This window comes from Peromyscus maniculatus, chromosome 4 (genome assembly GCF_049852395.1).
Source record: "Peromyscus maniculatus bairdii isolate BWxNUB_F1_BW_parent chromosome 4, HU_Pman_BW_mat_3.1, whole genome shotgun sequence".
NCBI classification, from domain to species: domain Eukaryota; kingdom Metazoa; phylum Chordata; class Mammalia; order Rodentia; family Cricetidae; genus Peromyscus; species Peromyscus maniculatus.
Genome location: NC_134855.1, coordinates 132752983 through 132824275, shown reverse-complemented (window position 1 = coordinate 132824275; position 71293 = coordinate 132752983). Strand labels below are relative to the sequence as shown.

The following is a 71293-nucleotide window of genomic DNA, read 5'->3' as shown; positions in this document are numbered from 1 at the left end:
CATCCTAATAAATCCACTCAATAGACATGCACAAAAACATTCATTCTATAAGTTCTGTTACTTTAAAGAACCCTGAGTAGTGAAGAGGATTATGATGCACACTTCAGAGTTACTCTGGGGACTAGTACATAATGCTCACTATGTCTCAGCTCCCAGTCAAACCTTGTCCCAAACTCCTAACTCTTACTGTGTCCTACTGAGGAATTTTGAAGTGTTGTTTGTAACCCTGGCTTTGGTGTTCTTAACAACAGGATATTCTCAAGGATTTTCCTCCAAGGCGTTTTGGAGACCTGTGCCTATGGTGGGACACTTTGATTAACCTTGGTGCAGGGAGGAAGGGCATGGACCTGCCTCAACTGAATGTACCAGGCTCTGCTGACTCCCAGTGGGAGACCTTGCATTGGAGGAGGGGGAAATGGGGCTGGGTTGTGGGGGAAGGCTGGGGGTAGGGAGGAAGGAGGAGAGGATAATCTGTGGTTGGTATGTAAAATGAATGGAAAATCACTTAATAATAGAAAAAATTAAAAAAGAATGAAATGGGTTCCAAACCATCAGAGCACAGGAAAAGTGTGTCTTGAAAAAATAAAAAACAAATCAGAAAAATAACATAAATAAAAATTTTACTTTTTCCCATTCTGAAGGCTGTCGCTTTGCCTTGTTGACCATATCCTTTGCTCTACAAAAGCTTCTCAGTTTCAAGAGGTCCCATTGATTGATTGTTTCTCTCAGTGTCTGTGCTACTGGTGTTATATTTAGGAAGTGATCTCTTATGCCAATGCATTCAAGACTACTTCCTACTTTCTCTTCTAGCAGGTTCAGAGTAGCTGGATTTATGTTGAGGTTCTTGATCTACTTGGACTTAAGTTTTGTGCACGGTGACAGATATGGATCTATTTGTAGCCTTCTATACGTTGATATCCAGTTATGCCAGCACCATTTGTTGAAGATGCTTTCTTTTTTTCCATTGTACACTTTTGGCTTCTTTGTCAAAAATTATATGTCCATAGGTGTGTGGGTTAATGTCAGGGTCTTCAATTCAATTCCATTGGTCCACATGTCAGTTTTTATGCCAATACCAAGCTGTTTTTATTACTGTAGCTCTATAGTAGAGCTTGAAGTCAGGGATCGTGATGCCTCCAGAAGTTGTTTTATTGTACAGGATTCTTTTGGCTATCCTGGGTTTTTTGTTTTTCCATATGAAGTTGAGTATTATTCTTTCCAGGTCTGTGAAGAAAGACACGAGGATCACCCAATGATGGAGAAATGGCTGAGATCTACATGAAAAACCTGGACATGAGTGGGAGTAATGAAGGGCGAGGGTCGAGGGAAAGAGAGCCTGTGGGAGGGGGAGATCCCAGCTAGATCAAGAACAGAGAGGGAGAACAAGGAATAGGAGACCATGGTAAATGAAGACCACATGAGAAAAGGAAGAAACAAAGTGCTAGAGAGGCCCAAAGAAATCCACAAAGATACCCCCACAATAGACTGCTGGCAATGTTCGAGAGACAGCTGGAACTGACCTATTCTGGTGATGTAATGGGCAAACACCAAAATAGTGGTGCCAGAAACCCCATCCAAGGACTGAGGAATCTGGATCCAGAGAGCCATGGCTAGGCCCCGGGTTGAGCTCCGGGAGTCTAATTAGCGAGAAAAAGGAGGGTTTATATGAGCGAGAATTGTTGAAACCAAGGTTGGATAAAGCACAGGGACAAATAGCCAAAAGAATGGAAACACATGAACTATGAACCAAAGCCTGAGGGGTCCCCAACTGGGTCAGCCCTCTAAATAGGTGAGACAGTTGATTGGCTTGATCTATTTGGGAGGCATCTAGGCAGTGGTACCCGGTCCTGTGCTCATTGCATGATTTGGCTGTTTGAAACCTGGGGCTTATGCAGGGACACTTGGCACAGTCTGGGAGGAGGGGACTGGACCTGCCTGGACTGAGTCTACCAGGTTGATCTCAGTCCTCGGGGGAGGCTTTGCCCTGGAGGAGGTGGGAATGGGGGGTGTGCTGGGGGGAAGGGAAGGGGGCAGGAGGGGGGAGAACAAGGGAATCTGTGGCTGATGTGTAAAACTGAATGGTATTATAAAATAAAATAAAAGGAAAAAAATCCCACGGTGGCAAGGGGAAAGTAGAAGCAAAATCTGCCCCAACAAAGAAGCTATTTCCAAATGATACCTGCTTGGAAAAGGAAAAATCAGGGTCTTTTTTCTTCCAATGCAGTGTCACCAAGTTTATCAACCATACTCCAGGGTAGGCCCCAACTCAAAATGGACTTCATGTTTCTTTATAAACTTTTTGTTTTGTTTTGGTTAAAAATAAAAGTTCCGCCGGGCGGTGGTGGCGGTGGCGCACGCCTTTAATCCCAGCACTTGAGAGGCAGAGCCAGGCAGATCTCTGCGAGTTCGAGGCCAGCCTGGGCTACCAAGTGAGTCCCAGGAAAGGCGCAAAGCTACACAGAGAAACCCTGTCTCGGAAAACCAAAAAAAAAAAAAAAAAAAGTTCTACTTTTGAGTAAAAAAAAAAAAAGTTACAATAGACGCCAGTCCCATAGCTGCTGATCCATTTAAATGGCACAGTGAAGAGGTCCCCATTGTGGTAGGTATTTCTCCTTGGCCACCCATCTCTCTAAAAGGAAGGGTGCTGACTGAGCTTCCCTGCTCTCTCCATCTGGGAGAGTGTGGGTCCTCAGATTTTTTACTGAAACCACTTACCACTTGTACAAACTTTAAACTTTGCTTTTCTTTTATCTAGAAACCTCCAGTCATTTTACCGGACATATAGGTGGTTGATTACTGAGAGCAGACATTGTGAAGCAAGTTTTTCTTTTAAAACTAAAGAAATAGTAATGAAGGGATCTAGCAGGCCTGAGCATGCAAACATGGCTCTGGCAGGCCTTCCCTTCCCCCATCCTCTCTGCCTTGCTAAACTGTTAGATCACATTCCTAAACTAGCCACCAAGATCTGTTTCCTTATTTTTCCACTTCTTCTGAAGCTGACCACCAAGGTCCAGTTATCAAAGCCCAGCAAACTTCTGTCCCCCCTTGGGTTGCCCTTATTAAAATGCCCAATCAAAACCAACCAACCAATCCTCACATGAAATTTCCCTTTTTCCTTTTATAAACTGCCATTTGCCTATGGAACATGTGTCTGTCTTCTCTGTATTCTGAGGCAGGCAGGCCTTTGTACCTCCAGGACAAAAATAAGCAAGGAGAACAAAGAAAACTTCATGTTAAGAGATACTTGACACTGGAGATCAGAGAACCTTTAGAGATAATGGATTTGGGAATATTTGCTTGTACCATGGCAGAAATGGTTTCAATCTGTGAGAATCTGAGAATCATGTGTGCCATCTTTGGCAATCCAGCTATTCTAAGGACAAGCAGTTTTCAGAAAGACAGTGAGGCTTTAGTAACATCTGAGTTCCAGGAGGAAACTTAGACTGAACATGCAAAACAAAGGGACAGAAGAAGCTTCAGGAGGGAGCTGAGAGACAGGTGGGGGTGAGCCAGGAGCAGAACAATGAAGTGGTGGGAGAGACTGGAGGAAAGGGGGGTGCAGGTGGGAAGGGTGAGGAGGACAGGAGAGAGGAGGGTATGTGTCCTGGTGACTATTCCAATCTGGCTATCACCAAGTGAACTGAGAGACTTGTCAGTGAAATGACCCAAATCACAAATGAGGGGCATCTCTGTCCAACTCATAGACAGAGCAGGCAGTGCTGAAGTGACATCAGGCAGTTTGTGTGGGTGAAAGAAGCAAATCCTAGGGAGAGATGCTGCAGGGAGTAAGATGAAGCCACTGTGCAGCAACCTGGAATAAGAACAAAAGTTGTCGAGTTCGTGCGGTGGTGGCCGAGGCTGTGTAGCTCCGTGACGGCTTTGGCCTCGCATGCGCCTCCCACCCAGCGCCGCCACGATGCCCAAGAGGAAGGTTAGCGCGGACGGAGCGGCAAAGGCGGAGCCCAAGCGGAGCTTGGCGAGGCTCTCGGCCAAGCTCGCCCAGCCAAGGTGGACGTCAAGCCGAAGAAGGCCGCGGGCGGGAAAGGATAAATGATCAGACAAAAAAGTGCAAACAAAAGGGAAGAGGGGAGCAAAGGGCAAACAGGCGGAGGTGGCTGACCAGCAAACCACAGATGTGCCTGCAGAAAATGGAGAGGCTGAGAACCAGAGTCCAGCCTCTGATGTCGAAGAGAAAGAAGCCAAGTCCGACTAACCATCCATCGTGTCTGTCAGTGTCCCCGCCTCCCTTCTTGTACAATCCAGAGGAATATTTTTATCAACTATTTTGTAAATGCGAGTTTTTTAGTAGCTCTAGAAACCTTTTTAAAAGGTGGAAGGAAGTCCCGCCTCATCCCATTTTTTAAGTGTAAATGATTTTTTTAAGAGGTTAAATCACTTGCTGGTTGTTTATTTTTTGGTACAACCAGAAAATAGCAGGATACTGAATCAGGAGAGGCTGTGACTGTCTCGGGGGTCACCATAACATTCCGTAGAGGGGGCTAGTTTTATATCCTACAACACAAAGCATACTGGAGTTTGGTTTTGCATTTGTGTCTGGAATATTTTCAGTTATTTCTGGTCTCGTGTTTCTAGTAGAACTGTATCCTAAAAAACCACTCCTCGGTCCTTGCCCTGTCAGAACTGTCTCTAGTCATGGCAGTCCATTTTCCTAACAATTGTGATAATGTGCTGTGAAAGATTGAAATTTTGAATATGTACTGTATGTGGCATAAAATTGTGAGTCAGTGTAATTAAGGACTGTGAGCATTTGATTGTTATGTGAGGTCTTAGGGAAAACTTGCCAAGTTTAGGATGGAACATCACTAGAATAAATTAAAGAGAAACAATACATGGCTCTTTTGGGTACGTGAACACAATGTATGACTCTTAGAGTTTGGGTCCATGTTTTAAGAATTGAAATGTCTGTGTACTCAACCAATAAAGTCTCAGTTGTGACAGAGTAAAAAAAAAAAAAAAACAACAACAAAAGTTGTCAAACATTAGCTGTCACGTCAACAGAGAGAGGCTGTCTTCCCTGGACAGTGATGGGACTGACTTGGCCTGGCCTCACTGTATACACTCATTTCCACAGTGCCCAGGATGGATACACCACAGAGGGTGCAGCTATGGTTGTGTGGTCTTGTCTGACACCCGGTCCTGACCCCTCCTCATCCCTAATCCAAGTGACATAAACTCAGAGACGCACAGAGGCATCCACAACCAGGGGCATCTTCAGCTCCACACCTTTGCTCTTGGAAGACAGGTCAGCTTGCAAGTCCAGGACTCTGAGTTCGCTGACCTGCATACTGCCCCAAACCCATAAGGGCCCACATGGCATTCCTCTTTGCCTTACATGTGCCTCTCAGCTTTTCTCTTGTCCTCACTACATCCTCTTATGAATTTGAACCTCTACCTTCTCAGTTTAGGTGGACTACTGATGGAGGGAAATATTGGGCCTCAGAGCCAGAACTTGAACTCAGGACTGCGTGAATCAACATTCCATGAAACCACTGCTGTAGAATAAGGGCTGTGGATTCCAATATCCTATCCCTTGAAAGAACTTGGACTTATCCTCCTGGCTGTATTTGGAGAAGAGTCATTCTAAGAGAAAGTCCTTAGGTGCCAGGATGTAGGTGGAGATGAGGACAAATGGAACTTTCACCTTGAGCCTGAAATTACAGATTGTGGGAACCCAGATGTGTGAACTGTCCAAACTCGGCCTATAGCCATGCCTCAGACTTTCTTAAGCTCTAATGAGCCTTGCTTCAGAAACCCTCAGCTCCAGGGGGGAAGACAAGGTTTACTGATCTGTCTTTGACATTGAAATGGCCTCCCCAGAGGGGTAGTGTCTTTTCTGGGAGCAAAGAAGTACCAACTCACCTCATATCATTCTGAGGTAAAAATAGGTTTAATCTGCTGTAATCTAGTGAGTTCAAAGTCCTAGAATGCTGTTAATGGCTACATCACATTTTCCTGAAGTGACTCCACATCCATCTTCATGCTCTGAAGGACTTCTGTCACAACAGTCGTCCACTCAGTGCTGGCACCACCAAGGAATGTGCTCCCATCCTCCTTGTTCCAGAGAGTCAGTTTCCTTTGCTGTTTCCTCAGTCTCTGCAACATCTCAATGAGGGAGGATTGCCACCATCTCCATTGTCCAGATGCAGAACCTGAGAATTCTAGGTTCAGAAATGTGTCCACACAGCTGGGTCCATGCACTGTTTCCAGGATCACTTTGTATCAGTATATTTTGAACACTTATCAACAAAACAATTCATCAGTTGGCCAAGCAGTGGAAGCAGATTGTGTATGCCTTTTTTTAGGGGTGACTTGAGGGTCTGTAACTAGTACTGAGATCGTCTATGTGAGTTTGAGAAACTTAGTCAAGCACTTGTGAGAATACACTAAGAAATGGAAACATCTAGGACCAAGGAAAAATCATAGAGGGAAAATATTGCTCCAACTAGTGAAAGTGGGAAATAGGGGGCCCCAAAATGTCAATTGGGAATCAGGCCCAGAGAAAATGAATCAACATTGCAGGAGGAGGTAGAGTGTCCTAACGGAAGAGCTGGGAGTAGAATCAAGGAATGAACAGAATAAATGGCATGTGCCAGATGGCAAAAGTAAAGTAACTGTGATGTTTGTGTAGAAATATCTGCACTGTGAAACAGAGACATTGTTAATCAGGGATAAAACAACAGGAACCACAACCAACAGTAACAACAATCCCTAGGTGTTTAAATAAGCCATGGGTTAAAATGATTTTTTAAAATGTTATTTGTAACACATCTTTTCCTCCTACTTTCTCTGCAGTTTGTAATCTGTTTCATTTCTCTGGGTGTAAGGCATTTTAGATTAGAATTGTGATATTGTACATATTTTGTTCAGGTTGTAGAGTGATGTTTCAGGCCATCCTTTAGCTTTAGCTGCTGAAATCATACAAGATGGGAAGACTAGCCTTTGTTACTGTAGACTGCTTTCCTGTTCTGTATGGAGTATCTTTAAGTAATGTTGGGAGATTTCACATCTTCCATTATGACTGGTTGTAATACATACATGCACATAAATATGTACATATATGCATGCATACATATGAATGTATACATAGGCTTGAATATTTTTAAGGAAAGCATTCTTGTGCAGTTATATACTATTGTGTTCTCAAGGCAGTGGTGAGACTAGAGAGATTGCTCAGTGGTTAAGTGTGCTTGCTGCTCTTGCAGAGGACTAGAGTTCAGTCCCAGCATCCTTGTTAGAGGTCTGATAACCACCTGTACTACAGGGGATCTGACACCCTCTTCTGGCTTCTGGAGACACAAGAACAGATATTCACACAAAGATACATACACGGAAATAAAAATCAAGTATTAAAAACCCGTTTTTATCTAATAGAGGCAATCACAAAACTGACACCTGGGTCTGTGGCAGGCAGGATCTACCTGTTATATTGATGAACACAGGCCACCTCAGCAGCATTGCTTAGATAGCTCCATCTTGTCATATAAGCCCTAAGTAACCTTAAACCTGACACCCCTTTCTCTCTTCTTTGACTCCCCAGCTGTGGAATGAGAGGATGGCTCCTTTCTTCATCTTCGAAAGTTCCCTAAACATTGACAAGGTTTGAAGGCAGCATGTGCAGAGCTTTCCTGTTCCCATAAGACCTGTTTGTCAGTTAGACAAGTTCTTCTATAGCCGAGAAGAGAGGTGGGAGTTTATGCACACCTAAACCAGATGTGGTGATGCCCTTCATTTCCAGTCAGTCAACACTGATCAATAAGGAAAGGTCAAGAAAATTCAGAAACATGTGTAAGAGTTTTGACACAACACTTTAGTGAAATTATATAAACCAGCAGTGAAGATGTGAAAAATGAGAGGATTGTTAGGATTCTGTGAATGGGTACAGTGAGGGGTCAATAAAAGAACTACCTCCATCTTGCTGACTCAAGCACATGTATTTAAAACCAGCTTCCTAGATGATTTTGTTTAATGTTCCTTCACAAGTCTAGTGCTCAGAGCAGAAAACTGCACCAACACTAAAAATAATGGAAGAAAATGATACATGGCCACTGTGCTGTTGAGTGTTAGTGTTTCTTCCATATGGAGCCATGAAGGCAGGCTAAATGATTCAAATCCTTCCTACCTCGGTTTGGCCATGTGTGTAGTGTGTCTGTATGACTCCCATGTTCCCATTGCACAGAAGGTGGATGATGTATGAATGTACAGCAGGGATGGATGTTTGCTGATAGGGAGGAATCCAGTGCTCTTTGTAAGAGGAAAAACAAAGATGTTAGGGAGAATTAGGATATGAAGTGAAAACTCATAGTCTCAGTCGGGCCTATGTTATAACTAGACCTGGTTCCTGAAATGATGCCCTTTATTTCATGTTCTCAATAATGACTTTATTCTCTGATGGACTTTGACAGATAGTTGTAACTGAAGAATGTATGGATGAGGACAGACAAGGGAGTTTTGTAGACACCCATCTTCAATGTGGGTTGAGAGGTAGTTTATTACCATCAGTGAGAAACTAAAGGAATCCTGTGATGTAGACACCACTTTGTAGGCATAAAATATATATTTTCTTCATGGTAGCCTATGTGGCTTCTTGAGTCTGTGAGATGGGTCAGCAGGAGACTCATGTTTGCTTGGCAGAGCACACAGAAATATGGAAGGAGGCAACAGCTCATGAAATTTATCTTCTGACCTCAACAGGCACATGGCCATACCTGCATCTTCAATCACACATGGACATCATCCACATATAAACAGAAAATAAAAATAAGGATGTTTTTATTTTAAGAAAAATATACAGATTTTTCTTAGGCAATATTGATTATGGACTCTGACCAAAGCTGGTATGTGGCCTCCCCAGGATATTCTGGGCCAAACATCCAGGCTACAGGACTGAGAGATGACCACCATCTCACAATTAATGAATTGACCACACTGTAACATTTAGAGCCCAAGCTGTGCCTTCAACCCCTATGACTCACATGTACAGCTCTTCCTATGCCCACAGGTGTCAAGGTTGCACAGTCGTACAAACCCAGTGCATGATTCCTTCTGCCTAGACCAGGCAGCAGCCAGGTGGCAGTGTGAGACTGTCCCTATGCTTGTACATCCTGTTTTCCACAGGTCCCATAGCTCCAATTGGTCTCCAAATGTGGCCCATGTAAAGCTTGAAGAGCACAGAAACAGGAGGCAACTGGTCTGGCTTGAGGACAGCACAGAGCTGAGGCACTGCTATGTACGAAGCCCTTAGGGCCTGTCCTCAATGTTATGTGACCATAGCAAGGGACATTGTGAACTTGGGATTCTGGGAGTTCATGCAGTCAGACCTGCTGTGCCTTTGTCATGGCTTGCTTCTGGGTGCAGACCTTGTTCCTGTCTGTGTGACACCATGTTCCACAAACCCATGGAAGCCTTGTTCCCACATATGGGGCACAGAGCCAAGGGCCATCATGAAATCTTGTTATGAGGTGTATTCACACCCGAGGAACACAGACTAGGGGTGCTGGAGTTAGAAGTGATGGTCTCAGTTGCTCAATAGTTTAATTAATATCTTGTACATGGATGTTCTTGGCATCTTGGGCAGGGAAGTTCCTGGGGCATCATGAGTGTGTTGAGGGGACTTGCAGGGGTCTGATCAGAGTCTGTCACTGGGACTGGCAGGACCTGGGTTCAAATCCTCACTTTTCACACTGCTGACTGCATGACCTGAATAGGCGTTTCTTCCTTCTCCTTGAAGTGAGACTGGAAAGTGCACCTCACCTCCCTGCTGTCCATGTGCAGAGAAAACAGGTGGGCAACACATGTGAATGTCCTCACACTCCGTGGGCTGTTCACAGGGCTGACAGGAATGTCTGCAATTACATTACAGAGCACACACAAAGGGCTCTTGTTGGGGAGAGGTTGGGATGTCAATGGTCATCTGAGGTCTGTGCTGGCTGCCCTGAGTCACCTTGGAAAGACCATCCCTCTCTGAGTACAGAAAATCTCCTTGAATAGAAAATACTTGTCTGTGAAGAACAAAGGCCAGCATCAGGGTCGTGGGAGGAATTTCTCATTGAAAGTCTCCAGTGACCAAAGTCTGGCATATCACTGAGGAGTGGATTCTGGGTGGGGTGGTAGTGGGGAGTTGAGTGGAAGGAGGGGAGGGAAGGGGAACTGTGTGTAAAATGGGGGAAAAAAACCCTTTTAAATAAAAAAATAAAGAAAATCTTCAGTGAAGCATTAAGGATTATCTGTCCTTGGTTAGAACATTCTATTCCCAGCATGTGCTAACTAACCCCCAATCGTGCCAGCTTCCTGGTCCCACTCACCCCATCACTTAAAGAATGTGCTGGTATTTGTTCCCAATCACAACTCACCACAGGGTTTGCGAAAGGCTACTGAGGCCAGAGAGGCCAATATTGGGGCTGAGTCACACGGGAACCAGGCTTGGATGCATTTTAGAGGCTCTGCTACCTAGATTTCCCTTGCCCAGAAGGACAGAAGCATTCCCCAGACCTTCCCACAGTACAGCAGACAGACTTCAGCCACCACCTACAAAATTCCATGTTGTTTTTAAACTTGGGCAGGTCCTCCATTTTGGAGTTCCACCCCAACCTGAAAAGTCTTTTTTTGAGAAATTGGGAGAAAGGTGAGTGGGGAGAGGGGAGTGGAGCTAGAGAGTGAGTGGGAGGGATGGAGGGAGAAGGATAGAGCAAAATCCAGAATGAGAGAAAGTTCATCCACTTCACCCTATTGTCACAACTAAATAATCTGCAGGCAAGGTTTTGAAGATAAGAAAGACAAAAGTAGAAAAATATTTTCAAGCACCTTCTATTTTATCATAGCTAAAATTGTCAGTAAAGGAAACTATACTACAATGGTGTCTGAAGATTTTTAATTACACTTTCAGCAAGGTTGACATTTTCAGGGTGACATATATATTTTATTATTTCCAGAACCCTGTGCCCTGGAGCTGGAGAGAGGGCTGAGCAATGAAGAGCCTTTGCTACTTTGAAGAGGACCAGGAACTGATTCCCAGACCCAAATAGCAACTCAAAACTGCCTGCAATTTGTGTCCTAGGGAGTTCAAAGGCCTCCTCTCAACTCCTCATGGAACTGCACACACATGATACACATAAACTCATGCAAGCAAACACATTACGCATAAAATAAGTAAATCTTAAAAATAAATATAAAATGTTGCTCTAAGTTCTTGTCTTGAATCTGGGTTACACAGAGTCCCTCAGTCCTTGGCCTGATAGATGTAAATTAACCAAGGGTCTTGCCCATCGTCGGTGGGATTTGTATCTTCTTGTTCTGTGGAATGGTCTTTGAGCATTTGCTAGAAGCTTTTGCAGAAGCCAGAAAGTGGGTCTAGAAGGAGGGCGGGTGCTGTGACTCTTTGAGCTGCTGGACATCTGAGTGTCTGCTGTTTTCATCTTTGTCTCGGGAGCTTCACCTGAGCTACAGTGTTTGTGGGATGAAGAACAGAGACAGAAAAGACATAGCAAAGTGATGAGCTAGATAGAGGAAGGAGATGAAGAGAGGGAAGGAAAGAGTGACAGGGAGGGAGTGAGGGAGGAAAGGAGAGAGTGAAGGAAGGAAAGAAAGCAGAAGAGGTAATGAAAAGCGGGGTGGTGATATTTTATTTGTATGTTAATAAATAAAGTTGCCTGGAGATCAGAGGTCAAATAGCCTTTAAACAGAAGTCCAGAGGTGGTAGCACAGGCCCTTAATCCAATCACATGGCAGGCAGAGTCTCTGTGGTCAAAGACACAGCCAAGAGTGGTGACACGAGGCTTTAATCCCAGTACCAACCATAGAGGCCTGGAGGTCTGTATAGACAGGCAGTGACGAGGAAGTCATGTGGCTTGGCTTAGAGCCAATGAGAAGGCACAACAGAAAGGCAATAAAAACACAAGTCAGGTAGGAAAAAACTCTCTCTGGGGAAGCTACTGCTGGTGGTAAGCTAAGGCTAGTCATGGCTATTGCTCAGATCTCTTTGGCTATTTCCTCTGTATTTGGCTCTGTGTTTCTTATTTATGAAGACTGTGTAGAATTTCATCTAAAAAGAGGGAAAAATAGGAAGGAGAAATGGAGCCAGAGACAATGAGGGGTGGGAACGGCTGTGTCCTGAGAGTGTGGAAACTGAAGGCTGGAGCCCACTGTCCTTGGGCTCTCCATGTCCACACAGGGTCCTGCAAGCTTAGAACCATTGGCTGACTTCTTAGCTGATGTCCACAGGTAGGACATGTTAGGCAACCTAGAGCCATGGCTGGTTTTTTTTTTTGTGCTCCCTGTTCTCTTGGCCAACAACTCCCAGGATTTTGTCTGAACTCTGTCCTTTGCCCTGTATCAGCTTTCAGGTCCTTCTTGAAGTAGCGGTTCTGCCTTTATGCATCTATCCGTTCATCCTCCATTTCTTCACGACAAAAAGTCTCATGCTAGACTACTGATCTTTTTGGTAACTGTGAGCTTCTACTTGATTCTGAATGTTTTGTTGACATAAATAATGAAGATTTTAAGGTGTTTTCTCTACAACTGGAGCCTTCCAGAATAGTCAATGAGCCAAGTAGTCAGCTCACCACTGAAAGGAAGAGCACTAGCCTTTCCAGCACCATGGCTTCATGGAGGAGGAGTTGAGTGATTTTGAAGAGTTGTTGTTTGAGGGAAACAGCCAGGCACAAATTCAAATGTTCCATGCAATCACTTACAGGTATGGTCTGAAAATGAAAACACTCCAATACACAGAGAACAAAATGTCAGTCACCTTGATGATAAAAAATGTTGGTCTCTTGTTTTGTGGAAAATTATGATTTCATTTTCGTTTGATTCTAGGTTCTTTTTCATTTTCACATTGTTTTTTTCAGTAGCCATTGTCAACTCAAGGATGTGCTGTTCATTCTCTCAGTATTTGTGTTGTTTCTCAGGCTGTTTTCTTGTTTCTTTCATTTTGTTCTGAAAGGATGGAAGATAGGAGTTCAATTGTCTCATACTCATAAAGACTTGCTTTGTGGCCTAGAACATCTATTGTAGAGAAGAGTCTATGGACCTCTGACATAAATATATATACACTGTATCCATTGATTGGAATGTTCTACAGATTTCTGTTTAGTCTATTTGATGTATGGTGTGGTTTAGTCCAGCAGTTTCTTTGCTGATTGTTTTTCTTTGGGTGGCCTGATTAAAGATAAAAGTAGGATATTGATGTCAGTCCCTGTTATCCTATCAGAATCCATCTGACCTTTTATGACCATTTGTATATTTCTGAAATTAGGAGCCCCCCATTTGGTGCACTTGTATTTACAATTGTTATATTTCCCAATGAAATGTTTCCTCTGTTCATATCTAGTAGACTATCTGTATTTTATAACTCATTTTGATCTGAAGAATATTTCATTAAATACCAAATACTATGACATCTATTTTTGTCTTCCACTAACCTCATTGTTTGACCTCCACCTTGAATTTCAGTCTCTGGGTCAATTACGCCATTTACATGTATAGTTTTCATTGACCCATGTTAACTTATTCCTATAGAGATAATCTCAACACCCCCTGCCCTCTGTGTGTGTGTATGTGTATGTAGGTGCACATAATCTTCTTTGTGCATCTACCTGTATGTCTGAGAAGGCCAGAGATTGATGGGTAGTATCTTCAACGCCTCTCTACTTTGTGTTCTGAGATCGTCTCTCCCTGAACCTGGAGCTTTGTCACTGATTCAGCAAGACTGGTTGGCAAGCAATCTTCAAGGATTCCACTGCCTCCACCTGCCCACTGCTAAGATTATGGGCACATGCTATCATTCTTGGCTTCTATGTGGGCACTGGAGCACCACAGCCCCATGAGCCCACCCTGTGGCAGGCACCAGGCCTGGTTCTGAGAAGAGACACTCTACCTCCTCAGGTCATCAAATAAGATGAAAGCAACAATGAATGAAGTGACTACCAGTTGTCCTATGTGAGGAAAGTGCAGTGGGAAGTGCAGAGAGGTCTGGGCTGTGGGAATGGAGATGACATCCTTTGCTTTGCAGAAGCTTACAAATTATGTGTAATCCCTTTTGTAATTTCTACATAATATTCTTGTCTAGGCCTGTATCTTGAATTGTTTGGCTATGCTTCACTTTAGCTTTCTCAAAGTTTCATATCCTCACTTTTAGGTATTTGATTTACTTTGAATAGATTTTTTTGCAGGGTGAGTAAGGGGATCCAGTTTCATTCTTCTACAAATGGATTTCCAGTGTTTCCAGCACTATTTGATAAAAAGATTGTTTTCCCCTTCCTTAGTGTATGTTTTTCTCCCTTTTCCTTTTGTCTCTCTGTTGTTTTTCCAATGTGTAATTTTTGACACCTTTTGTCAGAGATTTGGTGGCTGTAAATGTGGGTTTATTTCTGAGTTCTTCAGTCCATTTGTTCCCTTGGTCTATATGTCTGTTTTTGTGTTTGTGTGTGTGTGTGTGTGTGTGTGTGTGTGTGTGTGTGTGTTGTGTGCCAGCTTCATGCTGTTTTGATTACTATTGATCTGTTATATTGTTTGATATCAAGTACCAATGTGGTGGTAATCTAATTATACTGAAATGTGATTTTGATTGTATGTTAATAAATAAAGTTGCCCGGGGGTCAGAGCTATTAGAGCCATTGCAAGAGTGTGGCGGTGGTGGCACACGCCTTTAATCCCAGAAAGCCAGCCTTTAATCCCAGGGAGTGGTGGTAGAAAGCAAAAAGATATATAAGGCGTGAGGACCAGAAACTAGAAGCATTTGGCTGGTTAAGCTTTCAGGCTTTGGAGCAACATAGTTCAGCTGAGAGCTATTGGGATGAGGACACAGAAGCTTCCAGTCTGAGGAAACAGGACCAGCTGAGGAACTGGTGAGGTGAGATAGCTGTGGCTTGTTCTGTTTCTTTAAATAGACGAACAGACAGGAAATAGGCGCTCATTCGGGAAGCTGGGACACCGCAGGCGGAAGGGTGAGATTTTGGCTCTGAGCTCTGACCTCTCGGCTTTCTCTTTTGCATTATTTCTGTGTTTCTTATTTAATAAAACGGTTGGTTACATCAATATGCCAAGTTAGTGCCTGTTATGAATTATTGTGTGGGTAACTCCCAAGAATGTCCCACTTGTGCAGGGAAACATGCTGGCCTGCTGGACTGATGCAGTGGCAGCTGAGACACAGTCACTCACATGAGGCACAGTCAATCTAACCCAGGCCCTGCATCCATGGGGAGACAGTTCATTAGAAAGATAGAAAGAGAGAAAAAGAGGGAGAGAGGAAGAGAAAGAGAGAAAGAAAGCAGAGTTGTGCACACCTCATGGCAGGGAAGGGGGGAAAGGCAGAAGAGAGAGAGGAAGGGGCAGAGTTTTTCCTTAAAATGAGGATTTTACATCAGGATGCTGGCAGCCCCCAAGGGGCAGGACCAAGGGGATGGGTCAGAATGTTAACATTCCTCCGTTTTTATAAAAAGAGGTGAGTTATGGGAGCAGTGGGGGAGCATGGGTGCTGTATTCTCAAGGCTACTTCAAGCTGACAAGGGGCCAAGTGGGAGGGGGAAGCCAGGAGTCACACACACCAGGAAGCATGGAGTGAGGAAGCATAGTTAGCTGTCAGCCTGGAAATCTCAGATGTGGAGACCTCAGGCAGCTGTTCTTTGAGGTTGCTAGGAGAAAACGTAGATTGTTATCATTGGCCTTATGAGCTGGGCTAGCCATGGGAAGAGTGATAACCGTCAGAAAGAATGAAACACAGAAGTGCCTTGGTCTTACAGAAGAGGCAAGAGGTAATGAGTGAGACAAAAGAGCAGGTATGTTCTTCATTGTGACATCTTGGAGAACCAGGATCCAGTTGTTGGTTACATGCCCACTTGAGCCTGGAGAGATGGAACCAGCATGAATTGAAGGATGCTGTGTTCTTCAGGAGTGTAGGAGCCATCCCATCTGCCATTTCTCTGGAAATGCGGGTGCGTTCATCCCAGTTGGCATCCTTGGGGCTGGTGCCAGCTGGTGCAGGGGCTGGCATATCTGGAGAGCCTTTTGATCCAAGCATGAGGAGGGAAACTGAAAAATATGCTCAAAAATGGGTGAGGTCAAAATGGGCTCTGGAGACTGTTAAGTTTCATCAGACCAAGTTTCTTGATACAGAAGCAGAACCTTCCCCAGGAACCTGTAGGCATCTGTAAGACAGCTGGAATGGATTTACATCACAGCAAAAGTGTTAAAAATCCATAGAAATAAGGACTCTTCAAAACTCTTTGTAGTCAAAGTTCTATCAGTTTATCAAAGCTGCATTTATCAGTATTAAAACTTTGAACCTCTGGAGTTATATCTAAACCAGTCTATCCTGTACCATGAAGTCTGGGACTGTTAAACTGATACCCTAGTCATCAAACATCATCAGATCTGAGAAGAATAAATTTAAGAAGTAAGACAACTTCACAGCTACCTAGGCAGCAATTCCATGTCTCTCTGTGGTCATTGTGGACAGAGGCCCCAAAGGTAGTACTTATTCAGGTGATAAGTCCAGAAGATCTGACAGATTTTTTTTTCTGTGAAGTAGAAATTTGGGAAGGTCATCCTACCTGTCTTGGCATAGAGGACAATCGATCCCTGTTGTTCCTCATATTCATAGTCTGGACAGGATCTCAGCATTTTGCTGGAAAGACAGCCTCGCCATAAGCTCCCAAATTCATCTTGGAGAAGATATAGAATGCTGTCAGGAGCTGAAAATGTCTCTTTATCATAAAAAGCTGTTTTATTAAGTGCCAAATTCTCAGATCCCTACAAGTGTTTGAGGACTAGGAGAACAAAATCTGTTAGATGTATTTATAACTTTGAGCACATATATAAATTAAATCTGAATATATAGGTTTCCCAGTTAGTTACAGCTTCATGAAGTTAGCAAGAATATGGAGGCTCACATTCCTAAGCCTGAATAGATCCTGAGTAAGGAGAGATACTTTTTAAGCTGTTGACAGTGATCGTTGAAATCTATTACCATTTTTAGTGTTCTATAGCTGTAGTTCTTCTGATCCTTGAGTACAGCTAGATTATAATCCTGAATGATTTATGAAGAAATAATTATTTCCTAAGGTAATATAAATACCTCATTGGTTCTGCATAAAGAAGGTCAAGTGTCCCATCTTATTGCAGAACAGTGTCAATTAACAAATATCAATGGGTTTTAGATAGCTAATCAGTCCTCTGTGCCAGCGGGTTTCCTTTGGACCCAGGATTTCAGCCTATTCTGGACAGAGAACGTGAGATGATGTGTTCTCTTTTGTATCTGCTTCAAGCTGGCATTGGGGTGTTGTCGGGAACCCCAAAAGGAGGCTACCCTTAGTAAAGATGTTGGTGAGGTCATAGGACCTGTCCATTTTTATCTTAGCCATGATGGCACCTGATCATGTGACTACCCTTATCAAATTTGGTGGGTGACCATGTGGTCTTGTGGGATTTTTCTTTTCTTTTTTTTCCAAAATAAACTGAACATATAAAGTGAAGTTTAGAGAGTTAGTCAGAAACAAGTCAGTGTGGCCGTCTCTCAAAGCCTGGTAGCAGGAGCAGCAGAAGAAATATAGACTGATGCAGGGGCTTGGCTCTGAGCAGTGGCAGAGCATGGGCGGGGGGTGGGGTGGGGTGGGGGGGAAGGGTACCACACCAAAGTCCTGTGGGTGAAACATGAAGTCCCAGAAACAGAGTCAAGTGACAGAGAGAAAAGATTAAGAGTTAGAATTACTGACAAGGAGAGCAAGCAGAGTCAAGGGGTATACATGCGTCATAAAGAAAACTGGAGCCAAGTGATGATGTAGTTGCTTAGCAGAGGCTGGAGGAGCATGGGGTAGTTGGCAATGAGGAAGAAGTTGGGATGGAAGTTGGGTAGGCACATTTTTCCACAATGAGGTATAAGGCCTAGAAGACTAATCTGTAACATCCCAGAGGGTCAGAGGGCCAACAATAATGGTTCAAGATAGCCAATTGACCATGATATTAAAGGCTATGGGTGGTGGAATAGGCATAGGGTGTCTCATCACAGAGGGATGGGGCCAAAGGGCTTAATGCCTGAAAGATACTTGGTACCAGCAAGTGAACCAAGATGAATCTGACCTCCATCTTCCCAGAGAGTCAGCGAGGACTAAGGGATGGTGCAAGATAGCCACATGTTGGGTGCCAGTGTTATGAATTATGCATGCAGGGGACCCAAGTCTGACTGGGCCAGGGCTGATCTATGGGGGAAAACTTGCTGGCATGCTGGGCAGATGCAGTGGCAGGCTGGGCGATGAATGCCATGCAGACATGGTGGCAGCAGCAGCCAATAATTCACAACCCAGATGCTGCATCCACACAGAAAGCATTTTTTAGAAGAATAGAGAGAAAGATAGACAGAAAGGAGAGAGGAAGAGAGAGGGGGGTTGAGGGAGCACACTTTGTGGGAGAAAAGAGGAAGAGAGGAGGGAAGAAAGGGAAGAGATTTCCTTAAAATGAGGCTGTTATGTCAGGACACAGGGTGACACCAAGGGGTGGGTTTTCAATGGGGCAGTTCAGAATATTAACAGCGCCAGCATTTCTGTTTCTGCTTAGGATTATTTGACTCTTCAAGGTCTTTTTGTTCGTCTGTATGGATTTTAGGAATTTTCTTTGAAGAACTTCAGGCGAATATTGTTGGGAATTGTATTGAATCTGTAAACTGCTTTCTGTTGCACATTCCATAATGTTAATCTGCCAATCCATTAGCAAGGAATGCCTTTCTGTTTTCTAGTATCTTCTTCAGTGTGTTATATTTTCAGTGTAGAAGTCTTTCACTTCCCTGCCTGGGTTTATTTCTGAAATTCGTATTTGAAGCAAGTGCAAAAGGATTATTTTCTCTGGTTTTGTTTCCCAGCAAGCTCTTTATTGGCATATACACAAGTTCTCTATTGGCATGTACATTAAAAAAAAAACCTACTGGCTTTTATTATGTTGACTCTGCATTGTGCTGTTTTGCTGACAGTGTCTGTCAGGTCTGAGAGTTCCCCAGTGGCATCTTCAGGGTCTTGTCATTATAGAATCATGTCATTGCAAATGCAGATTTCTTAACTTCTTCCTTTTCTATATTTTAAAGCATGTACATGTTTAAGTATGGGGGGGTACCTGTGTGTCAGTGGTGTGTGTATGCCCATGTGTGTCCATATAACCAGAGACCAGAAGACAATATCAGGGTGCCACCCTCAGGAATGCCATCACCTCTTTTGAGGCAGGGTCTCTTATTGGCCTGGAACTCACCAATTAGGCTAGGCTCATTGGCCAGTAAATGGCAAAGAGTCTCCTGTCTCTATCTCCTCAGCACTAGAATTATATGAATCCCACACCCAGCATTTTTATGTGGGTCCTGGGGCTCAAACTCAGTTCCTCACTTTTGCAAGGCAGGCACTTTACCAACTGAACTATCTCCAAACCTCTCTCTTTTCCCTAGTTTATTCCTTTAATTTCTTTCTTCACTCCCATTGTTTAGCTAAGACTTTCAGCACTATTTCAAGTATGAGGGGTCACACTTGCCTCATTCCTGATTTTCAAGGAAATGATTCTAGTTTTTCTTCATTTAGTATACTGCTGGATGGGGTTTGTAATAATTTGCCTTGCTGAGGTATGTTGAGGTATCATTCTTCTGTTTCTACTTTCTTCAGAGTTTTTGATATGAGCTTTGTCAGAGGCCATCTCTGCCTCTGTTCACATGCTTCTGGGGTCTCTGTCTTTAAGCCTATCTATGTCTTAGTCAGGGTTACTATTGCTGTTATGAAACACCATGACCAAAGCAACTTTGCGAGGAAAGGGTTGATTCAGCTTTACACTTCCACAGCCTTGTTTATCACTGAAGGAAGTCAGGAAAAGAACCCAAACAGGGCAGGAATCTTGAGGCAGGAGCTGATGCAGTGGTCATGTGCTTACTGGCTTACTCCTCATGGCTTGCTCAGCCTGATTTCTTATGGAGTTCAGGACCACCAGCACAGGGATAGCACTACCCACCACGGGCTGTCAATCAGTAATTAAGAAAATGCCTTATAGCTGGATCATATGGAAGACTTCTCACTTGGGTGTTTCTCCTTTCAGATGACTCTAGCTTGTATCAAGTTGACATAAAACTAGCCAGGACAATTACAATTAGTGTTTTGTGTATGTTGAGACAATCTGGTGTCCCTAGAATGAATCTAATTTGATCATAGGGTATGATCTTCTTAAATGTGTCCTTGGATTTAGTTAGTAAGATTTTTTTTAATAGTTTAATGTATTTTAATAGCAAACTTACAGGAACACCACAGAAGACAGACAACATTAAAAACATGTACTTGCATGTAGGATAACTCAGTCAGATAACATAGTGAATGGATGGAATCTACTGTGTGATAAAAATACGACAAACACCATTTAGTTGCCGTCAATAAGAAATTTACTTACTTAAAAAAAATCCAAATGCTGGCATTGTCCAGAAAATTTTAACAGGTGTATTTATAATTGTTATAAAGTCGAACTGTTGAAATGTGTTCACTGAAACATTTTGCTTGCATTAATGCTTTACATCTTGCATTTATATTAAAAACTCACACACAAATGAAAATGGAAAAACTGCAAGTACCTGATTTCTGTTCCCTATTTTTCCACTCGCAATCATATACTTAGGTACCTTTTAACCCCATGGAAAATATATCTAACACTCAGAACTACTGATAACAGGAAGAAGAGGAAAAAAAATTTTGAGAATGAAATGTTTCCCCTCATAATGGACTCTTAAGCACGTTCTCCGCGTATGCGGCGTGCTAGCTGGATATCTTTTGGCATAATTGTTACACGTTTGGCATGGATAGCACAGGTTGGTATCTTCAAAAAGGCCAACCAGATAGGCCTCACTTGCCTCTTGCAAAGCACCAATAGCTGCACTCTGGAAGCGCAGATATGTTTTGAAGTCCTGAGCAATTTCTTGCACCAGACGCTGGACGGGGAGCTTGGGAATCAGAAGTTCAGTGGCCTTGTGATAACGTCTGATTTCACGGAGTGCCACAGTACCAGGCCTGTAAGGATGAGGTTTCTTCACTCTCCAGTAGAGGGCGCACTCTTGCGAGCGGCTTTAGTAGCCAGTTGTTTCCTGGGTGCTTTACCACCGGTGGATTTGCGGGCAGTCTGCTTTGTAGGAGCCATGGTATGGGCACCTTCTTACTTACCCCCCTTCTCCTTCGGGTGGAGCTCTGCAAGCGCGAGATGGCGCTGGCGTTAGGGAGTGGCGACGGCGCGGCGACGGCTGCGAACACTTAATTATTAAGAATTTTATTGAGAAGTTTTTGAATTTTGTTCATCGTGGATATTGTGTTATTGTTATCCGTTTTGGTTGTGTCTTTATCCGGTTTTGGTATTAGGGCAATATTGGCTTTATGGAATGATTTTAGTAGCATTCCTTCCCTTTCTATTTTATGAGAGAGTTCAGAGAGCATTGGTCTGAACTCTTTTGTTTGGTAGGATTTGGCAGTGACTCTGTCTGGTCCAGGTCTCTTTGTTGGGAGGCTTTATTATTGTTTCAATCTCACTATCTGTTATAGACACAAATCTGTTTTCTCTTTCTTTTGCTGTGATAAAACGCCCTGACCAAAAAAAGTTAAGAAAAAAAGGCACAGAGTTTCCCATGGGGAAAGATCAGAACCCCCCTTTCTGGAACTATGCAGAGCCATGAGATGGCTGCTGGGAAATAAGCAAGGCTCCTGGGAGGGTGAGACTGCAGGGCCCATGGGGCCATCTCCTGTACCATCTTGAGTTCTGCTTTGCATCTTCCCAGGTAGAATGCTTTTGTAGGGAGAATAGTGAGAACAGGAAGTGGAAATTGAGGGCCAGCGTGGAAGAAGTACAAAAAGACTAGCATCATGGGGTCCTTGTCCTTGAAGAAGGCAACAGGAAGAGGAAAGTGGGACAATGGAAGCTGTGAGGTCACCTGGTCTGAGCCAGGTATGTCAATTAATTCTCTGTTGCCATGCGAAAACACCATGACCAAGGGAACCTCAAGAGGGAAGTTTATTTGGGCAGATAGTTCTAGAAGAGTAAGAGTTCATCACCATCATGGTGAGGAAACATGGCAACAGGCAAAATGTTGACTGGAGCTGTTGAGAGCTCACATCTTGAGCCACCAGCAGGAAATAGAGCCAAAAGGGATTTCCTAAGGCTTTGGAATATCACGATATACTTCCTGTAGCAAGGCCACACTTCCTAAGTCTCCCACAACAGCATCAACTGAGGACTGAGCATTTGAAATCCAGAGACTGTGGGAGAGATTTATTATTCAAACCACCATACAAAGAAAGTCTAGGGGCCCCATGGCTGTGGGTTCAGATCCTGGCACTGACCCTTGGTTACTATGTGGCCTGAATGAACCACTTTGCCTCTATGAACATCAGTTACTTCCTGTAGTTATTAGGATGTGGTAAACTGTGAAGGAGACCTCATGAGTTGCAACCTCCTTGACAAGCATGGAGTCAGGGTCCAGGTGGGTGTCACCAGGACATTGCCCTCCATAGGGAGACCAAGCTTTTTAGAATCTGATAGGTGATGTCCAGGTGCTGAGTAGCAATGTCAGGGCTAAGGGAGACTGGAGAGGACAAGGGATCAAACTGCCCCTGAGGAAGAGACAGGCATGAAAGGGCACAGCCACATGAGCCTGTCTGTCTGTGCTCCTTCATCTCTTCAAACAGGGTGGTCCTCATTCTGCACCAGTCCTTAGGACCATTGAAGAGACATGGCAAAAGTCTGAGTGAGGTTGTTTTCCAGCATCACCCCATCCCCCTGTGATCTGGTACACAGTAGGTGCTCAATACACATTTGAACATGTGTAGATGGATGGTTTGGGGTTCTGCCACATTCACCCAGGGGCTCTGTGTGGCCACTCTCTCCAGGCTTCCACAACTCTATACATAGAGGAGAGCTGTAAGGTATACTCTGATGGTCCTTCCATCTCTGGATCTGTCCCTGTCACTCAGGTACCATCTCACTCCACTCAGCCCACACCCTGCCAACAATCCTAATGTAAGAACTGTGACAAGACATTCATCAGGATGTAGTGGGCTTTTATTTCTGGGGTGGTGATAACAGGTGTGGAGACCACTGAGGGAAGAAGAGAGTCTGGGCTCAGGCACAGTTTGTGTGTCTCATAGAAGAAATTATGGGAGGAAGAGGCCACGGGGAGTCAGAGGGAGCCATTGGGCACCAACCTGCAATGAGATCACATGGCTTCAGAACACTGGCTGTCACAGCCACAGTGGGAGCTGGCTTTCACAGACAATGACTGGACACGAACTGGCCTGGCCCTGCTGTCTTCACTCATTGCCCAATGCCCAATATGGCTGAGGCCATGGAGAAAAGAGAGGCAGCTGTGGATTTGTGGTCTAGATATGGCACTTGACTCAAACCCCTCCTCATCCCTTCTTCTGGAGCAGTGGGAGATGGGAAAAGATAGAGTGGAGGCCATGTCCAAGTCAGGGTGAGAATTCAGCACACAGTCAAGTGTCTGTGCACAAAGTTAGAGTTCAGTCACTAACCCTGTGTAAATTGTTTGAGAATCAAAGAGCCCAGCTCAGTCTGGGGTCATGATCCAGGCTCAGGGTCCAGGGTGTACTCAAGATCAGAGTTCAGCCTGGAGTCAGGATCAGGTCTCACTTTCTCTTGTCTTGTAATAGAAGCCTAAGCCTGGCCTGAATTTTCTTATGGGCTGTCGTGACAGGATGCAGAGTCTACCTGTGGGGCTTTATGAGAACTGCCACCATAGGTTCATGTATTGCAATATTTGCTTCCCGGTTAGAAAACTGTTTGGGAAGGATTAGTAGGTGTGGCTTGGGAGTGGAGGTGTGTCACTAGGGATGGGGTCTGAGGTTTCAAAAGCCACACACTTCTAAATCTCACTGTTGCGTACTTGTATCTCCAGATATAAGCTCTCAGCTACTGATCCAGTGCCAGATCTGCCTGCCTGCTGCCATGCTCCTCATCATGATGGTCTAACCCTCTGGAACTGTGAGACCCATATTAAGTGTTTTATTTTATAATTTCCCTCGGTCTTGTTGTTCTGTCACAGCAATAGAAAAGTAATGAGGACACTGTACCAGCAGGGCGTCACGACATTCCTCTTTCTGTTCACTCTTCAGAAGATGGAGACTGGTTTTCTTATGCCCATATATCAGCTGAAGGGAACAGGTCAAGATCTGCCTCAGTTTTTGCCATGGAAAACCAGAAGCCTACCCAACTTGTTACCATATCACTTCCCTGAGCCTGTCACTGTGACAATTATGTGACCTCAAGTGTGTCACTGTTCACCTGAAGGTGAGCAAGGACAGTGGTCCTGTACAGAGACTCTCTTGAGGATCCAATGAGGTAGTGTGTACAAGACACAGAAGCACCGAGTAAAGGGACATTTCCATAGAAGGGTCCCCTCCAGGGTCTGTTGCCCCAGCTACCTTGTCAATCATGGGGAGCAAAAGGCTCAAAAGAGGCCTCCAGGGAGGGGATGAGAAACTAAGAGGCCACCTTGGTCAGGGTGCAAGGACCCTGCCTGGGTCCCTACCACAGCTGTCGTCTTGGGCCATGGAAGGTTCTTCAGTCCCCAGGGTATGACTTACAGAGGATGACCTGAATCATCATTTGGAGAGGAGCACCACTCCTTGGAAGTATACGAAGGTCAGAGAGAAACTGGAAGGAGGAGGGGGAGGGGAATGGAAAACAGATGAGACTTTGCTGACAACACACTTTCCACCCTCCCCAGACAGAGGGGCTCATTTCCAGGACCTAAGAACAGTTAACCTTAGAAACCTGGAACTATGGAATTGTGGAAGCCGGAACCATAGCTGTCCCAGGCTGCTGAGTACCCACCACCTCAGGATGTCAGAAGTTCAGGACCTGGAAATCTAGAATCTAGAACCTTAACACCCAGACTCCTTAAACCTTGAATTCCTGAACCCTGTAAATTCAAGCCCCCAGAAGGCTTAAGCCTTTGGGGAGCCCCAATTCCCAGTTTCCTCTAGCTTCTAATTCACAGGTGCTTCAACAGTCATTTTAATAAAAGTGTGTTGATTACATGAAACATTAGGTTAAAGGGCACAGGTGGTGATGGATGTGTTAACAGCTCAAGGCATCATCTGTGATTTCTGCCTCCTCTCTCTGCAGCCCAGCTATGGAGGAGGAGTAGGTGCACACAGACCTCCCAAATAGAAATCTGCATCTCACAGGAACAGAGTCCTGAGCACACAGCCACACCTACAGATACCTCTCCTGCCCGTATCAGTCTTTAGGTACCAAGAGCTGCTACAAGACTCACTTCTATTTCCCTTGCAAGGGAGTCTCTCTCTGTCGAGAATGTAGATACTATGACCATCATGGCATTTTGTCTGCAAAAGGAGGAAATTAGAAAGCTTGGTTAATATTTCAACACACGGTAAAAAGTCCTCTGGAGGTCAGGGGACCCATAACTCTGCTCCACGGTCTCATTATTGTTGCCCAGTGGTCCATATCTGTATGGACCATCAGTGAGCATCTGAACATTTCATTCCTAAGTATCTGTTTCCTCAGTGCCTGGGTGCTCATCACAACCCCTACACAGCATCATTTCCTCAGCCCCCACTTACACAGCACCAGGATGATCCTTGGGGAGCTGGAAAAAACCCTTCAGCCTTTAACTTCTTTCATACACAATCTCACTGCTGTTGTCCCCTCCCCTTCAACTCTCATTTAGTTGTTATCCCCTGAGGTTCCCATCCTGAATGTCCCCTGAATGGAGGGTGTGCTGTCCTTGTGTTCTGCTAAGTATGATGGTCTGTGTAGGGCTCCTCATTGCCCTTGAATTCACTGATAAACCAAATACTCCCCTGGCTACCTTGTCCTCAGGATATGTTTAAAAAGACAGAGAACCTGTGTGTATTCATTAAGTCATTCTGTGAGCTGAGTACAATTCCTGCCTGATCACATAGCAGATATTTGACTAGCAGAATTAGTAAAGAGGGCCAGGGACATATCTCTGTCTACACATTACTTTCCCTGTAGGCACGAGGACCCAAGTTCCATCCCTAGGATCTTATTAACTAGGAAAGAAAGAAAGGCCAGGTGACAACAAACACATGTAATCCAGAGCAGTGAAGACAGAGATGGGGAGACTCCTCAGCTGGCTTAGCCTACTTGGTGAGCTCCAGGCGCTGACACATGCGCATGTGTGCCCCCCACACCCATTTCTTCTTTCCAAAAATAAACAAAGAACAGGTCCAGTTAAATAGACAGTGTGACACTTGGTCTGGTGTCCCCCAACTATGACCCCACCATGCAGGAAACAGAGGCAGGTAGCTCTCTGAGATTGAAGCTAACCAGAGCTGTATAGTGAGACCCTGTCACAAAATGTGTGTGCATACAATGACAACAGAGAGAAGTACTCCGAATGACCAGTGGTTATTCTTATAAGAAAAAGAGAAGTCCGGGTGGTGGTGGCACATGACTTTAATCCTAGCATTTGAGAGGCAGAACCAGGAAGATCTCTGAGTTCATGGCCAGCCTGGTCTACAGAGAGATCCACAATAGGGCACCAAAACTACACAAAAATCCCTGTCTCAAAAAGACCAAAAAATTAAATAAAAGAATAAGAAAAAGACCCTGAAAGGTGAAAAGATTCAGTGAGTTTGAGTAAGGAGAGAGATGTTTCACATAAACACAACTTCCATGCCAAGGTCCTGTCTAAGGAAAATGCTTGTCTAAGGCACAAACCTTAGGACAATGTGTTTAAAGGAGGGCGAGAGGAGAATGTCCATGAGAGTCTTCATGGTCATGGGGATTCAGACACAGTAGAGCAACATGAGTTTCCTGGGTCTGCTTGGCAGGACATTGTCCAGCAGGACCCAGGTCTTTTAGTACATGCCAACAAAACTGTGGTCCTGTCTTTGATTTGAGATCAGATCGTTGGTAGAGGGGTGATTGGTGACCTCAGGGCATGGTCATAAAGACTGGAAACAGAGGCCATCCCTGTATTCTTGACCCAGGTTTCTCAGCCTCAACCCTTGGCTTGCTGGCGATGTTTCCTCTCCCAGACACTGGGTAGCATCACCTGTCCCCACCTTGTACCTGAGACAAACATTCTTTTCCAAGCATTCAGCTAAAGATACTGAGTTTGCAGATCAACAGGGATCAGTGATAGAAAATATCAGGATTAGTATACCAAGATCTCACTGTAGAATTTCCCAATAGTAGAGAGTAATTCATGCAACTAGGGCCCATGGCAGCAAATAATTTTCACCTCAGGGTGGACATAAATGTTAGCATCTTCAGATGCACAAGGCACATTGACCCAGGTGAACGTTATTGTAAGCAAATACACGATTATGGCTGGAGATTCTCAGGTCTTCATCCCAGAAGCTGAGAGGTATGGGTCTCTATTGTTCTAATGCACAGATGTGGAAACTGAGGCCTCAAAAGCTGCAGAGTGACAGTGCTGACAGTAGAGACAGTTGATCCTTTAGTGTTGTCTGACTGTGTGTTCCACCATGCTGCTTCCCAGGTGTGGGAACAGGATTCAAGTCAGGTCCTAAAGCCTCCCTGAGAGCCCAGTCTCCTGGGATGGATGAGTCTTACCTGCCTGATGAATCAGAGATGTCCTTCATTGTTTCATTTGCCCATATCCACAGGGTCACATAAAGCAGGCTGTTCTGGCTCTCTGTTACATTTCTTAAGAAACATAGGAGTTTCAAGGAAATCATGGCTCTTTTCCTGGGATTATCATCAGGCCTGCAGAAGATAAAAGTCACACTGAACACAGGACTAGCAGGCTTTGCTGATTGCCCTGGTTTTCCTATTCTGAGTGGATGCAATGAAGTGTGTCTAAAGGCATTGTCAGTAACATCTGGGTAATATCAACATGTTACATATTCTCCACAAAATTTACGCATTTGTATTAGAGTTCTCTAGGTCATGCATGTTCAGCACATGTGAGCTTTTTACTTGACATTAGACTAAGAATTAGGATAATTGCTGACATTTGTGACACAAAATACCTGTGTTCATTTCAAGTATTATACGTGGTTTAATCCATTGAATCACTACAACAGTGCTAGGAGAAAAATCACACTCTTTTCAGAGTGAGGAGACCTGGGCATAGAGAGGTTAAGTAAGTACCCCAAGATCTCACAGCTCATGGCTTCATAAGTGCATGGACTTCATCCAGGCTCTATGCCCCCCACTGCTGCTGATGGAAGCCAGGCTCTCACATGTACTGGGCAAGTTCTCTCCCTGAAATATACCCCCAGGTCTGAAACTCTCTTGCACAGCTTCTTCACTTGAACATTTCCTTATCTGTCTGTTTAAATTAAAAATTTTATTTATCTTTTACTTGTTCATCTAGTCTATCCATAATCTCTGAGTTCTAGTTTCTATGAGAAACCATATCTCAAAAATTAATGTGGCAAAAGTTTGAGGCAGATTCCTGATGTTTGCCTCTGACCTCCACCATCACTTGTGAGTACATATGTGAGTCTGCATACACACATACACCAATGCAAAACACACAAAAAAGGATGTTGCATAGGACATTTTTTTTGAAAGAGATTTAATGTGGCCTGTTTTCACTAGAATACTTTAAAGATTGGGTTGTTAGGCCTCAGAGGGTCTCCCCTTTAACAGATTAGGAAACGGAGGGCAGAGGTCTTGAAGTACCTGGGAATGAAGTAACCACTCAAATGGCCAGGTCACTGCACCTTCTAAATTTAAGTGACATATACTCACAGATACACAGAAGAATCCACAATCAAGAGCATCTTCATCTCTGTGCTGTTGTCGTTGGAAGACAGGCCAGCTTGCAAGTCCCTCTTTCTCTGTCCACTGAATATATCCCTGCAACAAACCACAAGTGCACTCTAGTCATCCCTCCTGCAATATTTGAAGTCTCCTCATCACCCTCGTGTCCTCACTAGGTCCTATTCAGCAATGTGAGCCTCTACACTCTCAAGGACAGTCACAGAACAAGGGAAACAGTAGGAAGCAGAACCAGAACTTGAACCCAGGACTGTGTGACTCAAAACTCTAGAAAGCCACTGCTTGGGACTAATGGGTATGGATTCCAGCTTCCTGTCCCTCTAAGGAACTTGGACTTTTACTTTTGGCTAAATTTGAATGAAGAAAGTATTTTTCTTAGAGAAAGGCTTTAGGTAACACCATGCAGGTGGAGATGGGGACAAATGGAACATTCACCTTGAGCATTACAGACTATGGGAAATTACAGACTATGGGAAAACAGATGTGTGAACTGGCCCTGTAGTTCTGCCTCAAACTTACTCACGCTCTAATGTTCCTTGCCTTGGAACTCCACAGCTCTGTGGAGAAGACAAGGCTTATCCATAGGTCTTTAACATCAGTCCCTTTTCTGGGAGCAAAGAAGTACCAACTTACCTCATATTATTCAGATAAAAAGAGTGATTTAATCTTCTCAAAGTCATTGAGTCGTAAAGAAGTACAATGTTTTCAATTGTCCTTTCCTGATGCTCAGTTTTCTCACTGAAGTTGACCGGCACATCCAGCTTCTGAATGAATTCTGTCACAATAGTCATCAATCAGTGTTTGCAGCACTAGGGAATGAGCTCCTATCCTCCTGATCTCAGAGAAGTCAGTTTCCCTGCGCTGTTTCATTCAGTCTCTGCAATAGCTCAGCAAGAAAGGACTGCCACCATCTCCATTTTTCAGAAGAGGAACCTGAGATTCCTTAGATTTGGAAATGTTCCACACAGCTGGATCCATGCACTGTTTCCAGCCTGACTAAATATTAATATCAGTCACTTATCAAAAAGAATTGGTAATTGGCCAAGCAATGGAAGTGGATTGTGTATGCCTGTTTGCAGGGCTGACTTTAGGATCTGTTGCTCTTATTGAGGTTGTCATGTGAGTCTGAAAATATTAGTCAAGAACTGGAGTTAATAGACCAAGAAATGGAGAAATGGAGAACCAGGGAAAAAAAAAGAAGAGGACAAATATTGATCCAACCAATGAAAGAGGAGAATAGGTGTCCCAACCTGACAGCTGGGAATTTGGCCTACAGAAAATGACATTGGAGCAGGAGATAGAGTCCTAACAAAAGATCTCAGAGAGCAACAGGGAAATGCATAGAATTGGTGTTGTGTGCCAGACAGGAAGTGTGAAGTATTAGGGATGTTTATGTGGAAAATGTCTCTACTGTGACACAAAGAAATTATTAATCTGAAATAAAACAGAATGAATCAACCATAGCAGCAACAACAATCCCCCAATCTTTTTTAAAATGAGCCATGAGTTAAAATGATACTTTAAGATATTGATTGTAAAACATTTTTGCCATTTAATTTCTCCACAATTTGTAACCTGTTTCATTTGTTTGGATGTAAACCAGTTTAGATGAGCCTAGTGATGTCATAACTGTTTTGTCTCACTTGTACAGTGTTGTTTCAGTTCATCCTTCAGCTTTATTTGTTTAGCATTAATTAGTTACTTAAAGTTATTTAAATAACAAAATTATTTAGCTGTAGGTTAAATAATTGTAATTATTTAAAGTGATTTCATTCCCCTGTGAAGACTAGCCTTTGTTTCTGTGGACTACTTTCCTGTTCTGTATTGTGTGTCTTTAGTGCTGTCAAGGGTTTCACATCTTCCATTGGGCTGTTTGTAATGCTTACATGCACACATACATACATACACCAAAATATACAAGTAGTCTTGAATTTTTTTAAGTAAGGACTTCACATATGACCTCATACTATCTGTGATTCCAATTCAGTGTTGAGATTGGAGAGTTGGCTCAACAGTGCTTGCTTCTCTTGCAGAAGACTAGACTTCAGGACCCAGCACCCTTCTGAACATTTCATAATCATCTGTAACTCCTCAGGATCTGAGACCCTCTTCTGGCTTCTGTGGGCACACACACAGATGTACACAGAGAGATACATCCACATGAATGAAAATAAATTCTTAAAATCACTTTCAGCCGGGCGGTGGTGGTGGCGCACGCCTTTAATCCCAGCACTCGGGAGGCAGAGCCAGGTGAATCTCTGTGAGTTTGAGGCCAGCCTGGGCTACCAAGTGAGTTCCAGGAAAGGCACAAAGCTACACAGAGAAACCCTGTCTCGAAAAAAAAAATATATATATATATCTTAAAATCACTTTCAATAAAACATATAATTTCAATATGCATCTTGGCTCTGTCCTGACACAATACTTTTGACACAACACTTTAAATATTGTAAACCAGTAGTAAAGACATGAAAAACGAGAGGATGGTTAGAATTAGAGAAATACAAAGTGAGATGAGTCACAAACCATTTAAAGTTGTCCAGTTAGTGCAAGAGAGCAGTGTGGGAGACAGGGTCCCTCAAACTGCTAGAGAAAGTGAATAGGGGAATCTTTGTCTACAGTTTAAATAATTTAAAATACAAATTTAGAAATTTTGAAATCTCACTTGGAAGAATTTATCCTGTGCCTGTCCTCACAGAACTCTATTAGGAAATGATGTCAACGCATTGGTCACATCTAAAAATATAAGTGAGTGACAGGAACTGCCCCCTCCCAGCTCTCTCTGCTATTGCAGGTACAGTGTTAGGGTCACTCCTGGAACTAGCTGGTGGTAACTTTACTGACTCATTTCCAGAGACAGAATTCAGAATGTCGAAATTATTCAGGTTAGTGCCAATATTACCTGAAAGTGATGCTGAGGTCCCAGTGAGCAGGCCGCAAAGGACAACAAGGCTCCCAACTTGGAACATCTTTGGTCCTGACACCTACATTGTCATAGAGGAAGAAAAGGAAACAGGAATGCACATCGAACACCTGTCATTCTCACGCTTGACCTTCCAACAAGACACATGTGCTTCTGTTCACAATAGGTAAGAAATGGAACCAGCAGAGATGCTCACCATTGCCAGTGGATAAAGAAATTGATGACAAGTGCACAAGGGTATTTTATTGAGCCATGAGGAAAAATGAAATCATGGCATTTCCGGGAAATGAATGGAAGTGGAAGTTATTTTGCTAAACAAGATTATCTAGATTCTGAATGGCAAAATACCCCATTTTCTGTATGAACTCATAAGATAAGGAGACTGTGAGAGAAGAAGAAATCCTAAGGAAAGAGAAGAGGCGGGAGGAGAAAAAGAACATAGAATGCTTGTGACAGGAGGTAAAAGGAAGGAGGTAGAGATTAGCACAGGGTGGGGATGAGGGAGGATAGCAGGGGAGGGAGAGGGATGGGAACTAAGGATGTAGGAAAAAGATACAGTGAACCCCACTTATAGTGAATTTAAAAACAGCAGATACAACTACATACAATAATAACTGAGAAAAATAGTTGGTTTGTTCTGGAGATGAGCTGGCAAGGTTGGGAGGAGGAGAAACTTTAGAGACCCAGCAAGCGTGTGGAGAGGCGGGGCTTGGAAAGACAAGCTGACCCAAGCTCTTTATTCTCAGGTCCTTTGTGCTTGCTGCCTTCTCAGCTTCAGACATATTTCCTCCTTGATTTGTTACCTAAATCTGTTCTCTTGCTTCAGGGAAACTTCACCCCTTCCATGAAGCCAGCTTCAGACCCCTCCCCAGAGAACAGTTCAAGACTCCCACCTCCAGGCTCTACCAAGCTTGCGGCCACACTGTCCTTAAGGAAACAGCTATGGCTTGTATCACTGTTGAGCCTAGACTCCAGGAAGAAGTCTTTCTCCACACACTGAGACAACTCATTGATGAATAAAACCTGATCAGTCAACAGAATCATGAACCTAGGTTGTCATTAGTCAGACACAGTATCATCTACGTCTTCAAATCCATTAGAGTCAAAACTTCCCTAGCATAGACAGTGCCTTCCCTCTGCTTCTTGCTCCAAAGCCTCCTGAAGACCCTCCTGTGCGAGTTTACATTGGGGGGAATACTTACTGGTTTGGAGGAGGATGCACATAAAATACTTGTTTCTCTGCACTGTCTCCTCAGATGCTGGGGTCACAGTGGCCCTTTTATAGAGGTCACAGGATTAGAAGCAATCCTCATTTCAGGATGTTCTAAGGAGTCTCCAAAGAAAATATCTAAGATTAGGCAAGATATTCCAACCCAAAGGTCACACACAGAGCATGCTTAAGTGACAAGAATGGATAGTAATGAACTTTGGTCAACACTAGTTGTGGACCTTGACACTGCCCTGAAGTGGTGGGTTCAGTATGAGCTGGGATGAAGACCCAGAATGGATGAATAAGAGAATGTTGCGGTGGGAAATCTCATAGTGTTTGCCGAGGCTAGTCCATTTCATCATTTGGAAACTAAGAGGTAAAGTGAGTTGCTCATGGTCATGCAATATGTAGGGTAGAATTATGGCACCCACATCACTCTGCCCATCCTGCCTGTGTTCCTTTTCTGCATCTGAATACCCTTGTGATTCCTCTTGGGCAGACCTAGCCTCAATGAGTGGGTGCTGTGACCTGTCAATCAGAAGAACTCACCCTACATACATGTATTTAATACCAGATACCTAAATGATTTTGTTTAATGCTCCCTCACAAGGTTTTTGCTCAGTGTAGAAAATTCCATCAACACTAAAATCAAAGGATGGAAATGGGACCAAAAATAAAGTGGGATCATGACCACTGTGCTGTGGATTGTTTGTGTTTCTTCTTTATGGAGACATCAAAGCTGGTTGAATAATTCACATCTTTCTTACCTTGATATTGGACATGTTTATAATGTGGCTGTGTGACCAATTGTTACCATTGCACAGGAGGTAGATGTTGTATGAATGCAAAAGCCAGGATGGCTCTGGGCAGAGAGGGAGGAACCCAGCTCCCTTAGTTTAATAGGATAAAACAAAGAAGCAAGGGAGAATTAGGATATGAAATACGAACTCACAGACTGTATCTGACTTAGTTTATAACTGGACCCAGGTCCTGAAATGATGTCCTTTAATTCATGTTCTTAATAATTGCTTTATTCTCTGATGGAATGTGGCTTATTGTTGTAATTGAAGAATGTATGGATGAAGACAGACAAGGAGGTTCTGTAGACACTCCTCTCCTGTGTGGTTCCAGGTATTGTTTATTGCCATCCATGAGCCTGTGACTTAGACTCCTTCTTGCAGGCATAAAATGTGTTTTTTTCATGCTAGCCCATGTCTCTCCTTGAGTCTGTGAGATGGGTGAGCAGGAGAGGCACTTGCTTCATAGGCCCAATGACTCATGTTTGCTTGGCAGAGCACACAGAAAAGTGCAAGAGGAGGCAACAAGTGCTCTGACATCAACAGGCACATGGGCACACATGTACCTTCACTCACACGGGAACATCAGCCAGACACATAAACACAGATTTACAGCGAAAACCTAAATAATATAGAGATGTTCCTTAGGCCATATAGATTGTGGAATCAGACCAAAGCTGGTATCTGGCCTCCTTAGGAAGTCAGGGACAGAAAGAGCTGAAGTATAGGACTCAGGGATGACAGCCATCTTACATTTTGTGAGCTCATCCTGCTCTGACCTTAAGACCCAAGCTGTATTTCCAAATCCTTTGACTTTATGTGCACAGCTCTTCACAGTGTGGATTGCAGAAGCATAAACCCTTCTAAGCTGTTCTAGCATGCAGCCTCTGGAGGCAGCATTGAATAGGACTCAGTCTCCCTGAAGGCAGGTGAAGCCCTTTGCCTGCTGCTTGATCTTTAGACTAGATACACTTTATTAATCTAGTCATCAGGAGGTAAGTTTGAAGCCTCATTTTCCATTGGAAGGAACAGGTTTCTGAGAGGCCCGCTGGTGTCAAGGTCACACAGGGGTGGAACCCAGTGCTTGGGTCCTTCCACCTTCATCAGGCAGCTGCAGGGTGGCAGGGCAGGACTGTCCCTAGGCCTGTATAGCCTGTTGTCCACAGGCCCCATTGTTTGAATTGGTCACCAACGGGCGCCCATGTCAAGTCAGAGCAGCACAGAAACAAGTGGGACCTGGGGACAGCACAGAGCAGGTCACTGCTATTTACCAAGTCCTTAGGGCCTGTCCTCAACATGAGGTGACCATAGCAAAGGACATTATGAACTTGTGATTCTCAGAGCTCTGGCAGTCAGACCCTGCTGTGGCCTTGCATGGCTTGCTTCTCTATGCAGACTCTCTAACTGTGCTGGCCACCATGTTCCACAAACCCATGAAAACCCTGATCCCAGCTATGGGGCACAGATCCAAGGGTATGATAAAATCTTGTTAAGAGGGGTTTTCACAGCCCAGGAACACAGCCTGGGGGTGCTTTTGTTGGATGTGTTTACCTTATTTGCCGTAGCTACTAAACAGTTTAACTAACACCTTGTACCTGGATGTTCTTGACATGACAGTCAGGGAAGTGTGTGGGGCACCATGATGGTGGTAAGGGGAGTTGGAGGCATCTGTTCAGAACCTCTTACTAGGACTAGGGGAACCAGGATTCAAATTCTCACTCTTCACACTCCTGGCTGAATGACCTGGCATGCGTTTTCTTCCTTCTCTGTGAAGTGAGACTGGAAAGTGCACCTCACCTCCCTGCTATCCATGTGCAGAGAAAACAGGTGGGCAACACATGTGAATGTCCTCACACTGAGCAGACTGTGTACATGGGGACAGTAATGTCTGCAGTTACATTACACAGCACTGTCCTCACACTGGGCAGACTGTGCACTCAGGGACAGTAATGTCTGCAATTATATTACAGAGCACACACAAAGGTTCTTGTTAGGGAGAGTTGGGCTTCTAGAGGCCATCTTAGGCCTGTGCTGGCTCCTCTCAGTCACCTTGGAAGGAGCCTCCCTGTGTACAGAAAGTCTCCTTGAATGTAAAGTACTTCTGTGTCAGGGTCAAAGACTGGGACATAAGTGTCATGGGATAAATTTCTCATTGAAAGTTTCCTGTGAAACATTAAGGATTATCTGTCCTGGTGTAGGACATTCTATTCCCAACATGTGATAATGTGCAGTCATGAGAGCATCCTGGTCCCTCTGACCCTAGCTCTTAATTTGTTCCTAATCAGAACTCAGTGCACTGTTTGTTAAAGGCTACTGAGACCAGAGAGGCCAGTCTTGTGGCTGGGTCATACAGGAACCAGGCTTCCATGTAATAAGAAGCTCTGCTTCCTAGATTTCCCTTACCCAGAATGACAGAAGCATTCCACACACCTTTCCACAGTATAACAGACACAGACATGGGTCCACCACATTCCTAATGCCATGTCGTTTTTAAATCTGGGCAGGTTCTCTATTGTGGATTTGCACTCCAACCTGCAAAGTGTTTTTTTGATCCGAAGTGATAGAGCCAGAGTGATGGAGCCAGAGAAAAAGTTCATTCACTTTATCCCATTCTCACATATAAACCCCCTGCTTGAAAGTTATTGAATATCAGGAAGACAAAGGTAAAAGAATATATTTGAGAGCCTGTCATTTTATCACAGATAAATATAGCATTTAGTGAATCTATATAACCTATCATCTGAAGATATTTAATTACATTTTTATCAATGTTGACATTGTCAGGGTGACACACTTGCTCTATTCCTGAAACCCTGCACCTTGAGATGGAGAAGTGGCTCATGGTGAAGAGCCATTACTACTGTGCAGAGCACCAGTAGTTGTTTTGCAGAACCCAAATGACAACTCACAACTGCCTGTGACTTCCTGTCCCTGGGGATTCACAGTCCTCCTCTGACCTCCTGAGGGGACTGTACACACACGGTGCACATGAACTCATACAAGCAATGATACTTACACATAAAAGAAATAAATCTTTAAAAGACATCCAACACATTGCTCTAACCTTGTTTACAGGTAGCCCCTCAGACCTTCTGCTGGAAGATGGGAAGTAACCAAGGGTCTTGTCCCCCCTTGACTGGGATTTGCATCTTCTTGTTCTGTGGAGTGGTCCTTGAGCATTTGCTGAGAAATTCCAAAGAAACCAAAAAGTGGGCCCAGGAGGAGCTGTTGGTGGTCTGGGTCCTCTGAGCTGCTGGTTGTCTGGGTGTCGGCTTTTTCCATCTTTGTCACTAGAGCTGGCTCCTGAACTACAGCTGGGGACGAGTGTTTGTGGGAGGAAAGAAGGGTGAGAGAAAGGACAAAGCAAGGTGATGAGAGGGACAGAGGAAGGGAGATAGAGAGAGGGAAGGAAAGATGACAGGGAGGTTCTGAGGGAGGAAAGGAGAAAGTGAAGAAGAAAAAGAAGAAAAGGTGGAAGAATAGGAAGAAGAAATGGAGCAGGAGACAATGGTGGTGGACAAGGCTCTGCACTGAGAGTGGAGAAACTGAAGGCTGGAGCCACTGTCCCTGTCTCTCCATGTCCTACACAGTGTCCTGAAGTTTAGTATCAGTGCCTGAGCTGCTGGCCACAGGGAGGATGTGCTCGGCATCCCATAGCTATGGCCAGGTGGTTGAGCTCCTCGGTGTTCCTGGTCAACTCCCAGGATTTGGCCCATATCTGCTTCTAGGTGGTTCCTGAAGTAGTGGACCTGACTTTACACATCTGTATGTTCTTTCTCCATTTGTTCATCCCAATAGATAACTGTCTGTCAGTTTCTGCCTAATACTGACTGCTATGTTGGAGTCAATGATGAGTATTAAGTTCTTGTCCCTGGAATTGGAGACTTCCAGAACAGTCAGTGAGCCCCAGTAGTCAGCTCACCACTGAAAGGAAGCTCAAAAGCCTCTCTACTATCATGTCTTCTTTGAGGAGGAGCTGAGTGATGGGCAAGGGTTGTTGTTTAGCGGCAAACAGTAGACAGAAAAACAAATGCTCCATGACGTCACTTGCTAGTGAGTTCTGAAAATGAAAATATTTCAATACACAGAGAACTAAATGGTGGTCACCAGATATGTTGAAAAATGGTAGTCACAAGTGTTCTCATAACCTATGATTTCATTTTCATTTCACTTTACGGTATATTAATTTCTGCCTTGATTTCTTCAATGGCCATTGTTCACTTAAGAATTCACTATTCGTACTCTCAGTATTTGCATAGTTTCTCTTGCTGTTGATTTTTAATTTCTTTCAATTTTGTTCTGAAAGGATGATAGGAATTCTTTTAGTTATCCTTAGCTTTTAAAGACTTACTCTGTTGCTATAGTCTATTTTAGAGACAATTCTATGGACTTTAGAGAAAAATATATATTGTGTATCAGGTGATTGAAATGTTTTACTCTTTTGGTTTTTGCTATCTCTTTTCCCAGTGTCCATGTCAGAGGAGTAACAGATGGCAACTGACTTCAGGAGATCAGCCCACTAGGAAACATATCCCTGATGTGTGAATCTTGTAGAGGTAAGGCCCCGAGAGCCCTGGCCCCATAATGTTTCTTCCTACCTCTGTGTCTTTGCAGGTCAGTTTGTATTTGACAAAATTTGAGAAAATATTCAATCATATTTCTTATCTAGATGAGTCTAAAGTTTCGCAACTAGTTTGCGTTTTTATCATTACTAAGGAAAACTATAATTATGACTGTCTAGTCTTCAACTCCATCAAAGACCTCAGAAGGATATAATAATATCTGAGTAAACAGAAAGTGCTTTTCAAGTGACTTCCAAAAATTGAGAGAAACAGCTGGCTGTGTGGACATTCACCCAAGTTTCTCTGTAACGTTCAGGAATTCATTCCTACCTATAAGCCTAGAATATCTGACAGACTTTTTCAAAAGCAGAAATTTTGAAGTACTGTCCTACCTTGTCTTTGCAAAGTTTGGCAGTCCCTTTTTGTGTGTGTCCTGCTGATCCAGTTTGGACAGTAACTGTTAGCAATTGAGGCAAGAGCAGGTTCTTTGCCACATAGCTAGCTTTTTCCATAAAGAAAACAAATTCTATATTGAGTTTTTTGATGCCCACTACCTTTGTTGAAATCCAATAGTGCTTTTTGCCTGTCTCACTGTCATGAAATGTCCTATGTGAGTAAACATATTAAGCGCCATATTTGTAGGACTCTGAAGTATTATCTACATATAATTGTATGACCTTGAAAACATAACAAACATGACTGTAAGTTTGACTATTATAGATTTCTAACTACTAACCTATAAATCTTAATTATACCTTATATTTTTTTAAAAATTAATTTATTTTTTAAATTACACTCATGATATTCATTAATTACACTCATGATATTAATCACATTTGTGGTATTCATAGATTACATTCGCAGTATTCATTCAAATATATATATATATGTATATATATATATTTTAATTTTAAATGCCAAATGTCATTCCTTGAAGGGGAGAGGAGGTCTTAAATACAGGCTTACAGCACAATGGGAAGGCCTCAGAGGGCAGAAGTTTTCTACTGATGTTTTACAATCTTGCATCTAAGCTGTTAATGCCTATTATTCAGGATACACAGACAAGGAACTTCCCTTAAGCATTCAGGAGGGTGGAACTTGGCAGAGAATTAGCATAGGGAGGATATCAAGGTCAAGGTCTGCAAGCAAGGCAACAGTTACCCAAAACAGGGGCCAGGGCCCTACAGGTCCCCCTTTTATTAAAAAAATGAGCTTCTGACTTGGGTTGTGTGGGACATCAGCAGGTCACCTTACCCGTCATGGAGACACCTGCCCAGGCCACACAGGTGCTCTGTCTTAGGTTGGTGAGTGCCCCCCAGGAATTACCCATCTCTGAATACTCATTATCATACAGGCTCAAGTGTGTGTGAGCTGCATAGTTAATTACTGCCAAGGATCTCAAAGTGGCACTGGGCTTGCAATCTGTGTGTTCGATACAGAAAAGACCAACAGAGGTCCTATGTTACCCATTGCCAATAGGCTAAAGGCAACTGAGCCATTCCCTTCCTTAACGAGCCATACTGTACATTGGAGTCTTTGTAAGATAGTATCCCAAAAGCAACTGGAACTTGAGTTTATAAATTTATAATTTTCAAAGCCATTTGAGATGTATATAACTACTGAATTAAATTTATCATGCCCAATAGAATGAAAGATTAACTAACTGTGGTAGCTACTTTTGTTGTCAGGGTCTCCACTGTGCTAGCTGTAGTAAGCAATTATGAAATGGTAATCACAGAAACCATAGCAGTGGTATGCACCATTGCTATAACAGCAACAGCGGCAGCACCAATGTCAGATTCTCTTCTGGATTGTGTGGACATCCACTGGCATGGATACAACTCCAGTAACACGAACCACCAAAGCCCATTTTTCTTGATCCCAGCATGACTTTAGCTGGCAGGTCTTCTGGAGAATCCAATCTCATGGCTACAGTTCCTAGGCTTACATTAATGCTTGCCAAAGCTGGCCATATTGGGCTCTCAATCTCCATTGGCATCAGAAGGGTAGATTTTTTCATGAAGACCCATTAGGTCTCTGTCATGTTGGGGTTCAGCAGCAGCCACAGGGCACGTTCAGTGCTCAGGAATCCAAAGAGGAACCTCATTGTCTTGAGGAAAGTCATAAATAGAACCCTGGGGCCACACCAACACTAGATTGGGTGTCCTCCACGTGCTAGTAGAAAGATCCTTCCATTGCTCCAGAGGGTGATTTGTAACAGGAGCCCTCTAGTGCTTATCTGCATCAGATCCTCCAGAAGAATCCACCAATAAACTCCAGCAGAATCCACCGATAAAAAAAGTTTGAAATATATAAAATAAGTGAAAGAATAGAATGTGGAGAGGAATGATGAGTCCCTAGTTCTCCCTTTTTTTAACTTAATAAAATGTTAGTTTGTTTAATATTTCAATTTTGCTTTTATTTTTCCTTATTTTTATTGTTTAAAATTAATTAATTAATTTATTTTTCTATTATCAGCTTGATAGAGTGTGTATTCTTAATTGTGAGATGTTTCATTGAGGCTTGCTCAGGAATTGAGTAAAACCGAAATTTATTATAAGCCACAGTCGTCCTAGGGACATCCATGCTATATATATAGCCTCCATGGTTCTGTGGGTTGTAGTCTGATTCTTCTTTATCTTATATCTAGAATCCACTTATGAGTGAGTACATAACATGACTGTCTTTCTGGGTTTGGGTTACCTCACTCAGGATGATTTTTTCTAGTTCCATCCATTTGCCTGCAAATTTCATGCTTTCATTATTTTTCTCTGCTGAATACTACTCCATTGTGTATAAGTACAACATTTTTTTCATCCATTCTTCAGTTGACGGGCATCTAGGTTGTTTCCAGGTTCTGGCTATTACAAATAGTGCTGCTATGAACATAGCTGAGCATGTATCTTTATGGTATGAATCAGCATTCCTTGTGTATATGCCCAAGAGTGGGATGGCTGGGTCTTGAGGTAGTTCAATTCCTAATTTTCTGAGTAACTGCCATACTGATTTCCACAGTGGTTGTACAAGCTTGCATTCCCACCAACAGTGGAGGAGTGTTCCCTTTGCTCCACATCCTCTCCAACATTGACTGTCATTGGTGTTTATGATCGTAGCCATTCTGACAGGTGTAAGGTGGTATCTCAGAGTCGTTTTGATTTGCATTTCTCTGATGATTAAGGATGTTGAGCATTCCTTTAAATGTTTTTCAGCCATTTGTAATTCTTGTTTTGTGAATTCTCTGTTTAGCTCTTTAGCCCATTTTTTAATTGGACTGTTCAGTATTTTGATGTCTAGTTTCTTGTGTTCTTTATGTACTGTGGAGATCAATCCTCTGTCAGATGTGGGGTTGGTGAAGAACTTTTCCCATTCTGTAGGCTGTCTTTTTGTCTTATTGACTGTGTTTTTCACCCTGCAAAAGCTTCTCAATTTCGAGAGGTCCCATTTATTAATTGTTGTGCTCAGGGTCTGTGCTGTTGGTGTTTTATTTAGGAAATGGTCTCCGGTGCCAATGTGTTCAAGAGTACTTCCTACTTTCTTTTCTATTAAGTTTAGTGTAACTGGATTTATGTTGAGTTCTTTGATCCACTTGGATTCGAGTTTTGTGCATGGGGACAGATATGGATCTATTTGTAATCTTTTACATATTGACATCCAGTTATGCCAGCACCATTTGTTGAAGATACTTTCTTTTTTCCATTGTATAGGTTTGGCTCCTTTGTCAAAACCAAGGTGTTCATATGTGCATGGATTAATGTCAGGGTCTTCAATTCGATTCCATTGGTCCATATGTCAGTTTTTATACCAGTACCAAACTGTTTTTATTACTATAGCTCTATAGTAGAGTTTGAGGTCAGGGATGATGATGCCTCCAAAGGTTGCTTTATCGTATAGGATTCTTTTAGATATCCTGGGTCTTTTGCTTTTTCATATGAGGTTGAGTATTTTTCTTTCCAAGTCTGTGAAGAATTTTGTTGGGATTTTGATGGGGATCGCATTGAATCTGTGAATTGAGAGACTGTTCAGAGAAATGCCCCAAATCACAATAAAGGGACATCTCTGCCCAACTCATGGACAGAGTAGGCAGTTCTGAAGTGACATCACAAGGTTTGTGCAGGCACCAGAATCAAATACTAGAAGGAGATGCCACAGAGAGTAAGATGAAGCCACTCTGCACCACCCTGGAACAAGAACAAAAGATGTGAGAACACTGGCTGTCACATCAGCAGTGGGAGGCTGTCTTCCCTGGACAGTGACGGGACTGACTTGGCCTGGTCTCAATGCATCCACTCATTTCCACAGTGCCCAGGATGGATACACCACAGAGGGGGCATCTATAGATGTGTGGTCTTGTCTGACACCCAGTCCTGACCCCTCCTCACCCTTAATCCAAGTGACATAAACTCACAGACACACAGAGGCATTCACAACCAGGAGCATCTTCAGCTCCACACCTTTGCCCTTGGAAGACAGGTCAGCTTGCAAGTCCAGGACTCTGAGTTCACTGACCTGCATCCTGCCCCAAATTCTAAGTGCCCTCATGGCATTCCTCTTTGTGTCACATGTGCCTCTCAGCTTTTCACTTGTCCTCACTACATCCGCTTAGGAATTTGAACCTCTACCTTCTCAGGTGCAGTGGACTACTGAGGGTGGGAAATATTGAGCCTCAGGGCCAGAACTTGAACCAGGGACTCTGTGACTCAAAACTCCATGAATCCACTGCTTGACACCTAGGGCTGTAACTTCCAGTTTCCTGTCCCTTGAAGGAACTTGGACTTATCCTCCTGGCTGTATTTGGAGAAGAAAAGCCTCATTCTACGAGAAAGACTTTAGGTATCAAGGTGTAGGTGGAGATGAGGACAAGTGGAACTTTCATGTTGAGCCTTGAGTGGAGATTCAAGTGTCTGGTTGCAGTCCCGGTCTCGTTTGATAACCCAGGTGTTTATCCAGGCTCTGTTCTGTGTCTGTTTTACAGGTGAGTTTAGAATGGCCAAGCCATTTCCCCAAAGTTGGAGGCAAAGGTGAGCTTTAAGTGCAGACATTCTGCTTCTGAGCTGTTATTGCTAATTGCCCTGATGTGCCATCTCCCCAAACAGCTCCTGACAGTGGCCTCAAGCTTGCTCTCATCTTGGGTTTTGTGTCTTGCCTTCCTTGAGTCTGAATGCCTTCCTTGTTCAGAAGCCTTGTTCTCTGTTTTGTCCTCTGACCCAGAGGTCTGTAGAGTGCCCCCAGAGTCTGGAGAGGGATTCAGGGTCTCACCTGATCTCTTGCTGCTGCTGGAAGTTCATGCCACCAATCAGCCAGCCCACCATCCCTGGGGCTGCCATTCCTGAGACATTCAGACGGTCCAGGAGCCGCATGCTCTGAATCCGGCCTTCAGCATTGTGCTTCAGGAGGCCCTGCGCAATAACTGGAAATGGAGAAGGGATGATGATGTTTATATTGCTGTGTAAGAGTTGGGTATGGAGAAAACAGGCCTGGTGTGAGCCCAGGATATCTTTCTATTGAGCACTTATGCCTCCAAGTCTCCCACAGAGAAGAAATGGACCCATTTTAAGAAGTAGAAGCTGTGGCTGAAGATCTCTCCCAGTTGTACCAAAAAACACCAGCTAGGATTATAATAAGAAAATCACTTACTCTGCAGCAAAAACTATACATTTTCGAGGGATTAACTTGAGAAACTATGCATAAAACTTTCATAGGATTTTATGGGGCATAGAGTAAAATCTGATTAATAAACTAAACCTATGGACAGTGTCTCCCATTGTGAAAGTATTTCTTTCTTCTAAATATACAGGCAGATTCAATGTGGGTATGATCAGATGTCCAGATGAAGGCTGAGAGAGGAACTCAACACACTTGAAAATTCATGTGGAAGAATAAAAAGTTTGTCAGAAAAAGCAGTGTTCCACAAAGACACAATAACTAAAGTGTTATGTTACAGAGACAGGTCTGTAAGCAGGTGGAATTCAAAGAGAAGTCCTTGTGTTGGGAATTTGGCCATTTAGTTGATGGTCTAGGAAACCAACTCATGTGAGCAGAAATGGTGCTGGCTCTTCACTTTCCATGCACAGATGCACACAGAAATAAATGTCCACCATGTGGATTAACACTCTCAGCATGGAAGGTAAAACTAGGACACTGTTGGAAGAGACAGCTAGATTAATTCTGGGATATGATGAGATCTTAAGACTCCAAAGACAAACTATATAATGAGATATTGGTGAATTTGAAATTATTCCTGTTCAGCAAAGTCAATAGGTATAACACAAATCTTAAAAAGTCTACAAATAGATGCCATTTGGGAGGAATATTGCCCATCTTCTGCTCTATCTGCAGATTCAGTCAACCATGGATTGGAAATATTTGGAAAAAATTACTTGTGTTCTGAACATGCCCAGTGTTTCTTCTTGCCATTATTCACTGAATGAGCCATAATAGTTATTTACATGTCATTTGCATTGTCTAAAGTCTTATGAGTAATATAGAGATGGTTTCAAGTATGAGGAAGAATTTGCATCAGGTCTGTGCAAACACTGCACCATTTTATGTAAAAGGTTTGAGCATCCAAAGATTCTAGGATCCAAGGGGGAACCCGGAACCAATCCCCGTGGGTACCTAGGGACAGCTGTATTTGATATAGTACCTTCAAGGTAGTAAATACATTTAAATGAAGTCATAGGGTTGGCCCTAATCTTATAGGACTGGTATCTTTGGAAGAGGAAGACATCAGGTATATCCTTCTCTGAAAGGCTATGAGAAGGTTCTGTCCGTAAGCCAGCAAGAGAGATCCCTCCCCAGACGCCATACCTGTTGGCACCTTAAACTTGAACTTCCAGCTGCCAGAACTATGTAAACAAAAATAGCCATCTGTTGTTTGGCTCCACTGCCACCACCCCAGCCCCACCCCACCTATGGCATCTTGCTTTGGCAACACTGTCTGGTTGATAGTGGTGGATACCTTCCAGTGGTGGGGAGAATGGCAGACAGATATGTTCTCTTACAACTGGAGTGAGTGTACACCAGCACAGCCATTTAGAGAGGACTCCAACCGTTTAAATTAAATAGCGCGTACATCTGTTCTGGATCTATCTATCCAGGAGGAGTTCTCCCACATGTTCTAGTAGGGACCTGTCCAAGGATACTCATCTCAGTGTTGCTTCCAGCAATGGGAAGATACAGACAGTTTAGGTGACAGTCCTGAGGGAGCGCCAATTAGATGGAGGTAATGAAATGTAGGGGCTTCTCTGCAGCACCCAATGCAACTGAGATGCCAGGAGTAGAGCGGGGAGAGAAAAGCAGAGCAAGCGATGAGCCAGGGCCATACAAAGTAAAACATCTCCTGCAAAGGACACAGATGTCGTTTGTTGTTTTGGGACAGAGTTTCACAATATAAGACCAGGCTGGCCTCAAACTCAGAGATTTACCCATTTCTGACTCCCAAGTGCTGGGATTAAAGACATGCACCACCATGCCCAGCCCGATACAGACACAGATACACATACTAAGTACATGGTAGTTCCTGACAAGGTCTGTAAGGGAATGGGAATGAGGATAAAGGAGAAAGAGAAAATGGCATAAAACAAGAGACTGTATGCTACAAATTGGAAAAATTTAACTCAGTCTCTATACTTAAGATCCAAGGGAAAAATAAATAAGCAAGTAAATAAATAACTAAACAAATCAATAATAAGTAAATGAATCAATTAGCTGAGAGGCTGGCCCAAGGTGGTTCAGCAGTCAGTGGTGGGGCCCAGGCTGTGCCCTCTCCACACTCTACGGACAGCAGGGCATGCCCAGGGGTAAGCTCACTTCTTGCTAAGGTGGACCTTCCATCCTTGTGGGCTGTGGTCAGTCCAGGCCAAGGCTGCTTGAGCAGGGCCGAGGGCAAGGCTAGCAACCCCAGGAGGAGGACCAGGAACCTCCAGAGTGGATGCATCTCAGGAGCTGGCACCTGAGCCTGCAGGTGTTAGTGAGGGTCCAGCAGGGCCCAGGCAGCTGGCTGTGAGTATGGCCACCCAGATGGGTGGGCTTGCGGCTTTCTTCAGGCGGGTGGCTCCACGGCTGCCCCCAGCATGCTGTGGGAGGTGTTGCAAATGGCTCTGGCAGCTGCACCCAGGGCTGGCTCACATGGCTAGCAGATGCCAGAGGCCAGGGCTGCAGAGGCAAGCCTGGTTGCTTGGAGACGCTCACCAGAGCTACTGTTGGGTCATCCAGCAGGAGTCCTCTCCCTGGTCCTGGCACAAGCTTCATGTTGATGATGCTTTAGTGAGTGAGGATAACCAGCCCAGCATTGTCCAATTGCAATAGAACTTTCTTATTTTTTTTATTTTGGGGGGAAGGGGGTCTCCAGAATTTATTCATGTCCTAGCTGCAAGGCTGTATCCCCTGAACCCCATCTCCTCAGCTATCTCCCCCTGTAACATGCCCTGTTCTACTCTGTTTCTGTGCTTTCTACTTTTTTATTTTTTATTTTTATTTTTATTTTTTTATTTTTATTTTTTTTTTGGTTTTTCGAGACAGGGTTTCTCTGCGTAGCTTTGTGCCTTCCCTGGAACTCACTTGGTAGCCCAGGCTGGCCTCGAACTCACAGAGATCCACCTGGCTCTGCCTCCCGAGTGCTGGGATTAAAGGCGTGCACCACCACTGCCCAGCTGCTTTCTACTTTTTTAGATCCTACTTTCAAGTGGGCTCACACAGCATTTGTCTTTCAACACCTGGCTTGTCACACATAGTAGAATAGTCTCCTGGTTTATTCACGTCATCATAAATGGTGGCACTTTCTTCTTTGTGAGGGCTTAATAATCTTCCATTCACCCACTGATAAACACTGAAGTCAGTGTGAGCACTGCCTCAGTGAACATAGGAGGACAGGTGTTTCTCTGATGTGGATTTTTATTTCCCCTATAGACCCAGAAATCGGATTGCTAGATCATAGATAGTTATTTAATTTCTTTGAGGTTTTATTGCTTTCCATATGACCAATTTACATTCCCATCAGCAATACAAATGGGATCACTTAATGTTCTCTCCAACATTTGACATCTCTCAACTTTGTTTTTTAAAACCTAATTTTTTGTTTATTCTGAGTATTTCTTATACAGCATATTTTGATCGTATCTACCCTTCCCTCTCTTCCAGCTTCCTCCAGGCCCTATAACACATCTCCCTTCAGTTAGGGCTGCCCATATGCACAAGAGTGTGGGACCATCCACTAGACCATGGGTAACCTACCAACAGCCACATACCCAAAGCAAAAGGACTCTCCCTCTTAGAAGCCATCAGTTATCTGGGCTAAGGACAGGTCCTTGTGAACCCCTCCACTCACTGCGCTGGCCTTTTGGCTGATTTGGTCTTTGTGCAGGTGAGCAAGCTGCTGTGAACTCATGAGCACAATGGCCATGCTGTGTCCAGAAGACTGCATTTCATGGCATTCCTCCTCATCTTCTGGCTCTTACATCCTTTCCCCCTTTTGCAATGTTCTCAGCCTAGGGGGAGGGTGGACATGGAGGCCTCACTTCAAGATGACCATACACAGTGACTTTCAGCACTTCAACAAGCTGTAAGTCTCCGTGTTAACCGCTGCCCACTGCAAAGGGCTTCTCTGAATGAGGCGAAGAGTATTACTAATCTACGGGTGTAAACAAATGTTTAGAAGGCAGTTTGAGAATATGTCTATTTAGCAAAAACAATAGTAACATGTTTCCCTAGGATCTATGGCTACCTCAGCTATGGGCTTTTGGCAAGGTTTACAGTTGTAGGTGTGAATTACCTCCTGTGGACAGGTATCAAATCCATTCAGAAAGTGATTAGTTCTTTCCATAACAGTCATATTGTTATTGCACCAGGAGGCACATCTTGCCTGATGCATTGATACTGTAGCCTGAAGGGCCCAGTACTGGACACTATCATTGCTGTACACCCCCACCCAGATAACTAACTGCCACATAGCACTTCCAGTACTTTTTTTTTTTTCGGTTTTTCGAGTCAGGGTTTCTCTGTGTAGCTTTGTGCCTTTCCTGGGACTCACTTGGTAGCCCAGGCTGGCCTCGAACTCACCGAGATCCGCCTGGCTCTGCCTCCCGAGTGCTGGGATTAAAGGCGTGCGCCACCACCGCCCGGCTCTAGCACTTCCAGTACTTTTAAAGCTAGGCAACTGGAAAAAAGTTTCTTGATCATCTCCAGATTGATCTATGTCCTACAACCAAGTGCACAATGTCTTCGAGCTTTAGGTAAGCATAGAAAGGGTTGGGTGTCATCATGGTGCCTTCATATATGGATTATTGCACTTTGTTCTTATTTTCTCCTCCCTCCTTCCCACTGCTCTGCTCCATGCCTCCTGCCATTGCTTCCTGCTTTCTTAGCTCCTGTATTCCATTGCTCCTTATATTCCTCACTTTTCTTAAGATAGCTTTCTCTGCTTCCATGATCTTTCTAGTTTTGTAATCCTCCACACATACATTGACACACACATGTAATTTTATATCTAGTTCTACACATAAGAGAAAGCATGTGATATTTGTCTTTTTAAGTCCGATTATTTCACTTAACATAATAATTTCTAGTTCCATCTATTTTCATACAAATGTCATGATTCCATTCTTCTTTACAACTGCTTACACTTCAGTTGTAGCATGTAACACATTTTTTTTTTTTATCCATTCATCTGGTGACAGACCTCTAAGCTGGTTCTATTTTTTTTTGACTATTGTGAGTAGGGCAGCTATAAACACAAATATGCAAGATTATCTGTTGTATGTTGACTTAGTGTTATTCAGGTAGTGAGTGTTATTCAGGTAGTGGTATAGCTGACTCATTTGGTAGGTCTTTTTTTCTTTTTTGAGGAAAGTTTATACTGATTTCCATAGTGGCTGCTTCTTATAGTCAGTGTTCTATTGCTTGAAGAGATACCATGACCAAGGCAACTTATGAAAGAAAGCATTTTACTGGGGCTGGCTTGCAGTTTCAGAGGTTTAGTCCATTATCATCAAGGTGGGAAGCATGGCAGCACACAGACAGACATGGTGCTGAAGAGGCAGCTGAGAGTTCTACGTCCAGATCTGAAGGTAGCAGGAAGGTGGAGGCACTGGGCCTGGCTTGGACTTTTGAAACCTCAAAGCCCACCCCCAGTGACACACTTCCTCCAACAAGGCCATACCTCCTAATCCTTTTTAAGTAGCACCACTCCCTGATGACTAAGAATTCAAACATATGAACCTAGGGGGCCATTCTTATTCAAAGCACCATGCTGCCCTAGTTTACATCTCACTATGAATGTATCACTTCATCTCTTCCTCACAGTCCATGCACTGTTGTCATTGTGTTCTCAGTGGTAACCATTCTCTGTGGGGTGATAAGGAATCTCAGCCCAGTTTTGATTTATGAGATGACTCTAGATGTTGAACACGTTTCCTAGCGCACATTAGCTGTTCGCATTTCTTCTTTTGAGAATCATCTTTTCAATTCATTAGTTCATCTATTGATGGGAATTTTTTGTTTGTTTTTTTGTTTTGTTTTCCAAGATAGGGTTTCTCTGTGTAGCCTTGGCTGTCCTGGAGTTCATTCTGTGGGCCAGGTTGGCTTCAAACTCAGAGATCCACCTGCCACCACCACCTGATGATTGGATTTTTTTTGATGTTCAATTTTTGCAGTTCTTTGCAAATCCTAGATATTAATTCACCATCTGGTATATAGTGATTTTTCTCCCCAGCTCCAAGGGTTGTGTTTTTGCTCTGATGATGGTTTCCTTTGCTGTGTGAAAGCTTTTTAATTATACATGATCCTATTTTCCAATTATTGGGATTATTTCCTGTGCTATCAGTGTGCTGTTCAGTAAGTCCATATCTATGAATATATTTTGAAATGCCTTCCCTGTGTTTTTCTCTATTCGCTTCAAAGTTTTGGGTCTTATATTAAGGTATTTGATCAATTTTTAAATAATATTTTTGCAGGGTGAAAGATAGGGATCTAGTTTCATTCTTTTTTTTTTTTTTTTTGAGACATGATCTTTCTATTATGTATCCCTGGCTGTCCTGGAACTCACTGATCCTGTAGACCAGGCTGGCCTTGAACTCACAGAGATCCACCCATCTCTGCTTCCCAAGTGATGGGATTAAAGGCGTGCGCCGCCACCGCCTGGCTTACTTTCATTCTTCTACATGTGGCAATCCATCTTCCTCAACATTTGTTAACCATTTGTTAAAGAGGCTTAGGTCATACTTTCTTGAAGGCATGATGAACATTAATCTGGACCAACACACATACTTTCCTGAAAGAATTTACTAATGAGATTAAGTGCCAATGACATTTTGAGTGACTAACTGAACAGATGAGAAGATGTCCCTGGTACTCAGTTTAAGACACAGTGGCAAGACACTTAAGACAGACAAAAGGAGTGGGGTTTGTTGCTGCTTCTGTTTTCCGAGGTCTCAGTCCCTGACTGGTTGGCCTGATTGCTTTGGAAACTACAGTGGGGTACTCTATTATGGGGGAGCACATGGCAGAGTAAAGTGTTTACCAGATGGCAGCCAGGAAGCAAGGACAGCTGCTCATCCTCGTAACAAACCCCTTTATTTCACTGTTCTATTGCTATGAAGAGACGCCATAACCAAGGCAACTCTTAGGAAAAAAAGCATTTACTTGGAGGGTTGCTTACAGTTTCACAGGTTTAGTCCATTTTCATCATGGTGGAGAGTATGGCAGTATGCAGACAGGTGGAGGAGCAGTAGCTGAGAGCTTTACATCCTGATCCATAGGCAGAGGGAGAGAGAGAGAGACCCTGGGCTTGGCATGGGCTTTTGAAATGTAAAAGCCCACCCCAGTGACACCCTTCCTCCAACAAAGCCACACTCCCTAATCCTTTTAATTCTTTCAAATAGTGCCATTCCACAGTGACTGAGCATTCAAATATATGAGCCTATGAGGGCCATTCTTATTTAAACCATCACACCTTCCCTTGAAACCCAGTAATTACGAGTCCATTAAAGGCTCCATCCATTAGTGAGGTGAAAGGCCACCTGATTCAGTTATCTGCTAGCCCCTCTTCCTCTGAGTACTGTGGCACTAGGGACCAAGCCTTCAGTATTATGAGCTTTGGGGAATATTTAAGCTCAAACCATATGCATTGTCTCTTATCTTCCCTAAATTTTGAGGGAAGGGCATGTGTTTAATTAGTCCTGTGTCTGTAGTACCTACCACATTTGCCACAGAGTAGTTACTAAAGATGCTTGCTAAATGAATGATTGGATCGACGAGTGGGTGGGTGGCTGGCTGATGGATGGGTGGATGGTGGAAGGATGGATGAACTTCATCTTTCTGGGTAAGATTCAAAAGAGGAACAGAGAGGCTGGAAGTAGAAGCACTAGGATTTCCTTGTAGCCCTAGTATGTGTGTAGGTCAGAGAATTCAGATCACATCCTGCCTTCATTGTCTCAAAAGTGGTCCCTAGTTTCCCCTGAAGTCCCAGTTGCAGCCTTCAAGCTGCATCTGACTCCTCTGTCAGCTCCTTCTATCCACTCATCAGGAGATCCTGGCTACATTTCCACAGTCTTGCTACCTCAGGCCACCCACCACTTTGCCTTGAGCCATTGCAAAGATTCCTAACTGGTTCCCAGCTTCTGTACTGCCGCTTAACAATCCTCTTCTGCATAATTGCCCAAGAAGTCATCTGAACTTGTTAATCAGACCATGCCACATCTTTGCTTGAAGTTCTGCTACTACACAACAAGAAAGTCTGTGCATACCCCCACCCAAGGCCTAGCAGGGCCCTTGCACTCTCTCTGGCTTTCCATCCTATCCTAGCCAACGAACTTCAGGGATCTACCCATTTCCCCACAGCCCCAGCTGAAGCACCTGGTTTTTACGTGGGTACGGAGGATCCAAATTCGGGTCCTCATGTTTGTCAGTATGCGCTTTTCTGATGAAGCCGTCTCTCTAACCTTCCTCAAAGGAATTGCTACTGTCTGCGTGCACTCCCTGACACATGGGGGCTGGGCCAGGTCAGGTGATGGAGAACAGATCTCACAGGAGCACTAGCCCATCCTGGGATTGCACACTCCGGTTTTGCAAGAGATCGTATTGAGAACTTCAGCTCAGGGTGTTGGCATTGCACTGTTTGAGATCCTTTCTCACAGTTCATGCCCCTCTTGAGGATGTTTGCAGAATATCGATTACTTCCCAGTGTACTCTGGTGCCCTTCCTGGCCTTATGTAAGCAGTTAGAATTTCATTATTTTTGTCAAGAAAAGTTGAGCAGGGTGGGCACCACTGAGGGACAGACTTGGTGCTCTGGCTCTTAGGTGTTATTGCCTCAGGTGGGGAAAGGTGGTGGCTGGGATGCTGTCTGTCCTATCTTCTTGTAACTGTAGTTTTCAGGCCTTAGAGTCTCATGACATGATAATGTGGAGATTGTCGTGTCACAGACCTTGGGCATTTAACAGGAACATAATTGGAGGGAGGAGAGGGCCGTGTTCAGGGTGGCTGCTGCTTTTGGACCCAGCTGTGTGCAGAACGACATGCAGCTGAGAGCATGTGTTTCACAGTCATGAAGACACGATTCAACTCCGGCCTCTGCCCCTTGGCTCAGGGAATAGAGGACCACAGTACAGATGTCAGAGGTAGATGAGCATGGAAGGGACTGTGCACACAGACTTTCATCTCCTGCATCTTTATCAGTATCTGAGACTCAGCTTCCTCATCTGCAGACCAGAACAGCATAATAAATGATAGGAAGTGTGGGTGTCCCAAGATAGTGCCAGAGACATGGGAAATAAGTGGCATATAAATGACTATCATTAATGAGAACACAACTTCTTGGGTGGAGGTAGTAAAGTCATTGAGTGCTGTTTTCAGCGTTCTGGAGAGAGGCCAGGTAGGGTCTTTGTCCTCATGGAGCTTGCTCACATGGAGACTGACAGTCTTCAAAATTCACTGCAGCTGGGTGGGGTTGGAAGCGTGGCCTGTCTGGGAAGGAGGTTGGAATGAGGAGGGATGGGACAGGGGAGGACCTATTCAGTGAGGGTGTCAGGGAAAGACTTCTCTGGTGACATGAATTGGACCTGAGATCCATAGGAAGACCACAAGTTGGCTGACCAGTGTAACATTGCATTCTGGTTGCTCTAAGAGAAGATGGTGTGGATGTTTTTTCATAAGTGATTCCCTAGAGGGCGCTGCTGTTATGGTAAGGTTCAATCCTCTCACCTAGTCGGCTCGCTGTACCACTCCACCTTACATGAGTGAAAGAACTGGGAGGCAGAGAAATCAACTCAAGCTTCCAGCCAGGCCCTGACCAGACTGCTGCCTAAGTGGGCTCTCCCTTCTCCAGAACTGCCCAAGATGCCAGCTCCTTCAGAGGCTGGCACACCTGGAGAACAGTTGACCTAACACAGGCACACTTCTCCAGCATTCTGAGTAGCTTTCTTCAGTGCCGGCATTTTATTCTTATTTTTTTTAAGGAGGGGTGGCATTTTGAAAATATGATGACTACTTTAGTTTATCTTAAAAAAAAAAAAAAAACATAGTTTAAAATGTGGCTCCTGGTACCAGAATTATTCTGGACTCCCTAAGGCTGCCCTTTGACTTAATGCCAAAAATTTGCCTAGGGAGGTTGGCTTCTTAGCAGTTTGACTAGGATAAAATTGATTCTCTCTCTCTCTCTCTCTCTCTCTCTCTCTCTCTCTCTCTCTCTCTCTCTCTCGTGTGTGTGTGTGTGTGTGTGTGTGTGTGTGTGTGTGTGTGTGTGTACGTATGTAGGTGCACATACTCTTTGTGCATCCACCTGTATGTCTGAGAAGGTCAGAGACTGATGGGTCGTATCTTCCACTCCTCTCTACCTTGTGTTCTGAGATCGTCTCTCCCTGAACCGGGAGCTCTGACACTGACAGCAAGACTATTTGGCGAGCAATCTTCAAGGATTCCACTGCCTCTACCTTCTCACTGCTAAGATTATGGGCACATGCTACCATGCCCAGCTTCTATGTGGGTACTGGAGAACCACAGCCCATGAGCCAACCCTCTGGCAGGCACCAGGCCTGGCTCTAAGAAGAGACACTCTACCTCCTCATGGCAATCAAATAAGATGAAAGCAACAATGATTGAAGTGACTACCAGTTGTCCTATGAGAGGAAAGTGCAGTGAGAAGAGCAGAGAGGTCTGGGCTGTGGGAATGGAGATGGCATCCTCTGCTTTGGAGAAGCTTATTAATTCTGTGTAACCTCATTTGTAATTTCTACATAACATCCTTGTCTAGGCCTGTATCTGGAAGTGTTTGCCAAGCTTCACTTTAGTGGTTTCACAGTTTCATGTCCTTACTTTAAGGTATCTGATTTATTTTGGATAGATTTTTGTGCAGGGTGAGAGAAGGGGATCCAGTTTCATTCTTCTCCACATGGATCTCCACCGTTTCCAGCACTATTAGATAGAAAGGATGATTTTTCCCCTCCCATGTGTATTTTTCTCTCTTTTTTATTTTGTCTTTCTGTTGTTTTTCCAATGTATAATTTTTGACACCTTTTGTCAGAGATTAGGTGGCTATAACTGTGGGTTTATTTCTGAGTTCTTCATTCCATTTGTTCCCTTGGTCTTTATGTCTGTCTGTATTTTTTTTGTGTATGTATATGTGTGTGTGTGTGTGTGTGTGTGTGTGTGTGTGTGTGTGTGTATGTGTGTGTGTGTGTGCCAGCTTCATGCTGTTTTGATTACTATGGATCTGTTATATAATTTGATATCAAGTACCAGGGTAGCTGCTGTTGTGAATTATTGTGCAGGGGTGCCCCCCAAGAGTATGCTGCTTGTGCAGAAAAACATGCTGGCATGCTGGGCAGATGCAGTGGCAGCCAAGACACAGTAACTCACATGAGACACAGTCATTCAACCCTGGCTCTGCATCCATGTGGAGAGAGTTCATTAGAAAGGTAGAAAGATAGAAAAAGAGAGAGAGAGGAAGAGAGAGAGGAGAAGGAAAGTGGAGGTGTGCACACCTTATGTCAGGGAAGGGGGAAAAGGCAGAAGAGAGAGAGGAAGGAGCAGAGTTTTTCCTTAAAATGAGGCTTTTACATCAGGATGCAGGTGGCCCCCAAGGGGCAGGACTTCAAGGGGATGGGTCAGAATATTAACATTCCTCTGTTTTGATAAAAAGAGGTGAGTTATGGGAGCAAGTGGGGGAGCAAGGGTGCTGCATTCTCAAGGCTACTTCAAGCTGACAAGGGGCCAAGTGGGGAGGGGGAAGCCAGGAGTCACACACAGCAGGAGGCAGGAGTGAGGAAGCATAGTTAGCTGTCAGCCTGGAAATCTCAGATGTGGAGACCTCAGGCAGTGTTCCTTGAGGTTGCTAGGAGAAAAAATAGATTGTTACCATTGGCCTTATGAGCTGGGCTAGCCATGGGAAGAGTGATAACCGTCAGAGAGAATGGAACAGAGAAATGCCCTGGTTGTACAGAAGAGTCAAGAGTGAATGAGTGAGACAAAAGAGCAGATATGTTCTTCTTTGTGACATCTTGGAGAACCAGGTTCCTGTTGCTGGTCCTGTGCCTGCCTGAGCCTGGAGAGATGGTACCAGCATGAATTGAAGGATGATGTGTTCTCCTGTAGGAAGCATCACATTTGCCATTTCTCTGGAGGTGGGGGTGCATTCATCCCAGTTGACATCCTTGGAGCTGGTGCCAGCTGGTGTAGGGGCTGGCATATCTGGAGAGCCCTTTGACCCAGGCATGAGGAGGGAAACTAAAAAATATGCTTGAGAATGGGTGAGGTCAAAATGGGCTATGGAGACTGTTAAGTTTCATCAGACCAAGTTTCTTGATACAGAAGCAGAACCTTCGCCAGGAACCTGTAGGTATCTGTAAGACAGCTGGAATGGATTTGCATCACAGCAAAAGGGTTAAAAATCCGTAGAAATTTAAGGACTCTTCAAAACTCTTTGTAGTCAATGTTCTATCAGTTTATCAAAGCTGCATTTATCAGTATTAAAACTTTGAACTTCTGGAGTTACATCTGAAACCAGTCTATCCTGTACCATGAAGTCTGGGGCTTTTAAATTGATATCCTAGTCATCAAACATCATCAGATTTGAGAAGAATAAATTTAAGAAGTGAGACAGCTTCCCAGCTACCTAGGCAGCATTTCCAGGTCTCTTCGTGGTCGTTGGGGGACAAAAGCCCCAAAGGCAGCATTTGTTCAGCTGATAAGCCCAGAAGATGTGACAGATTTTTTTTTCTGTGAAGTAGAAATTTGGGAAGGTCATCCTACCTGTCTTGGCAGAGAGGACAATCAATCCCTGTTGTTCCTCTTATTCACAGTCTAGACAGGATCTCAGCTTTTTTGCTGCATGGACAGCCTTGCCATAAGCTTCCAAGTTCTTCTGCGACCATCTATCTTCTTGGAGAAGATATAGGAGCTGACATGTCTCTTTATCATAAAAAGCTGTTATATTAAATGCCACATTCTCACATCTCTACAGGTGCTTGATGACTGGGGGAACAGAATCTATTAGATGTTTTTATACCTTTGAGATCAAATATATAAATTAAATCTGAATATATAGGTTTATATATTATAAAGGTTTATATTATAAATATATAGGTTTATATCCCAGTTAGTTATAGCTTAATGAAGTTAGCAAGGATATGGAGGCTCATGTTCCTGAGCCTGAATAGACCTTGAGTTAAGGAGAGACACTTTTTAAGCTGTTTGCAGTGATATCTGAATCTGTTACCATTTTTACGTCCCTATAACTGTAGTTCTGATCCTTGAGTACAGCCAGATTATAATTCTGAATGATTTATATAGAAATAACTATTTCTTAAGGTCATATAAATACCTCATTGGTTCTGCATAAAGGTCAAGTGTCCCATCTTATTGCAGAACAATTTTTTTTTTTTTTTTTTTTTGGTTTTTGGTTTTTCGAGACAGGGTTTCTCTGTGTAGCTTTGCGCCTTTCCTGGAACTCGCTTTGGAGACCAGGCTTGCCTTGAACTCACAGAGATCTGCCTGCCTCTGCCTCCTGAGTGCTGGGATTAAAGACATGCACCACCACTGCCCAGCTGCAGAACAATTTTAATTATCAAATATCAATGGGCATTAGATAGCCAATCAGTCCTCTATGCCAGGGGGTTTCCTTTGGACCCAGCATTCCAGCCTATTCCTGACAGGGAACATGAGATGATGTGTTCTCTTTTGTAACTATTTCAAGATGGCATTGGCGTGTTGTTGTCAGGGTCCCCAAAAAACATGCTGCCCTGAGTAAGGATGTCCCTGAGGTCATATGACTTGTCCATTTTGGTCTTAGTCAAGGTAACACCTGATCATGTGACTGCCCTTATTTAAGATGGTGACTGAGCATGTGACTGCCCTTACCAATATGGTAGGCAAACTTGTGGTCATGTGTGGTTTTATTTTTTTCCAAAATAAACTGAACATATAAAGTGAAGTTTAGAGAGTTAGTCAGAAACAAGTCAGTGTGGCCATCTCTCAAGGCCTGGTAGCAGGGGCAACAGAGGAAATATAGACTGATACAGGGGCTTGGCTCTGAGCAGTGGCAGAACATCCAGTGTGTGTGTGTGTGTGTGTGTGTGTGTGTGTGTGTGTGTGTGTGTGTGGTCCCACACCAAAGTCCTGTGGGTGGAACAGGAAGTCCCAGCAACAGAGTCAAGTGACAGAGAGAAAAGATTAAGAGATAGAATTACAGTCAAGGAGAGCAAGCAGAGGCAAGGGTTGTACTTGCTTCGTAAAGAAAACTGGTGACAAGTGATGATGTAATTGCTTAGCAGAGGCTGGAGGAGCATGGGGGAGTTGGCAATGAGGAAGAAGCTGGGATAAGAGTTGGGTAGGCACATTTTTCCACAATGAGGTATAAGGCCCAGCAGACTGATCTCCAGCATCCCAGAGGGTCAGAGGGACAATGATAATGGCTCAAGATAGCCAATGGACCATGATCACAAAGGCTATGGGTGGTGGAATTGAGTGGGATAGGGTGTCTCCATATGTCATCACAGAGGGACTGGGGCCAAAGGGCTTAAAGCCTGAAAGACACATGGCATCAGCAAGTGAACCAAGACAAATCTGTCCTTCAGCATCCCAGAGAGTCAGTGAGGACTAACAGAAGGTGCATGATAGCCCCATGTTGGGGCTAATATTATGAATTATGCATTCAGGGGATATAAGATTGACTGGGTCAGGGCTCACACGTGGGGGAAAACTTGCTGGTGTGCTTGGCAGATGCAGTGGCAGGCTAGCAGATGCATGCCATGCAGACATGGCAGTGGCAACAGCCAGTAATTCACAACCCACATGCTGCATCCATGCAGAAAGAGTTTATTAGAAAGATAGAGAGAAAGATAGACAAAAGGAGAGAGAGGAAGAGAGAGGGGGGTTTGAGGGAGCACACTTTGTGGGAGAAAAACAGAAGAGAGGAGGGAAGAAAGGGAGATTTCCTTAAAATGAGGCTGTTATGTCAGGATGCAGGGTGACACCAGGGGTGGGATTTCAAGGGGGTGGATCAGAATATCAACAGCTCCAGCATTTCTCTTTCAGCTTAGGATTATTTGACTCTTCAGGGTCTTTTTGTGCTTCTGTATGGATTTTAGGATTTTTTTTTGGTTTTTGAAGAATTTCAAGCGAATATTGTTGGGAACTGCATTGAATCTGTAAACTGCTTTCTGTTGCACATTCCATAATGTTAATCTGTCAGTCTATTAGCATGGAATGCCTTTCTGTTTTCTAGTATTTTCCTCAGTGTGTTATATTTTCAGTGTATGGAATGCCATCACCTCTCTTGAGGCAGGGTCTCTTATTGGCCTGGATCTCATCAACTAGGCTAGGCTGGTTGGCCAACAAATGGCAGAGTCTCCTGGCTCTGTCTCCTCAGCACTAGAACTGCATGAACCCCACACCCAGCATTTTTATGTGGGTCCTGGGGCTCAAACTCAGTTCCTTACTTTTCCAAGGCAGGCACTTTACCAACTGAGCTGTCTTCCAACCTCTCTTTTTTTTTCCATAATTTTATTCCTTTAATTTCTTTCTTCACTCTCATTGTTTAGCTAAGACTTCCAGCACTATTTCTAGTATGAGAGGCTACCCTTGCCTGATTCCTGATTTTAAAGGAAATGATTCTAGTTTTTCTTCATTTAGTATACTGCCGGATATAGGTTTGCAATAAATCGTCCTTATGAGGTATGTTGAGGTATGCTTCTTTGGTTCACAGTTTCTTCAGAGTTTTTGATATCAACTTTGTCAGAGGCCATCTCTGCTTCTGTTCACAGCTTCTGAGGTCTCTGTCTTTAAGCCTATCTATGCCTTAGTCAGGGTTACTATTGCTGTTATGAAACACCATGACCAAAGCAACTTTGGGAGGAAAAGGTTTATTCAGGTTTACACTTCCACAGCCTTGTTTATCACTGAAGGAAGTCAGTACAAGACTCAAACAGGACAGGAATGTGGAGGCAGGAGCTGATGCAGAGGTCATGTGCTTACTGGCTTACTCCTCATGGCTTGCTCAGCCTGATTTCTTATGGAGTTCAAGACCACCAGCACAGGGATAGCACTACACACCATGGGCTGTCAATCACTAATTAAGAAAATGCCTTACAGCTGGATCCTATGGAAGACTTCTCAACTGTATTTTTCTCTTTCAGATGACTCTAGCTTGTATCAAGTTGACATAAAACTAGTCAGGACAGTTACACTTAGTGGTTAGTGTATGTTGAGACAATCTAGTATCCCTATAATGAATCTAATTTGATGATAGGGTATGATCTTGTTAAATGTGCCCTTGCATTTAGTTAGGAAGAATTTTATTGAGAAGTTTTTGATTTTTGTTCATCAGGGAAATTGTGTTATTATTATCATCTGTTTTTGGTGTGTCTTTATCTTCTCTTGGTATTAGGGCAATAATGGCATTATAGAATGACTTTAGTAGCATTCCTTCCCTTCCTATTTTATGAGACATTTTAGAGAGCATTTTTCTTAACTCTTTTGTTTGGTAGGATTTGGCAATGAATCTGTCTGGTCCGGGTCTCTTTGTTGGGAGGTTTATTATTGTTTCAATCTCACTATCTGTTACAGACACACATCAGTTTTCTTTTTCTTTTTCTGTGATTAAGTACTCTGACCAAAGACAGTTAAGAAAAAAAGGCACAGATTTTCCCATGGGGGCAAGAGCAGAACCCCACTTTCTGGAACTATGCAGAGCCATGAGATGTCTGCTGGGAAATAAGCAAGGCTCCTGGGAGTGTGAGACTGCAGGGCCCATGCGGCCATCTCCTGTACCATCTTGAATTCTGCTTTGCATCTTCCCAGGTAGAACGCTTTTGTAGGGAGAACAGTGGGAACAGGAAGTGGAAATTGAGGGCCAGCTTGGAGGAAGTGCAAGAAGACTAGCATCAAGGGGTCCTTGTCCTTAAGGAAGGCAACAGGAAGAGGAAAGTGGGACAATGGAAGCTGTGAGGTCACCTGGTCTGAGCCAGGTATGTCAGTTAATTCTCTGTTGCCATGCAAAAACACCATGACCAAGGGAAGTTCTAGAAGGAAGTTTATTTTGGCAGATAGTTCTAGAAGGGTAAGAGTTCATCAGCATAATGGTGGGGAAACATGGCAACAGGCAAAATGTTGACTGGAGCAGTTGAGAGCTCACATCTGGAGCCACCAGCAGGAAATAGAGTCAATAGGGAGTGCCCTAAGGCTGAAGAATATAAAAGGTGACCCCAGTGACATACTTCCTCTAGCAAGGCCAGACTTTTTAAGTCTTTGCCAATAACACCAACTGATGACTAAGTATTTGAAATCCAGAGACTGTGGGTGACATTTATGATTCAAACCACCGTACAAAGATAGTCTAGGAACCCCATAGCTTCTGGGCTCTTTATAGCTCCATGGGTTCATACCCTGGCACTGACCTTTCCTTACTATGTGGCCTGAATGAACCACTTTGCTTCTATGAACATTAGTTACTTCCTGTAGTTATCAGGATGTAGTAAACTGTGAAGGAGACCTCATGAGTTGCAGCCTCATGGATAAATAATGGAGTCAGGGACCAGGTGGGTGTCACCAGGACCCTGACCTCCCCAGGGAGACTAAGCTTTTAAGAATCTGATAGGTGGTGTCCAGGTGCTGAGTAGCAATGGGAGGGCTAAGTGAGACTGGAGAGGATAAGGGCTCCAACTGCCCCTGGGGAAGAGACAGGCAGGAAAGGGCACAGCCATGTGTGACTGTCTATCTATGCTCCTTCATCTCTTCAAACAGGGTGGTCCTCATTCTGCACCAGTCCTTAGGACCATTGAAGAGACATGGAAAAAGTCTGAGTGAGGTTGTGTTCCAGCATCACCCCAACCCACTGCCTATCTGGTGCATAGTAGGTGCTCAATACACATTTTGAACATGTGTAGATGGATGGTTTGGGGTTCTGCCACAGTCATGCAGGGGCTGTGTGGCCAATCTCTCCATGCTTCCATGACTCTATGCATAAAGGAAAGCTGTAAGGTATGCTCTGATGGCCCTTCCAGCTCTGGATCTGTCCCTGTCACTCAGTTACCATCTCACCCCACACATAGCCCATACCCTGCCAACAACTCCTATTGAAAGAACTGAAGAAAGGAACACATCAGGGTGGAGTTAGGATTTTAATGGCAGGTGGTTATAACAGGTGTGGAGACCACTGAGAGAAGAAGAGAGTCCGGACTCAGGCACAGTTTGTGTGGCTCATAGAAGAAATTGTGAGAGGAAGATGCCACAGGAAGTCAAATGGAGCCATTGGGCACCAACCTGGAATGAGAACACAGGGCTTCAGAACACTGGCTGTCACAGCCACAATGGAAGCTGGCTTTCACAGACAATGATTGGACACGAACTGGCCTGGCCCTGCTGTCTTCATTCATTGCACAGTGCCCAATATGGCTGAGGCCATGAAGAAAAGAGAGGCAGCTGTGGATCTGTGGTCTAATTCTGGAACCTGACTCAAACCTCTCCTCATCCCTTCTTCTGGAGCAGTGGACGATGGGAAAAGATGGAGTTAGAGCCCATGTCCAAGTTGAGCCCATGTCCAAGTCAGGGTGAAAGTTCAGTCCACACTTAAATGTCTGTGCACAAAGTTAGAGCTCAGTCACTAACTCCTTGTAAAATGTTTGAGAATCCAAAGCCCAGCTCAGTTAGCAAATATTTTTCACCTCGGAGTGGATATAAATGTTAACATCTTCAGATGCACAAGGCACATTGACCCAGCTGAAAGTTATTGTAAGCACATGCATGATTATGGTTGGAAGGGTCCATCCTCCTGCCTGAGCAATGGATTGGAAGAGCCCATAGACTCAGTGTGGATCTCATGATTCTTGAGCCCTTTGCATGTTCCAGGCTCTAAGTTAAACATGTGTATTTCCTCATGTCTTCATCCCAGAGTTTGATAAGTCCGGGTCTCTACTGTTCTAATGCACAGATGTGGGAACTGAGGCCTCAAAAGCTGCAGAGCGACAGTGCTGACAGTAGAGACAGAGTTGATCCTTTAGTGTTGTCTGACTGTGTGTTCCACCATGCTGCTTCCCAGGTGTGGGAACAGGATTAAAGTCGGGTCCTAAAGCCTCCCTGAGAGCCCAGTTTGCTGGGATGGATGAGTCTTACCTGCCTGATGAATCAGGGATGTCCTTCATTGTTTCATTTGAGCATTTCCACATGGTCACATAGGACTGGCTGTTCTGGCTCTCTCTTTCAACCTTTAATGAACATTGGAGTTTCAAGGCAGTGGTGATGCTGTCCCTGGGATTATTAGGCCTGAAGAAAATAAAAGTCACACAATACAGGACTAGAAGGCTCTGCAGGCTGCCCTGGTTTTCATCTTCTGAGTGGATGCAATGATGTGTGTCTAAAGGCATTGTCAACATCTGGGCAATGTCAACATGCTACCTATTCTCCACAAAATTTATGCATTTGTATTAGAGTTCTCTAGGTGATGCATGTTCAGCACATGTGAGCTTTTTAGTTGGCATTAGACTAAGAATTAGGATAATTGCTAACATTTGTGACACAAATTACCTGTGTTAATTTCAAGTATTTACGTGGTTTAATCCATTTAATCTTTACAAAAGTGCTAGGAGATAAATCACACTCTTTTCAGAGTGAGGAGACCTGGGCATAGGGAGGTTAAGTATGTACCCTAAGATTTCACAGCTCATGGCTTCATAAGTGTTTGGAGTTCATACAGGCCTATGCCCCCCACTGCTGATGTCGGGAACCAGGCTGTCACATGTACTGGGCAAGTGTTCTCCCTGAAATTTACCCCCAGTCCCAGAAACTCTCTTGCACAGGTTCTTGACTTGGTTATTTCCATCTCTCTCTCTTTAAATTAAAAAATTTAAATTGTATTTTACTTGTTCATCTAGTTTGTCCATAATCTCTGAGTTCTAGTTTCTATGAGAAATCACATCTCAAAAATAAACGTGTCAAAAGATAGAGGCAGATTCCTGATGTTTGCCTCTGACCTCTACCATCACTTGTGAGTACATATGTGAGTCTGTATACACACATATACACACATGCAACACACACACAGAAGGATGTTGTGTAGGACATTCTTTTGAAAGAGATTTAATGTGTTCTTTTTTCACTAAAATACTTATTGGGTTTTTAGGCCTCTGAGGGTCTCCACTTTTACAGATTCAGAAACAGAGGGCAGAGGTCATGAAGTTCCTGGGAATGAAGTTCCCACTCAAAATGGTCAGATCACTGCATCCTGTAAATCCAAGTGACATCTACTCACATAAGCACAGAAGCATCCACAATCAGGGACATCTTCATCTCTGTGCTGTTGTTGTTGGCAGACAGGCCAGCTTGCAAGTCCAAGATTGGCAGGTCCTTGAGTCGAATCCTGCCCGAACCACAAGTGCACTCTAGTCATTCCTCCTGCAATAATTGAAGCCTCCTCACCACCCTCGTGTCCTCACTATGTCCTGTTCAGAAATGTGAGCCTCTACACTCTCAAGGACAGTCACAGAACCAGGGAATTAAAGGCAGCAGAGCCAGAACTTAAACCGAGGATTGTGTGACTGGAAACTCTAAAAAGCCACTGCTTGGGAGTAATGGGGTGTGGATTCCAGCTCCCTGTCCCTCGAAGGAACTTGGACTTTTATATCTGGCTAAATTTTAAGGAAGAGTTATTCTTAGAGAAAGGCTAAAGGTGATTAGGTATCACCATGCAGGTGGAGATGGGGACAAATGGAACGTTCACCTTGAGCCTGAAATTACAGAGTGTGGGAAACCAGATGTGTGAACTGTCCAAACTGGCCCTGTAGCTCTGCCTCAATTACTCAAGCTCTAATGTGCCTTGTCTCAGAACTCCTCAGCTCTGTGGAGAAGACAAAGCTTATCCATAGGTCTTTGAAATGAACTGGCTTCCTCAGAGGGGTAGTTCCTTTCCTGTGAATAAAGAAGCACCAACTCACCTCATAATATTCATAAATAAAGGGAAGTTAAATTTAAATCTGTTGGAATCCACTGAGAACTTAGGTATTGGAAGTTTGAAATCGAATTGGGATCTCCGTGTTTCACTTTCCTGAGTGAAGCTGACCCGCATATCCAGCGTTAGCTTCTGAATGAACTCTGTCAAAACAGTCGTCAATCAGTATCTGCACCACTAGGGAATGAGCTCCATCCTCCTGGTCTCAGAGAAGTCAGTTTCCCTGAGCTGTTTCATTCAGTCTTTGCCACAGCTCAGTGAGAAAGGATTGCCACCATCTCTATTGTTCAGAAGAGGAACCTGAGATTCCTAAGATTAGGAAATGTGTCCACACAGCTGTATCCATGCACTGTTTTCAGGCTGACTTCATATTAATATTGATCACTTATCAAAAACAATTGATCAGTTGGCCAAGCAATGGAAGCAGATTGTGTATGTCTGTTTTCAGGAGTGACTTGGGAATCTTTTGCTCTTAATGAGATTGTTATGACAGTATGAAAAACTTAGTCAAGTACTTGAGAAAATAAACCAAGGAATGGAAAAATCTAGAACCAGGAAAAAAACAAAGAGGGCAAATATTGCTCCAACCAGTGAAAGTGGGAAATAGCAGTCGCAAAATGAAAGCTTGGAATTTGGCCCAGAGAAAATGACATTGGAGCAGGAGATAGAGTCCTAACAGAAGATCTCAGAAAGCAACCGGGAAATGCCTAGAATGGGTGTCATGTACCACACTGCATGTGTGAAGTATTAGGGATGTTTATGTAGAAAATATCTCTCCTGTGAAACAAAGAAATTATTAATCAGAGATAAATCAGAATGAATCAACAACAACAGCAACAACAAAATGCCTCTATTTTTGAAATGAGCCATGACTTCAAGTGATATTTTAAAATATTGAGTGTGAAACAATTTTGCCTTTTAATTTCTCAAAAGTTTGTAACATGTTTCATTTCTTTGGGTGTAAAGCAGTTTAGATGAGAATTGTGATGTCATAACTTTTATCTCACTTGTACAGTGATGTTTCAGTTCATCCTTCAGCTTTATTTGTTTAACTTTATTTATTTATTTAAAATTATTTAAATAATAAAACTGTTTAGCTGTAGGTTGAATAATTTTAAAATTATTTAAAGTAATTTAATACACCTGTGAGGACTAGTCTTTGTTTCTGTAGACTGCTTTCCTGTCCTGTATTAACTATGTTTTAGTGCTGTGTAAAGGTTTCACATCTTCAATTAGGCTGTTGTTAATACATACATACATACATACATACATACATACATACATACATACATAAATTATACAAGTGGGCTTGAATTTTTTTTAAAGTAAGGACTTCATGTATGATCATATACTATCTGTGATTTCAATTCAGTGTTGAGACTCAGAGTTGGCTCAACAGTGTTTGCTTCTCTTGAAGAGAACTAGAGGTCAGGACCCAGCACCCTAATGAACAGTTCATAACCATCTGTAACTCCAGAGGATCTGACACCCTCTTTTGGCTTCTGTGAGTGCACACACAGATGTGCACACAGAGATCTATACACATGAATAAAAATAAAATCTTAAAAACAGTTTTAACAAAACATATAATTTCAATACTGCATCTTGGCTCTGTCTTGTCACAATAATTTTGACACAACACTTTAAATTATGTAAACCAAGTAAAGATATGAGAAATGAGAGGATGGTAATACTTAGAGAAATACAAATTGAGATGAGTCACATTCTCTCATCTCTGATAATGGCAAACCAGTTAGAGGTGTCCAGGTTAGTGCAAGAGAGCAGTGTGGGAGACAGGGTCCCTCACACTGGTAGAGAAAGTGAATAGGGGAATATTTGTCAACAGTTTAAATAATTTAAAATACAAACTTTAGAAATTTTTAAAATCGCACTTTGAAGAATTTATCCTGTGCATATATTGGCAAGACTTTATTAGGATATGATGTCAACGCATTGCTTATTGCAATTGCATTGTCTAAAAATATAAAGGACTGACAGGAATTGAAAGGCTGCACATTTCTCTGTAAGCCACCAATAACGGGCAACACTGCCCCCTCCCAGCACTCTGCTATTGCAGGTACAGTGTTTATTAGGTTACTCCTGGAAATAGCTGGTGGAAACTTTACTGACTCATTTCCAGAGACAGAATTCAGAATGTCCAAAATATTCAGGTTAGTGCCAATATTACCGGAATTTTGTGCTGAGGTCCCAGTGAGCAGGCCACAAAGCACAACAAGGCTCCCAAGTTGGAACATCTTTGGTCCTGATGCCTGTATTGTCATAGAGGAAGAAAAGGAAACATGAATCCACAGTGAACACCTGTCACTCTTACACTTGACCTTCCTACAAGACACAGGTGCTTCTGTGCACAATAGGTAAGAAATGGAACCAGCAGAGATGGTCATCATTGCCAGTGGATAAAGAAATTGATGGCAAGTGCACAAGGGTATTTTATTCAGCCATAAAAAAAAAATGAAATCATGACATTTTGGGGAAATGAATGGAACTGGAAGTCATTTTGCTAAACAAGATAACCCAGATTCAGAATGGCAAAATACCACATTATATGTCTTGTACAAATGAGATTTAAATATATATGTATATATATGTATATGTGTGTGTTGTGTATATATGTATGCATTTGAATGTGTTGAACATGTGTGAGCTCATAAGATAAAGAGACCATGGAAGAAGAAATCCTAAGGAAGAGAAGAGGGGGAAGGAGACAAAGAACAAAGAATTCTTGTGACAGGAAGGTAAATGAAAGGAGGTAGAGATTAGCACAGGGTGAGGATGAGGGAGGACAGCAGGGGAGGGAGAGGGATGGGAACTAAGGATGTAGGAAAAGATACAGTGAACCCACTAATAGTGAATTTAAAAATCAACAGACACAACTACATACAACAATAACTGAGAAGAACATTAGGTTTGATCTGGAGATGAGCTGGCAAGGTTGGGAGGGAGAGAAACTTTAGAGACCCAGCAACGGTGTGGAGAGGCGGGACTTGGAAAGACAAGCTGACCCAAGCTCTTTATACTCAGGTCCTTTGTGCTTGCTGCCTTCTCAGCTTGAGACATATTTCCTCCTTGATTTGTTCCCTAAATCTGTTCTCTTGCTTCAGGGAAACTTCACCCCTTCCATGAAGCCAGCTTCAGACCCCTCCCCAGAGAACAGTTCAAGGCTCCCAATACCAGGCTCCACCAAGCTTGGGGCCACACTGTCCTTAGTGAAACAGCTATGGCTTGTGGCACTTTTGAGCCTAGATTCCAGTAAGAAGCCTTTCTCCACACACTGAGACAAAGCATTGATGAATAAAACCTGATTAGTCAACAGAATCATGTCATTAGTCTGACACAGTATCATCTATGTCTTCAAATCTCTTAGAGTCAAATCTTCCCTAGCACAGACAGCACCTTCCCTCTGCTTCTTGCTCCAAAGCTTCCCGAAGAACCTCATGTGGTGATTTACATTCTGGTGCTACTTACTGGTTTGGAGGAGGATGCACACAAAATACTTGTTTCTCTGCACTGTCTCCTGGGATGCTGTGGCCCTTATATAGTGGTCACAGGATTAGAAGCAAGTCCTCATTCAGGATGTTATGGAGACTCCAAAGAAAATACCTAAGGTTAGCCAAGAGCATGCTTGAGTGGCAGTGATGAATAGTGATTACCTTGTGTCAACACTAAGACTCAGAGTTGCAGAACTTGAGGCTGCCCTGAAGTGATGGGTTCAGTGTGAGCTGGGAGGAAGACCCAGAATGGGTGAATAGGAGAATGTTCTAGTGGGAAAGCTCATAGTGTTTGCCTAGGCTAGTCCATTTCATCATTTGAAAACTCAGAGGTAAAGACAGCTGCTTATGGTCATGCAATAAGTAGGGTAGAATTGTGGTTCCCACATCACTCTTCCCATCCTTTCTATGTTCCTTTTCTGCATGTGAATGCCCTTGTGATCCCACTTGGGCAGACCCAGGCTCTACAAGTGGGTGCTGTAACCTGTCAATCACAAGAACTGTGTGTATGTGCACAGCTCTTCACAGTGTGGATTGCAGAAGCATAAACCCCTCTAAACTGTTCTAGCATGCAGTCTCTGGGGGCAGCATTGAATAGGACTCAGTCTCCCTGAAGGCAGATGAAGCCATTTGCCTGCTTTTTGATATTTTTGATCTAGTCATCAGGAGGTAAGTTTGAAGCCTCATTTTCCAATGGAAGAAACAGGTTTCTGAGAGGCCCGCTGGTGTCAAGGTTGACAGGGGTCGAACCCAGTGCTGGGGTCCTTCCACCTACATCAGGCAGCAGAGGGTGGCAGGGCAGGGCTGTCCCTAGGCCTGTACAGCCTGTTGTCCACAGGCCCCATTGTTTGAATTGGTCACCAACGGTGCCCATGTCAAGTCAGAGCAGCACAGAAACAAGTGGGACCTGGGGACAGCACAGAGCGGGTCACTGCTATTTACCAAGTGCTTAGGGCCTGTCCTCAACATGAGGTGACCATAGCAAAGGACATTAGGAACTTGTGATTCTCAGAGCTCTGGTAGTCAGAGGCTGCTGTAGCCTTGCATGGCTTGCTTCTCTATGCAGTCTCTCCAACTGTCTGCCTGCCACCATGTTCCACAAACCCATGAACACCCTGTTCCCAGCTATGGGGCACAGATCCAAGGGCCATGCTGAAATCTTGTTAAGAGGGGTTTCACACCTCAGGAACACAGCCTGGGGCTGCTGGAGTTGGAGATGGTGACCTCACACAGCTAGAACACATGAGTTTCTAATGAGGAACCACATAGACTCTGGCTTAGGTAACGATAAGAAAAGCAATTGTGTCCCAGTGGCCCAAGGAGCTTAAAATCTTTTAATCTTAATGTTAGGAGATGTGTTCACAGGTTTCAGAGTACATCACGACTGAAACAAAGCTTTGAGAATAACTTAAGCTTGGACAAGATGTTTTTGTCAAATAACTTTAAGGTGAAAATCCCAAGTAGAGGATCTAAAGTTTGCAAAGGCACATGGTTGAGTGAGGAACACTAAGATCAGGGGACAAGAACACAACAGTCCAGTTTTCGTTAGCTGACATGCCTTTCTTGCTAGGATGGGACAATGATTAATTCCTTGTGTTCATTTCTGCCCTCAGCTTCCTGACATAAAAAAAACTGTGGATGCATGTATATGCACGCTGAGGATTTAAAATAGAGGTGACTGATTCTTTTTCATATATAAAAGCTTAGATTTGTGATTTTTCTAATATTTCTTATAAGATTACCTCTTGAGATAAATATTAAAATGATTGATCCTTTCTTTGTTACCACAAAGTGCAGCCTGCCAGTAAAAGAACTGACTGAGAAAAATACCTTGCTTCCTCACACTCTGTTAATCTGTAATAAGTTGCTTGGACGTGGGTTCTTGGGACAACGTGCTTTTCACCTGTAATACATAAAATATTTAATCATGTAAGGGATATGGAAAGCATGCTGTATTTTTTACTTGTATTTATTGTAATCATTCAAATGTAAAATAGAAAGAAAACACATTGTAAAGGTTCTACTGGGTTATATAAGCTGTAAGGGAAAAATAAAGTGAATTAGAAGAAAATGTCAAGAATGAGAGAAGAAATACAGCAGGAAAGAAGTAGAGGTAAAAAGAGAAGAAGAAGAAGAAGAAGAAGAAGAAGAAGGAGAAGAAGAAGAAGAAGAAGAGAGAAAGAAAGAAAGAAAGAAAGAAAGGAAGAGAGAAAGAAAGAAAGAGTCAGAAGGAAACCATCAAGAGAGTTTGTGTGTCTTTTCCCTTACTCCCTCAGATAAAAATGTCTTAGTTCACCAACTCCATGGAACCCCATCAAGCTGTGCACTGCTGGAGTCTGGTCCTCACAGGAGTGGTACTGTTAAATCTATTTGATCTATGGTCCGTTGAGGTCTGCAGTTTCTTTATTGATTTTTTTACTTCGGGTCTCCCACTTAAAAATAAAAGTAGTCTGTTGATGTCAGCCCCTCTTATTGTATCAGAATCCATGTAACCTTGTGTGGCCATTTGCTTTTTATGATTTTCAGAGTCCCCACATTTGGTGCACTCATGTTTATAATTGTTACATAGCCTGGTGAAATGTTTTCTCCATTCATGTGTAGTAGACGTATCTATATTTTGCAACTAATTTTGACTTAAAATTTACTTTATCAAATACCAAAATCTTATGCCATCTATTTTTGTCATCCACTCACCTGAAAGTTTGACTTCCATTCTTTGAATCTCATTCTCTGGGTCACTTTACTAGTGAGGGTTTTTCTTAAAGAAAATAGACAATATGATGTATTATTTCTTAAATGCAGTCAATCCGTTTGCATCTCTTTATTGATGACTTTATGCCATTTACATTTAAACTTTTCATTGACCTATGTTAACTTATTCCTATAAAATAATTATAATCTCTCTGTCTCTGTCACTCTCTCTCTCTGTGTATATGTTATGGGTGTGGGAAGCACAATTGCCACAATATATTTTCCAGGTTAGAGAACACCTTTCTGATGTTAGATCTCTCATCTTATTCCACCTTGTTGAGGCAGTGTCTCTAATGTAGTTTCCTCCATTCAGGCTGAAGTGAGATTTGAGGCAGTTCTCCAGTTTTTTT

General features: G+C 43.4%; 2 protein-coding genes and 2 pseudogenes across 3 annotated transcripts; 1 reads left to right on the top strand and 3 right to left on the bottom strand.

Annotated features, from left to right (window-relative positions):
• The first annotated feature begins 3903 nt into the window (after positions 1–3903).
• Positions 3904–4280, top strand: LOC143272779 (non-histone chromosomal protein HMG-14 pseudogene; annotated as a pseudogene).
• A 16082-nt stretch (positions 4281–20362) lies between these two features.
• Positions 20363–21175, bottom strand: LOC121826256 (histone H3.3A-like; annotated as a pseudogene).
• A 1868-nt stretch (positions 21176–23043) lies between these two features.
• LOC102915568 (uncharacterized) lies at positions 23044–37966 on the bottom strand. Of its 2 annotated transcripts, none has more exons than XM_076570918.1 (10): positions 32890–37966; positions 31667–31748; positions 30725–30882; positions 29398–29539; positions 28735–28842; positions 27589–27741; positions 25298–25367; positions 24603–24672; positions 24090–24167; positions 23044–23204 (listed from the first exon to the last, which is right to left on the bottom strand). In XM_076570918.1, the coding sequence occupies exons 4-9, from the start codon at positions 29442–29444 to the stop codon at positions 24151–24153; spliced, it is 465 nt and encodes a 154-aa protein (XP_076427033.1). In that variant the 5' UTR covers positions 29445–29539; positions 30725–30882; positions 31667–31748; positions 32890–37966; the 3' UTR covers positions 23044–23204; positions 24090–24150. The 2 variants fall into 2 exon arrangements, with proteins under 2 accessions (XP_076427033.1, XP_076427032.1); XM_076570917.1 differs by having other exon boundaries at positions 23045–23204; positions 24548–24672; positions 32890–36825.
• A 2160-nt stretch (positions 37967–40126) lies between these two features.
• Positions 40127–46379, bottom strand: LOC143273038 (BPI fold-containing family A member 3-like). The gene is made up of 3 exons (XM_076570916.1): positions 46066–46379; positions 43513–43663; positions 40127–42434 (listed from the first exon to the last, which is right to left on the bottom strand). Exons 1-3 carry the CDS (start codon positions 46190–46192, stop codon positions 42380–42382), a joined length of 333 nt encoding a protein of 110 aa, XP_076427031.1. The 5' UTR covers positions 46193–46379; the 3' UTR covers positions 40127–42379.
• Positions 46380–71293: the final 24914 nt, after the last annotated feature.

What these genes read in the sequence shown, in the direction of transcription:
- LOC102915568 (XM_076570917.1), bottom strand. Translation starts at nt 29,444, where the DNA reads ATGACTTTGAGAAGATTAAATCACTCTTTTTATCTGAATAATATGAG. An exon ending in GTGGATTCTTCTGTGTATCT is followed by an intron (nt 27,742 to 28,734) that starts GTGAGTATATGT and finishes TATCTTCTGCAG; the next exon opens with GCCTGATGATAATCCCAGGA. An exon ending in CCCTTGCAAGGGAAATAGAA is followed by an intron (nt 24,673 to 25,297) that starts GTGAGTCTTGTA and finishes TCCTCCTTCCAG; the next exon opens with TTTCTCTCTGACCTTCGTAT.
- LOC143273038 (XM_076570916.1), bottom strand. Translation starts at nt 46,192, where the DNA reads ATGCATCCACTCTGGAGGTTCCTGGTCCTCCTCCTGGGGTTGCTAGCC. An exon ending in AAGGTCCACCTTAGCAAGAA is followed by an intron (nt 43,664 to 46,065) that starts GTGAGCTTACCC and finishes CTCCATTTCCAG; the next exon opens with TTATTGCGCAGGGCCTCCTG. An exon ending in CAGCAGCAGCAAGAGATCAG is followed by an intron (nt 42,435 to 43,512) that starts GTGAGACCCTGA and finishes TTCTTGTTCCAG; the next exon opens with GGTGGTGCAGAGTGGCTTCA.